The following is a 72,089-nucleotide window of genomic DNA, read 5'->3' as shown; positions in this document are numbered from 1 at the left end:
AAGTTCTGTGCTCATGGTTCGTGTTTCTTTCACGTCCTGAAAGGCAATTGCAAATACAAAGCTGAAGTGGTTCTTTTTCAAGACTTCACTTTCTCTAACGTGTCTTGAACGTAAAGCGTGTGGAGCAACGCTGCATACTAGTGTTGGATGACAACTCTCGCAGGTATTCTGAATGGGTGGAGAATGCGGGTGTAAATTCCGTACCGTAGGATTCTCCACGTTATTTTAACGCATGCGCTCTACTCTTCTCCAGTGATAAAGACCTCTACGCAACTTAGTGTAGTGTTTTATTCAATCTCCCGGTCTCTTTGGGCGAAACCACGGTTTCGCGCTCTCGCCAACTCCACTATAGGTGTAAACAATAGAAGGGGATGAAGAAGAAGAACACCAGTGAAACAAGTGCCATGCGGAACATGCGAAGATAAGCAGGTTCACCACTGTGCTATCACCTGCACGTTAAGTATGCCTGCCACTAATCACAGGCTTGTGAAGCCAGCCGTAAGTGCATCGCTGTCTTCTCCGTAAGGCTTGGTAACCATGCGTGAGGTATGCGTTACAGGAGGCCGCAAGTCAACCAGGCTCTGACCTTGTCAACAGCCGAGTGTAGATGGCGCTATTTAGGAGGGGTCGCATAATTTCTGTGCATTATTAATGATGTATTTCCGTATTGTGATTAATGGGTAAATAGATATACACTTCATTTTTTTTTTCATTTGATGCATTGTGGGCTGAGCTTCGTGCCATGTGCGGCCGACGAGACCTTAGAAATATTCAGCAATCACAAAGGCATGAAAATCTGCTTGACGCATTTTTCAACAGTGCAGGTAATTAAAATTGTTGTCGACGAAAGACGCGCTGAGTTGCTACGTATGTGCAAACTTCCAGTTATTAGAGTTCTGCGATAGGTAGGTTCTAAATTCATCTCTCTAAAGTTTAATAGCATTTGCTCTTGGATTAAACAAGACATATTTGAGCTAGGTAATCACATAGAAACCTTGATGATTACATGTTTTGAGGATATTAAAATGGATGGAACGGTTTCAATGCTGGCTCTGAAGGTCCGCCTTGGTTTCCCTGCTGTCCATACAAATCAGAGCACTCAAAACCAAAACAAAACACTGAATGTGAACTAGCGCGCTAAAGGGAGCGAAAATTACAAATCACAGCGGCCACCCACGCTGAAGGAATGCGATAGCAATGACGCCTCCACCTCACACGCTGTCTCTCTTTGCTTCACTTTGTACACTTTGGAACTCGCTGTAGTTGGGAGTGTAGGGGCGACGGCCTACCATCCAATCCTACACTTGCACGAGTGCTGCAATAAACGCGCGCAAGGACCACCACACGACACGAGCGACGTCGTACCGTTCAATTTCACGCTTGCGGTGGCGCTGCAATGAACGCGCTCAAAGGAATGCGAATTTCCAATGTTCGTAAGAGCAATCTCACAGCACAGTACAAGTGGCACACTGCTCAACAGTAAGGCAACGACTGGCGCAATCCAAGCGAAAGCGGAGGCGACGCTTACGCCGCACCCTCTCCTATGGCGTAACTGTCTGTTAAGGCAGGTCATGGTATCACTGGCGGCAATGTTTTTTTTTTTTCTTTTTCAGCGCGTCACCCTCTTCCGACGCACTGCCACTCTTTCCCATCGCGACACCGCCCTCTCCCTGACGTCAGGCGTTCCTATAACGTACGCACTATTTTAACGTCTATTTGTTTTTTTTTTTTAAATCGATACCTTCACTACGCGAGGCCATCTTGTGTTTCCGATGTCTTTAATACAGCTTCGAGGTCACGTGGGAGCTTAAGCCACAATCAATTTAGGTAGCTATGTTTCCACCAAAGGTAAATGTCAAAGTGAAAGGTCAACTCACAAGGGAAATAGCTTAAAGTGCTAGCAGCTGCGTACCTTTGCAAGACAAACAGAACCACCTTTGCAGGCTGCGAGGTTCGAAACTGGGTTTGGGCCCACTGCGGAGGAGGGGCGCGCAGCGGGGTTTACGGAGCTTCTCCCAAACGCACACCCCTGTAAAAGCCGAGCACCAGGCCGGGGGACGCTTGTACCCATTTTTACCGGTGGGTGTCCGGCGGTGGGTTTCGAACTGACCACCTCCCGCAGCCGAGACGGGCGCACTAACCACTAGGCCACGGCTGATGTCAAACCTCAGTATTGGGAGCTTGCTGAAACCCTGAAGCGCTATGCACTCTGGATATTCTTGGTAGTACGCCATTTTCCTGTACAGTGTAGCAGTCGACCGTGGAGCGGGCCGCGCAAATATTACCAAAGCATTGGTATAGTGTGTGGTCGTGACCTGTAAGAGCCGAACGCAGGCTAACGCACTAAAGCTGAAGTCCTGGCGAGACGACTGCGGGTTTTTCAAAATAACTAAGGTACGCTTGCACGAATGCTGCCAAAATGAAGGAGCGATAAGAACGTCACTGGGTAGAACGGCTTGCAAGCAAACAGCAGGCGTGAAATTCACAGCAACTTCGGAGAAATACCAAGAGTGTGCACGTTATTTTGTGCCAGATACGTAAATGATTATCTATGCACGGCAGCCCGTATGTTGCAATGGTCAATTTGTTTACTCTTTCGCAGCCGCGCGTCTTATAGGTTCATCCAGGAGCGGCTCCGCTGTTGCTTAGTATTTATGCCTGCTCTCCTGGTACAACGATGTGGCTCAACCAGCACTGCTGTCATTGAAAAATTGAGACGGCCAACCCGAAAAATGAACACGTGAAGCTAGAATGGTGAGCTGCTGCAGCAATTCGTGCAAAAAAAAAAGAAAACAACAGTAGAGCCGCTCCCGACTGAACACGCTAGACGCACGGCTGCGAAAAATTAAACATATTTTACCAATGCGACGTACGGGCTGCCGTACATGGATAATCGTTTACGTACCGGAGCAAACTGCCGTGCAAATACTCGGTATTTGGCCGGACTGCTGTGAATGCCACGTCTTCTGATGCGTGCAAGCCACTGTCGCCTGCGACGTTCTTATCGCTCCTTCTTTTTGTCGCATTCAGGCAAGTGTACCTTTGGTATTTTGGAAAACCGCCAGTCGTCTTGGCCGAAATTCACCTTTAGCGCTTTGTATGCGTTCGGACGGCAACAGCAGTCCAAGTCGGGTCATCGGGAAACAAAAAGGTTCAAGAAGATCCCGCCTTCTCCCGCATGGGTCAGTACCCTCAAGGCGGTCACGCGGTCATCCCATTCGTCTGGCAGACAGCGCGCGGCGGCCTTTTCGACGCCGACGCGCTAGCCCAGACCAAAAGGCGCCGAGCTCCTCGCTTGCCATCTGCACTACGCTTGTCCAATTCGTCTTGCCGATGGCGCGCGGTGGCACATTCGACGCAGGAAGGGTGCCCCCGACAATGGGATGCCGACAGACACCGATCGACGCAGGTGCGTCCCAGACTATGAGACGCCGGCAGTCAGCGGGTGGACAGATAGAATATAGGAGCGTTCCCTTTGAAATGGAGTGGTAGCAGTAGCTATCATGCTCATTTTTCTCCATATATCTTAATTATTGATTTAGAATGGTTAACTACACCATCATTCTATTTATTAAATTTTTGTTCCTACATTACTAACATTATGTCACTTCACTGCTTTTAAGCCACCCCTCTTCCAGTCGCTTTTTGCTAGTTTTCACCGCCGGTTTATTCACCCGGTCACTGGAATTTCTAAACCCCAGAGCTTCAGGAACAGCGATTGCGCCTGCATCAACTTCGAGATGGATACCATTACATTCTAGTATAATATGGTCAATTGTTTCACTGGAGTTTCCACATACAGCACATGCGTCATCTCCGTTGCTAAATTTCTTTTTGTAGCTGCGTGTTCTAAGGCACCCTGATCTAGCTTCAAAAAGTAGGGCACTGCCTCTTGAGTTATCAAAGAAATCTTCCTTCCTGATCTGCATTTTCCACTTACGGTATAATTTCACACTCTGTTTCTTTTCCATCGAATTTATCAAATACCTTCTGTGTATTTCACCTGTTGCTTAAATCTCTTTATTTCTCCGTCCTTGTGACTAGCTTACTTACTAGTTAGTTTCCTTGTTTTTTTCCTCCATTGCGAGTCCACGCTTTTTAAGTACAGGTATTTAAATACTTTAGCTGCCCATCTGTTACTGTCTAATTTCCCAAGGCGTTCCTCATATGATATTTTACTCTGAGCTTCCCGTACTTCGAAAGATGCCCAGCCCATATCTCCCTGTACCGCCTAATTTGTAGTTTTGCCGTGGGCACCTAGTGCTAATCGTCCAACGGATCTCTGATTTATTTCTAATGTCGACTGTATCTCTGATTTTATGCATAAAACCGCATTTCCGAAAGTTAGTCCGGGCACCATAATTCCTTTCCAAATACCCCTCAAAACCTCATACCTATTGTATCCCCACAATGTCTTATGCTTCATTATCCCGGCATTCCTTCGCCCTTTGGCCTTAAGTGATTACTCATGTTTTCCCATGTATGGCAATCCTTCGTTTACTCATACCCCCAGATATTTATATTAAGCTATTCTAGGTATTTCATGGCCCTGTATTTTAAGACCCTGATCAGTTGAGCCGTTGAAAATCATCAGACCCGACTTAACTGCGCTAGAACTGAAGCCTAGAGCGTCCCCTTCGTCTCCGCAATACTTAACTAGAGTTTGCAATTCTTCCAGACTCTCAGCTAGCAGCACAACATCGTCTGCATACATCAAACCGGGGAGGCGCTGCTCTACCGCCTTTCCACCTAATCTATATGACAGGTTAAAACCTAGGTTACTGTCTTGTATCCTCCGTTCCAGGTTTATCATATAAAGCATGAACAGCACCGATGATAGAGGACAGCCTTGTCTTATCCTTTGCATACTTTGACATCCTCCGTACTTCTTATCCCTTGCCACGTAATTTCTACTTTGTTATCCCGGTATATTTCCTGTAGGAACTCTATTATCTCATAACCGATACCTTCTTCTTTTAATATGTTCCACAGAAGTTCCCTGCTTACGTTGTCGTACGCCCCGTTTATGTCCAGGAAGGTCAAATACAAAGGTTTATTTTCCACTCTAGATATTTCGATGAATTGCGTCAGCACGAACAGGCTATCATCTAAGCGCCTACTATTTCTAGAGCCGTTCTGAATTTCTCCGAGTATCTTGTTACTTTCTACCCATGCTTGCACCTTTACTTTCACCGCCTGCATGGCTAACCGGTACATAAAAGATATTATGGTAATCGGCCTGTAGGATTTTATGTGCATCCTGTCTCCTTGCCCTTTATAAACCAAATTCATTTTACTCTGCCGCCAGCTGTCCGGAATTTGCTTATTCGTTATGACTGTTTCCAGAGCTTTTAACAACGTTTCCTTACTTTTTGGACCGAGTTCATTAATCAGCTTGATCGGAATTCCATCTATACCTGTAGATGTGTTTTTAGGAATATTTTTTTTTCTGCTTTTTTCCAGTTTAGATTGGTGAGTTCTACGCTGCTTTGTATTCTGCTACCTTGTGTTGCTTCCTGATTTGCGGAGATTGCCCTATCGTCGCTCTTAAATGACTCTGCTATAACTGATGTAATGTAGTTCACTGCGTTGTCTCCCTTTAAACAATTTCCCTCGTTATCTTGAATCCGATCCTGCTTTCTTTGATTCTTCTTCCCTTGCCAGCTTATGTGGTTCCACAATTTTCTTGCTCCGCCTCTAGGAGGCATTGTGTATGTCAGCCATCCAGCGATCGGTGGACTGCTTTAATTTACTTTGGACGAGGGCCTGTAACTCAAGTTTTTTTTGTCGACATGATTCCCATTTTTGGTCGATTTCCTCCTGAGATACCTGTGCTTTCTTTGCCACTCGGTGTTCCTTTGAAGCAGCCCGTCGTTGTTCAATAGCTTCCCCGATTTCCTTATTCCACCAGCTCCGTGGCTTCCTCTTTCCATTCCAGCGGTTTGCTACTTTAACCTCCTGAATTTTCCTCCTTATAAGTAGTTCTACCTGTTCATAATCCCAGTCTTCCATGGGGCTTTTCTTATTGCTTCCTCTATGTCTGCTGCTATCTGCGCTATTTGATCGTCGTTTAATTTTGCGTTTACGTTTTGTCTAATAAGTTCCATTTCTCTTTTCATCAGGGGCCCCATCTGCAGACTAATACGTTTATGATCACTTCCCAGACTACACTCCCCTTCTTCGTCTGTTTCCATTTTTGTGACCTTGCTATAAATGTCCTGCGACATTAGACAATAGTCAATGGTCGTCTGCCTGTTGCGGAATTCCGACGTAATTTGGCCTTCACATTTTGTTTCTCTAATTACTATAACCAGATCGTGTCGCTCACAGAAATCTAGCATTAGCTTCCCGTTACAATCCGTGTATCCATCCAGATCGTCGATGTGGCCGTTCGTGTCCCCCCATAGAATAATATTGGCCCCGTTTCCAAACTGGCTTATATCGTTACTGAGACATTCAACAAGATCCTTGTTTTCTTGCCTGCATTGACGTCCTGTTCTTAAATAAACTACCCCTAGCCATATCCTTATGCCGGCAATTGTTCTGAAACCCAGATAGGTTCTTTAAAAAATGTTTTAATTTTTTGCCAATTTGTTCCCTGGTGTATCAACATACCTACCCCTCCACCCTTTTTTTTGCGTTCTCGTTCTTTTGCACCCTTCCTAGACGTAGCCTTCTATAAACGGCGGATCTTCTAGATCCCTGAGATGAGTCTCGCAAAGAGCGTACACACCTATTTTGTCATCCTTCAACTGCTGGTCTATCTCTAGCCATTTCGCTCTTTTTGTACCTCCTTGCATGTTTATGTAGCTGATCTTAGTGCTAAATTTCCTTTTGTACTTTTCTTTCTCGACCTACTCTTTGCCATTTTGGGGGGCTCAGCCTCCATTATTACACTTTCTTCTGCTTCACTTCTAACTACCTCTGTGCACGGAGTCCTCGCGGGCCCCCTAAAAAAGCTACAGCCCTGCCTGCCAGGCGCCAGCCGATCTCTGCTCCCACCCTTCTGTTAAAAGAAATGCCATCTCGCTGAAAAGCCCTACCAAAACCTGCTTTATGTACCTCCCTGTTTACCTCAACCACTTCGAAACGCTTCTCCAGGCTTAACTTTCTGATGTCCTGATTAACTGTCACCACGTCCTTTTCCAGCTTTCCGTTCAATCCAAGCAGCCCTGGTACTGTGCATACAACTATCTGCGTTTGCTGTGATATCTCCCTGATCTCGTCAACTCCCTTAGCTAACCTTTCCACCACTCCTGCAGCATCACCACTTAGGACATCGTTTAGCCTCGCGGCTACTATTACCATACTGCGCTCTGCGGAATTCTTCAACAGCCTATTTTTACTCTCTCTCACCACTGCCCTCATTGTTCTCCCTAGGAAGGCTCCAACCAACACTCTCTTATCACCCTTTACACATTCCAAGATATCTCGCTTGCACATGTTAGAATCTCCGGCGATAAGCACCTGGGCCCTCTCTCCCTCTCCCAACTGTTGGCTCCTGCTTTCGTTTATCTGTGTCCTTATCTCTGGGATTTTTATTCTTCCTTACTTCTTCCTTTTTTTCCGGCTTCTTAGCTGCTTCTAAATAACTCTGACGGTTCGGATCCGCCTGACCTACTTTGCTTATGCCTTCCATGCCAGTGCTGGCTCCAGCCACGTGGCTCGCATTGGAATGTTCGTCCTCGTTGGTTCCAAGGATAAAGTCGGCCCCTTTTTTTTTCAGGAAGCTGTCCAAGCAGTTTCTGATTTTCCGCCCTTAGCAAACGTACTTCACTTTTTAAATCATCCACACGAGACACTAAAGTGCCCCTTTCTTGATCAAATATATCTAGACGCGCACTCAGTACGCAACACCGACACAAAAAGTCGCTGCCTTCCGCTTCACCTACAGAGTCAAAACGCGTTTCTTTGAGATTAACCTGTGCCTCACACTGAGTACACTTTACCTTCTTTTGATTGCACATCTTAAGCGCTCATCGACTGAACTATTTTTAAGGAATAACAGCGCGGAAAATATGTACCAACTAGCTCAACTTTCCGTGTGACTGAACTATATCTATTACGAATTCTCAGAATATACAAATTGCCAAAAGAAGACACAAGAAACGACTAGCAAACACGCGTTAAAAACCAATTCTGCGAATGCCAATAGCCTAGAAAAAAAGTATTTATCCAAACAAGATAGTTAAAGAATGAACGCCAAGAAAACCTAGCTGCCGACATGAAAAACCAGGCCGCTAGGACAAAGAGCTAAAATCTATTCTTTAGGCTGCACCTAACCTAACTAGCTGGAAACGAAATAAAGTTAATAAAAGGAAGAACTCATCTATTTGACGCTTCGGAAGCTCCCGCTGGCGCCAGTCCGTCCGTTTCCGGTAGCCACGTGCAATCGGAAGAGCGATGGAACACACGTCACAGGCGTCAGACCGCCACACCTCTTCCCCCTCACCCTCAAGTCCAAACTTTTGAGGAGGCGGGTCGGCAAGAGTGAAAGTGTGCAAATCGGAGTGACAAAAAAGCGGTAGGAACACTCCCTCAACGACGAGCCCCCCCTTCACTTAGGGAACCTGGGGTTCCTGGCCCTTTAAAAACTGTGTATATGCGGGAGTGAATCTTCGTTGCTCTTCTTGAACTAGGTTCTTCTTGGTGACTTCAAGACGTGGCAAATTGCACCATAGGTGCGCCCCGTCCAAGACGGTGATCAGAGACGACGAAATATGGATAACGGCACTTGAGAGTTACACAGGGACTAACTGGAGTTTATATACAAAACTTGGAAATATTTACAGCAAAGTTAGGCAAAATACATGAACCTGGCTAGCTCGGCCTAGCCGAAGATGTACACATCAAGCCAAGAGAATATTAGACTGGTTTCTTGGGCTTGGTTTTAAACCCTCCGTGTCCGGCCCAGAATTCAATTACGTCCAATCGCCGCGAACGTCAACATGATTGGTTCGTGGCCACGTGCAACTTCAGCAGTGTGAGTGAAACCCTTTCCACACAACGAAAGAAAAAAAAACAAAACACGAATGTCACATGCTTCCCACATTCTACTGTACACCTTGCCGCGTTCTCGCGTTGAGATCATCAAGGCAAATGAGCAGCGTCGTTAGCGGACCACCGTCGTCTCGCACCGGAGCGCTTCCTAGAACTTGCAAAGCCCGTGACCTCTGGCTTAGCGGCGGCGCGAAAAAACGGCGCTCGGTATATCGGTCCTCCCGCGTACGCTTTCCCCTTTGTTCAACGTTCCCCATCATTCTTCCACCGGCGCCGAGTGGCACCCTTCTGTCTGGACGCGGCATGTCTGTGAACGGACGTTTAAACCGCGACGGCAGTGTCGTGGCGGCTCGTGTGAAAAGCGTACGGTAGGCATGCACAAAGCAGCTTAACCTCCCCCTTTGGGGACTCGATTGCCTGTCAGCCTCCCGGTGACACTCGTCACTCTAATGGCTTTCCCTGCTGCATCCGGTGATTCGCGGCGCCTTCTTGTCTGCACGCAGCTAGCATCAATTCATGCTCCAAGCAAAACTACCACGAGGCCCTGAGTACATTGCCGCTATTCCGGGGGCGCCTAGTGATACCTTAAAGTGTGAATCATCAGCTCTTCCCCGGAATTCATTCCTACTACTAACAATGTAAATAAACCAAGTTTTCGTCCTTCTACTCGCAACTCCTTCGCTGAGCGGCACTTCTTCCTAAGGTGGAGCGTGTGTCGATGCGGCACCTTCAACAGTTCCTGTGTTTCAGCTATCGCTTCACACTAGGTGTAACCGGAGCTAACCCAGAGCGAAGGTTTCCCGTGCCCCCCCCCCCCCTCCCGCCCTCCTGAGGCGGGATACTTATAGTCACTGCTGTGTATAGCGGGACAGAAGCCTTCAGCAAAGTGGCCTTGCAATTTTTGCCGACACAAAGATGTTAAGGGAATATCGAAAGGGAAAGTCTCAGGAGTCGAGCCAGATGGACAATTGAGGGAGGGGGGGGGGGAGGACGGGAAAGGGTAGGCATGGCACTGGAAGGTTATGGGGCATTGTGTCAGGCAATGTATTATTGTGGAGATATTTAGCAGCACAAATCACATTTTTCAGATGTGTGAAGAATAAGCAGGTGTTCTATGTAGAAGAGGAAGCGAAGCAACCGAAGATGAAAAACTGAGCTCCGCCGGTACCGCGCGCCACACCGGCCATGACGAAGAAGCAGGCGGCGCGAAGACCATGCGCCACTAGGCGCATTCAAGCCCATATGAAAAGCATGCCGCAACGCCGGGGTGGAGCAGTGGTTACGGCGCTCGACTACTGTTCCCAAGGACGCGGGATCGAATCCCGCCCTCGGCGGCCGCTTTTCGGTGGAGGCGAAAAGCAAGGCGCCCGTGTGCTGTGCGATGTCAGTGCACGTTAAAGAAACCCAGGTGGTCGAAATTTCCGGAGTCCTCCACTACGGCGTCTCTCATAGCCTGAGTTGCCTTGGGACGTTAAACCCCACAAACCAAACCAAAAGCATGCCAACCAAGCTACGGAAATGCATAGTAAAGCTTTCCCTTTTAAAACATAGCAAGTCTACGCGCAATGCCTGTCAGTATAGGACTGCGCCAAATGTATTGGGTGTTGAACGAAAAGGAATGCGAGCTCTGGTTCGCGTGCCTTTATTTCCATTAAGTGGGCTGTGAGATGTATAGATATCCTTCGAGTGTATTTGTGTGCATTCTTTGCGAGAATGAATGATAACTTGTTTTAATTATATATATATATATATATATATATATATATATATATATATATATATATATATATATATATATATATATATTGTAAGGTAACGCGTCCAGTCAAATTTTTGAGGGTTGATAACCAGCACAGAGCGTGGTGATCGGTAACGATCGTGAAATGGCGGCCGTAGAGGTAGGGGCGAAATTTCTGAACTGCCCAAACGACGGCGAGGCACTCTTGCTCTGTGATAGTGTAGTTGCGTTCCGCTGGTGTTAGAGTTCGACTGGCAAACGCAATTACTTTTTCCCGAGAAGCGGTGTCACGTTGCAGAAGTACGGCGCCGATACCGAGGCCGCTGGCATCGGTGTGGAGAATGGTAGCAGCAGTGTCGTCGAAGTGAGCGAGAACAGGGTCCGAAGTGAGGGCATTCTTTAGGGTTTGGAAAGCTTTTTCGCATTCTTCGGACCAATTGAAAGTAGTACTGTCGGTAAGGAGGCGGTGGAGCGGTGCAGCAATGGTAGCGAAATTGCGAATGAAACGGCGAAAGTACGAAGACAGGCCAAGGAAACTGCGTAGTTCCTTAGTCCGCTGACGGCGTGCAAAGTTCAAAACTGCAGCAAGCTTGTCAGGGTCGGGTCGAATGCCATCGCGGCTGACGAGGTGGCCCAGGATCTTGATTTCTTTCTTGGCGAAATGACACTTTTTTGTGTTCAGCTGGAGACCGGCGGATGCCAGGCACGTTAATACTTGATCAAGGCGGCATAAATGATCAGAAAAAGTCGCAGAGAAGATAACTATGTCGTCCAGGTAGCACAAGCATGTTTTCCACTTAAGTCCTCTAAGAACAGTGTCAATCATGCGCTCAAACGTAGCGGGGGCATTACAAAGTCCAAAAGGCATGACATTGAATTCGTAAAGCCCATCGGGAGTAGCGAATGCGGTTTTTTCTTTGTCGGCTTCGTGCATCGGTATCTGCCAGTAACCGGAACGCAAATCCAAAGTGGAGAAATATTCGGCGCCCTGAAGACAGTCGAGGGAGTCGTCAATTCGTGGCATAGGGTAAACATCTTTGCGAGTGACTTTGTTAAGTGCGCGGTAATCAACGCAAAAACGCACGGACCCATCCTTTTTTTTGACCAAGACAACCGGAGATGACCAGGGGCTAGCTGAGGGCCGAATAATGTCTCGTCGGAGCATATCATTCACATTATCTTCTATGATTTTGCGTTCTGATAAGGAAACACGGTAAGGGCGGCGCCTAACAATAGAAGTACCTTCTGTAATAATGCGGTGCTGTGCAGAAGACGTTCGGCCCAAGGTCGGAGAAGTGGCATCAAAGGAGGCTTGGTGTTTTCGAAGTAATTCCTGCAAAGCTTGGCGGTGAGTCGCAGGAAGGTCAGGATTGATGGTGCCAAAGAGAACACAGAGAGAGGCATCGGAAGAAGCTGCTGGTGAGGAAGAGGGGGCGGTAAGGGTGGTGAGGGACACCGGATGAATGTCCAGGGCACAAGGAAAACATGTCCCTTTAGTCAGTACAATGGGCTCTGGAGAAGTGTTCGAAGCAGCGACAAGCGCTGTGCCATGCTCAAACCGGACAAGACTTGGTGGTAGCGCGATTCCACAGGTCAGATGGCGATCAGAAGGCACGATTAGCACATCTCCGTTATCAATGTCAGTAGAAGTAAGCGCGACAAGTTGTTCGCATCCAGGGGGAAACACTGAGTTAGTAGCGGCAAGCAGGCGATGACGGGGCACGGGAGGTTCAGAAGACGGATCGCTCTCGTTCATGTAGATGACCCTGTCGCGACACGAAATGCTGGCTGATGCGGCAGACAGAAAATCCCAGCCTAAAATAATGGGGTGAGCGCACGGTGACATCACGGCAAATTGTACGTGGTGGCAGACACCATCAACAAAAACTCGCACAGTACACTTAGCAAAAGGCCGAATTATTGCCCCATTAGCTCCACGGAGTTCGGGTCCATCATAAGGCGTTTTCACTTTTCTTAAGCGGGATCACAAGTCAGTGTGTATCACAGAAACAGCGGCGCCCGTGTCAACCAAAGCCTCAACAGATAAACCTTCAACCCACACTAAAATAATGTTCCAGGGACGTTCCGGAGGATTTTTGGGATGGCCGAAGAGTGCAGTTTTCCCTCCTAAAACTGCAGTGGTCAGTTTTCCGATAGGCGGGGGGTCGTCAGAGAAGCTTGACGGAGAGGCGAGGTTGAGCGGCGAAAAGGCGAAGGAGAACGGCGTCTTGAAGGCCTGTAACCAGCAGGCGGAGCGGGGCTTTCTGGCGGGGGTGATGAACGTTGCGGATAATCAGGGAATGAACGGGGGTTAGAGCCGGAAAAGCGAGGAGGGTAGTCTGCTTCAAATGTGTCGTAGCCGCGGCGTTCATTCTGGAGCCTGCGACGACAGAAGCGGGAAATATGGCCTCGGTACCCGCAGTAATAACAAACAGGGCGGGTTGGGCGCCAGTTGGGGTAGTATGTCGGCGCCGCGGCAGGTGGTGCCAATGCAGCGACATGAGCAGTGGTAGGCGCCGGTGGCGTAGACGCTCCAACTGCAGGCGGTAAGGTCGTGACCTGGGCGTACGTTGGTACCTGACAGATGGTGGGAGCGACCGATGTTGGGGGCGAATAGGTCATTGAGGCCAGCTCTTCTTTGACAATGCTACGCAGGCCGGCACTTGAAGGATGTGGCTCAGATGCAGGGCGGCACAAATTACCTTGAGCCGAGAGCTCTTCACGAATTAATTCGCGAATAAGTGCACGGAGGTCAGCGTTGGCAGTGAAACCAAATGAAGTGGGATCAGGCTGCAGGCGTATTGACTGTAGTTCGTCAAGGCGTTGACAAGTGGATATGATGGCATCGATTGTGGTAGGGTTCTGCACGGCCAGGGCGTTGTAGGCGAGTGGCCCAATACCTTTAAGGACGTGCCGAACCCGCTCGGCCTCTGGCATTGTGTCATTGATGCGCCGACAAAGTGAAAGTACATCTTCTATATAAGAGGTGTAGGTCTCATTGGGCCGCTGAAGTCGGGCTTCTAGCTTCTTCTTGGCGGACTCCGTCCGAACAGTAGGAGCGCAGAAAATCTGCCGTAACTTTTGTTTAAAGGTAGCCCAGTCCGGAATCGTCGATTCATGATTTAGGAACCACGTTTTGGCCACATCCGTCAAATAAAAGGACACATTAATTAGTTTAAGCGAATCGTCCCACCGGTTGAAAGCACTGACCCGGTCGTAGCTGTCGAGCCAGTCATCAGCGTCGTCGCCTCGGAGACCGGCGAACATCTGCGGGTCGCGCTGACGGCTGCTGACAGTCCAAGTGGCAAGGGGAGCTGGAGTCGAGTTGGTAGAAGCCGAATTAGCGGAGTGGCCCTCTTGAGTCATGACGATGGTGGTCGGGGTCAAACGGCGGCCAGAACGAAGCTCCAGGTGGATGCAGGTGACGAAGCAGCGGGGAAATCAAGGCGCACCTCCACCACGTGTAAGGTAACGCGAAGGTCGGACTTGGGGGATCAGGCTTTATTGCAGACCTGAAGCCTTGGTCGCACACTGCAGCCAAACACACTCCGCGATGACGATGGGTATCTACAAGAGGGAGCAGGATGAAGATGAAGCAGCACGTTCAGTCGTGTGGAAGATGAAGCGCCACACAGTGCTCACAATATATATATATACCCCATTCTGGGGGTTCCCCATCAGAGGAACCCCATTCCTCTGATGGGGTTCTACCCCATCAGAGGACAGCCCTTTACTTCAGCAAATCAAAGCCTTCGTTCGAGAAGAGGTCGCCCGCCAGCTATCGCTGGTCCCTCAGTTACAGGATAGTGGCCGCCTTGTTCCTGACATGGCTCCGTCTTTGGCCCCTACCATACGGCGCGCCGTTCAAGATCACATCGCTGACGTCCTTCCGCCCAGCTCCATGCTCCCGCCCAGCCCTGTGCTGCCGCCCAGCCCCGTGCCAGCGCAAGTAACGGCACCACTGACTTACGCCCAAGTTGCGGCCAGGCCGCTCATGCCATCAGCATCTCTTTCCTACCAGGCCGCTCCTTCCAACCTTCCTTCGCCTTTGCCTGGGTCTGCATTCCATGTCCCTATTCCAAGGGTACGCCAACGCCCTACGAACCCTTGGCGTACCGCGGACAACCGACCAATCTGCTACTCTTGCGGGCTGCCGGGCCATGTCGCACGCCTTTGCCGCCAACGCCTTCCACCTTCTCGACCTGAACTATGGAACTACTCCTAAAATACAGACCAGCCCTCGCCGAGAAATCCGCCCAGTTCCGAATTTGTATCTCGTGACAATCAAACGTACACAACTCGCCGATCACCTTCCCCTCGTCGCCGTTCCCCGTCCCCACTCCGACGTTCTACCGGCACCGTTGAGGGAAACTAACAGCCGCAGTTCCCGGGGCAAGAACTGCGCTTGGTTCGAACTCTTCAAGTCCTCGGTGTTCTCCCACTAACGTAATTCAAGTGTTTGTCGACGGCGTCGCAGTACTCGCTCTAGTCGACACGGGCGCTGCCGTATCAGTCATCAGTTAAGCTCTTTGCCGTCGTCTTCGTAAGGTGACCACCGCACTTTCCGACTTTTCGCTTCGCACCGCCTCATCACAGCGCATTCATCCCTCAGCGGCGTGCACGGCCCGTGTTCTCATCGAAGACGTCTTATACACCATCGAGTTTATTGTACTGTCTCGCTGCTCACACGACATCATCCTGGGCTACGATTTCCTTTCCACTCATCATGCCGTTATTGACTGCGCCCGCGCGGAAGTTTCCTTTTTACCTCTTTGTGATACCGTCTTGTGTGACGTCCCTACCCGGCCTGCAAAACTCCTCGTCGCCAGTGACACAGACATTCCTCCATTTTCTGCTGCCCTCGTTCCACTCTCCTGTGAGATCGTTATTAGTTCGACTGTCTTCTTCACACCTTCCGACGCCGCTTCACGCCATCCCTGCCTCCTGCTTCCATTTGCGGTCCTCAAGTTCGAAGATGGCCTTAGTGCAATGTACGTCTCAAATCCATTTTCGTGCCCGTCCGTCCTGCTACGCGGCGAGTGTCTCGGTCGTATTGAAGAACTTGATCCCGCGCTTGTAAATACTCTTCCTGCAACGCCTACTTCATTAGACGTTAATGTGCTCAGCTCTTGCGATACAGCGACCGCTTCGACACCACCCGATGTTCTTCAACAAGCTATTGACGCAGATCTCCCACCCGCACAACGCGATCAACTCGCTGCTCTTCTACAGAACTTCACTTCTGCCTTCGACCTTCCTCACACTGCTCTGGGTCGCACGTCTGTCGTTACGCACGCAATCGACACTGGTACAAACGCACCTTTACGACAGCGTCCTTATCGCGTGTCGGCCTCTGAGCGCCAAGTCATTGCTGACAACGTGGACGACATGCTTCGCCGGGGCGTCATACAGCCATCTAACAGTCCATGGGCTTCTCCGGTTGTTTTGGTCACCAAGAAAGATGGTTCCATCCGGTTTTGCGTCGATTACCGTAGGCTTAACAAAATCACGCGCAAAGATGTCTATCCTTTGCCGCGAATCGACGACGCCTTGGACTGTTTACAGGGAGCCGAGTATTTCTCCTCTTTGGATTTGCGCTCCGGCTACTGGCAAGTACCGATGGCTGATAATGACCGCTCGAAAACTGCCTTTATAACACCGGATGGATTATACGAGTTCAACGTTATGCCCTTTGGCCTCTGCAATGCCCCGGCTACTTTCGAGCGCCTGATGGACACTGTTCGTGGACTCAAGTGGCAGACCTGTCTTTGTTATCTGGACGACATCGTAGTTTTTTCTGCCGACTTTTCTTCTCACCTTCTCCGCCTAAAGGATGTCCTCACGTGTCTCGCCGGCGCTGGGCTTCAGTTGAATTTGAAGAAGTGCCACTTTGCCGCCCGAAAACTCACAATTTTAGGCCACGTAGTTTCTAAGGACGGCATTCTTCCCGACCCCACCAAACTTCGCGCAGTTGCAGAGTTCCCGAAGCCAACCTCCCTGAAGCAGCTTCGGAGCTTTATCGGCCTCTGCTCCTACTTTCGACGTTTCATCTTGAACTTCGCCTCTATCATCGCTCCTCTGACCCAGCTCCTTGCCGGCAGCTCCGACCTTTCCGCCTGGACTCCAGCCTGCGATAAAGCCTTCGACACTTTACGCCGCCTTTTGGTTTCGCCGCCCATTCTACGCCACTTTGATCCGGCTGCGCCTACGGAGATCCACACTGATGCCAGCGGTATTGGGCTTGGTGCCGTCCTTACCCAACGTAAGCCTGGTTACAGCGAGTATGTTGTGGCATACGCCAGCCGAACATTGACAAAGGCAGAATCTAATTATTCAGTCACAGAAAGGGAATGTTTGGCCATTATTTGGGCTATCGGAAAATTTCGTCCTTATGTGTATGGTCGACCGTTTTACGTTGTGACCGATCACCACACTTTGTGCTGGCTTGCCTCTCTAAAAGACCCATCCGGTCGCCTTGCTCGCTGGGCTCTTCGTCTCCAGGAGTTTGACATTCATGTCATTTATCGATCAGGCCTGAAGCATACGGACGCGGATGCTCTTTCCCGCTCGCCATTGCCTAGAGATAATTCGTCTGACCACGTCTGTGCCTACGATTTGTCGACTCTTACAACTATCGACATGGCTACCGAGCAGCGGAATGACCCCTGGATCAATGCACTTTTGGATTTTCTCTCAAGTCCTACTCCCGGTCATTCATCCAAAGCGCTCGTCCGCCAAGCCCACCACTTCTCCATTCGTGACGGTCTTCTCTATCGCCGCAATTATTTGCTTGATGGACCGAAGTGGCTTCTAGTCATCCCGCGTCATCTCCGTGCCGACATTTGTGCTGCGTACCATGGTGACCCACAATGTGCTCACGGTGGCGTATTGAAAACCTACACGCGCCTACGTCTGCGATTTTACTGGCGTGGAATGTACCGCTTCGTAAGACATTTCGTGCGCGCTTGCGAATCTTGTCAACGCCGAAAAACTCCTCAGAAGTCCTCTGTTTCGTTGCAGCCGTTACCCTGCCCTGCTCGTCCGTTTGACCGCGTTGGCATAGATCTCTATGGCCCTCTTCCGACTACTCCTGCTGGAAACCGGTGGATTATTGTGGCAGTAGACCATCTGACTCGCTACACTGAAACATCACCGTTACCCTCTGCCTCTGCAAGAGACGTTGCTTTGTTCATTCTCAACAACTTGATTCTTCGCCACGGGACTCCGAAGGAACTGCTCAGTGACCACGGACGCGTTTTCTTGTGCGACGCTCTCGAGGCCCTACTGAAAGTATGTCGCATCATTCATCGCACCGCTACTTCTTACCACCCTCAGACGAATGGCCTGACAGAACGCTTCAACCGTACTCTGAGTGACATGCTGGCCATGTACGTCAACGACGCTCATTCCAACTGGGACCACGTTCTTCCCTTCGTAACCTACGCGTACAACACTGCGATACAGACCACCACTGGATTCTCTCCCTTTTTTCTTCTTTACGGGCGCGAGCCAACCTGCACAATGGACGCGCTTTTTCCCTACCGCCCTGATGTTTCTGAATCGACGCCACTCTCGGACGCCGCCCAGTATGCAGAAGAATGCCGTCAGCTCGCTCGTTCGCTCACAAAGGAAAATCAGTGGCAACAAAAACACCATCGTGACACTGGTGAGGCGCCTTCATATGCGCCCAACTCCCTGGTGTGGCTCTGGGTTCCTGCTACAACCGCCGGCCTGTCAAAGAAGCTTCTTGCTCGGTATCACGGTCCATACCGAGTCCTTCAAAAAACATCTCCTGTGAACTACGTAGTTGAGCCCGTTACGCCATCTGCGGACTTGCGTCGCCGTGGACGCGAAATAGTTCATGTGGACCGAATCAAGCCCTACTACGATCCGTCTGTCCTTTCGGCACCATGAGTCGCCAGGATGGCTCCTTCTCTGCCCGGGGGGAAACTGTAGTGTGGTAATCTTCATCGATATAACCACTGACGTGCGTCGCGTGCTGCCGCTCTGAAGGACGAAGAAGTTGTTCGCTGCCTTGCTCTTTCGCCACGCCTGACGCTTCGCTGCGAGTCTCCCCTGAGAGGCTGGAATCATCTGGGTTCACCGAATAAACACACCCCTACAATATATATATATATATATATATATATATATTGTAGTGTGGTAATCTTCATCGATATAACCACTGACATGCGTCGCGTGCTGCCGCTCTCAAAGACGAAGAAGTTGTTCGCTGCCTTGCTCTTTCGCCACGCCTGACGCTTCGCTGCGAGTCTCCCCTGAGCGGCTGGAATCACCTGGGTTCACCGAATAAACACACCCCTACAATTGGTGCAGGTGCTGCGGGGTACGTTCCCATCCACCCTGGAACTTAGAAGCCGCACGTTGACCACTGCTTCCACCATGCCAGACGAGACCACCTCGACATCGGCGCCCCTACCAACCACGGTACTGTGTTCTGGCGTTCTACGGCAGCGTGATCCATGCCTCTTCAGTGGCACGGCTGACCAAGACGTCGACGACTGGTTGTCGGCGTATGAACGTGTCAGCAGTTATAACAGATGGGACGACACTATTAAGCTAGGTAACGTAATCTTTTACCTGACCGACGTGGCGAACCTCTGGTTTCGCAACCATGAGGCAGACCTGCCATCTTGGTCTGCATTTAAGAAGAATTTTTCGGAAGTGTTTGGCCGTCCTGCAGTTCGCAAACTCCGAGCAGAACAACGCTTGCGTGAGCGCACACAGCATGCCGAAGAGTCATTCACAAGTTACATAGAGGACATCGTTGACCTGTGCAAACGTGTCGACCCAGTAATGTCCGAAGCGGCTAAGATCGGACACATCTTGAAAGGTATCTCCGAGGACGCGTGTCAGATGCTCTGGCTGAAAAATCCTGCCTCCGTCAGTGAAGTGATTAAACTTTGCCAGAGCTACGACGAGCTTCGAAAGCAGCGCGCTTCTACCCGGCGGTCCGGTTTTAGAGACGACACCATTTCTACACTAGCACTGGGTGGTTCTACTTCATCTGAGGACAGCCCTTTGATTCAACAGATAAAAGCCTTCGTTCGCGAAGAGGTCGCCCGCCAGCTATCCCTGGTCCCTCAATTACAAGACACTGGTCGCCTTGTTCCTGACATGGCTCCGTCTTTGGCCCCTACCATACGGCGTGCCGTGCAAGACCATATCGCTGATGTCCTTTCGCCCAGTTCCGTGCTCTCGCCCAGCCCAGTGCTTCCGACCAGCCCCGTGCCACCGCAAGTAACGGCACCACTAACGTACGCCCAAGTTGCGGCCAGGCCGCTAATGCCAACCGCACCTGTTTCCTACCAGGCCGCCCCTTCCAACCATCCTTCACCATCGCCTGGGTCGGCGTTCCATGTCCGTATTCCAAGGGTACGCCAACGCCCTACGAACCCTTGGCGCACCGCAGACAACCGGCCAATTTGCTACTCTTGTGGGCTGCCGGGCCATGTAGCCCGTCTTTGCCGCCAGCGCCTTCCACCTTCTTGCCCTGACCCCTGGAACTACACGTACGACGCCGACCAGCCCTCGCCGAGAACTCAACCCGGTTCCGAGTTCGTTCCTCGGGACAATCAAACGTATACCTCTCGCCGATCATCTTCCCCTCGTCGCCGTTCACCATCACCGCTTCCCCGACGTTCTACCAGCGCTGTTGAGGGAAACTAACAGTCGCAGTTCCCGGGGCAAGAACTGCGCTTGGTTCGAACTCTTCAAGTCCTCCGTCTTCTCCCGCAAACGTAATACAAGTGTTCGTCGACGGTGTCGCAATACTCGCTCTTGTTGACACGGGCGCTGCCGTATCCGTCATCAGTGAATCTCTTTGCCGTCGTCTTCGCAAGGTGACCACCGCACTACCCGACTTTTCGCTTCGCACCGCTTCATCCCAGCGCATTCATCCCTCAGCAGCGTGCACGGCCCGTGTTCTCATCGAAGACGTCTTATACACCATCGAGTTTATTGTACTGGCTCACTGCTCACACGACATCATCCTGGGCTACGATTTCCTTTCCGCTCATCATGCCGTTATTGACTGCGCCCGCGCGGAAGTTTCCTTTTTACCTCTTTGTGATACCGTCTTGTGTGACGTCCCTACCCGGCCTGCAAAACTCCTCGTCGCCAGTGACACAGACATTCCTCCATTTTCTGCTGCCCTCGTTCCACTCTCCTGTGAAAGCGTTATTAGTTCGACTGTCTTCTTCACACCTTCCGACGCCGCTTCACGCCATCCCTGCCTCCTGCTTCCATTTGCTGTCCTCAAGTTCGAAGATGGCCTTAGTGCAATGTACGTCTCAAATCCATTTTCGTGCCCGTCCGTCCTGCTACGCGGCGAGTGTCTCGGTCGTAATGAAGAACTTGATCCCGAGCTTGTAAATACTCTTCCTGCAACGCCTACTTCATTAGACGTTAATGTGCTCAGCTCTTCCGATACAGCGACCGCTTCTAAACCACCCTATGTTCTTCAACAAGCTATTGACGCAGATCTCCCACCCGCACAACGCGATCAACTCGCTGCTCTTCTACAGAACTTCACTTCTGCCTTCGACCTTCCTCACACTGCTCTGGGTCGCACGTCTGTCGTTACGCACGCAATCGACACTGGTACAAACGCACCTTTACGACAGCGTCCTTATCGCGTGTCGGCCTCTGAGCGCCAAGTCATTGCTGACAACGTGGACGACATGCTTCGCCGAGGCGTCATACAGCCATCTAACAGTCCATGGGCTTCTCCGGTTGTTTTGGTCACCAAGAAAGATGGTTCCATCCGGTTTTGCGTCGATTACCGTAGGCTTAACAAAATCACGCGCAAAGATGTCTATCCTTTGCCGCGAATCGACGACGCCTTGGACTGTTTACAGGGAGCCGAGTATTTCTCCTCTTTGGATTTGCGCTCCGGCTACTGGCAAGTACCGATGGCTGATAATGACCGCTCGAAAACTGCCTTTATAACACCGGATGGATTATACGAGTTCAACGTTATGCCCTTTGGCCTCTGCAATGCCCCGGCTACTTTCGAGCGCCTGATGGACACTGTTCTTCGTGGACTCAAGTGGCAGACCTGTCTTTGTTATCTGGACGACATCGTAGTTTTTTCTGCCGACTTTTCTTCTCACCTTCTCCGCCTAAAGGATGTCCTCACGTGTCTCGCCGGCGCTGGGCTTCAGTTGAATTTGAAGAAGTGCCACTTTGCCGCCCGAAAACTCACAATTTTAGGCCACGTAGTTTCTAAGGACGGCATTCTTCCCGACCCCACCAAACTTCGCGCAGTTGCAGAGTTCCCGAAGCCAACCTCCCTGAAGCAGCTTCGGAGCTTTATCGGCCTCTGCTCCTACTTTCGACGTTTCATCTTGAACTTCGCCTGTATCATCGCTCCTCTGACCCAGCTCCTTGCCGGCAGCTCCGACCTTTCCGCCTGGACTCCAGCCTGCGATAAAGCCTTCGACACTTTACGCCGCCTTTTGGTTTCGCCGCCCATTCTACGCCACTTTGATCCGGCTGCGCCTACGGAGATCCACACTGATGCCAGCGGTATTGGGCTTGGTGCCGTCCTTACCCAACGTAAGCCTGGTTACAGCGAGTATGTTGTGGCATACGCCAGCCGAACATTGACAAAGGCAGAATCTAATTATTCAGTCACAGAAAGGGAATGTTTGGCCATTATTTGGGCTATCGGAAAATTTCGTCCTTATGTGTATGGTCGACCGTTTTACGTTGTGACCGATCACCACACTTTGTGCTGGCTTGCCTCTCTAAAAGACCCATCCGGTCGCCTTGCTCGCTGGGCTCTTCGTCTCCAGGAGTTTGACATTCATGTCATTTATCGATCAGGCCTGAAGCATACGGACGCGGATGCTCTTTCCCGCTCGCCATTGCCTAGAGATAATTCGTCTGACCACGTCTGTGCCTACGATTTGTCGACTCTTACAACTATCGACATGGCTACCGAGCAGCGGAATGACCCCTGGATCAATGCACTTTTGGATTTTCTCTCAAGTCCTACTCCCGGTCATTCATCCAAAGCGCTCGTCCGCCAAGCCCACCACTTCTCCATTCGTGACGGTCTTCTCTATCGCCGCAATTATTTGCTTGATGGACCGAAGTGGCTTCTAGTCATCCCGCGTCATCTCCGTGCCGACATTTGTGCTGCGTACCATGGTGACCCACAATGTGCTCACGGTGGCGTATTGAAAACCTACACGCGCCTACGTCTGCGATTTTACTGGCGTGGAATGTACCGCTTCGTAAGACATTTCGTGCGCGCTTGCGAATCTTGTCAACGCCGAAAAACTCCTCAGAAGTCCTCTGTTTCGTTGCAGCCGTTACCCTGCCCTGCTCGTCCGTTTGACCGCGTTGGCATAGATCTCTATGGCCCTCTTCCGACTACTCCTGCTGGAAACCGGTGGATTATTGTGGCAGTAGACCATCTGACTCGCTACACTGAAACATCACCGTTACCCTCTGCCTCTGCAAGAGACGTTGCTTTGTTCATTCTCAACAACTTGATTCTTCGCCACGGGACTCCGAAGGAACTGCTCAGTGACCACGGACGCGTTTTCTTGTGCGACGCTCTCGAGGCCCTACTGAAAGTATGTCGCATCATTCATCGCACCGCTACTTCTTACCACCCTCAGACGAATGGCCTGACAGAACGCTTCAACCGTACTCTGAGTGACATGCTGGCCATGTACGTCAACGACGCTCATTCCAACTGGGACCACGTTCTTCCCTTCGTAACCTACGCGTACAACACTGCGATACAGACCACCACTGGATTCTCTCCCTTTTTTCTTCTTTACGGGCGCGAGCCAACCTGCACAATGGACGCGCTTTTTCCCTACCGCCCTGATGTTTCTGAATCGACGCCACTCTCGGACGCCGCCCAGTATGCAGAAGAATGCCGTCAGCTCGCTCGTTCGCTCACAAAGGAAAATCAGTGGCAACAAAAACACCATCGTGACACTGGTGAGGCGCCTTCATATGCGCCCAACTCCCTGGTGTGGCTCTGGGTTCCTGCTACAACCGCCGGCCTGTCAAAGAAGCTTCTTGCTCGGTATCACGGTCCATACCGAGTCCTTCAAAAAACATCTCCTGTGAACTACGTAGTTGAGCCCGTTACGCCATCTGCGGACTTGCGTCGCCGTGGACGCGAAATAGTTCATGTGGACCGAATCAAGCCCTACTACGATCCGTCTGTCCTTTCGGCACCATGAGTCGCCAGGATGGCTCCTTCTCTGCCCGGGGGGAAACTGTAGTGTGGTAATCTTCATCGATATAACCACTGACGTGCGTCGCGTGCTGCCGCTCTGAAGGACGAAGAAGTTGTTCGCTGCTTTGCTCTTTCGCCACGCCTGACGCTTCGCTGCGAGTCTCCCCTGAGCGGCTGGAATCATCTGGGTTCACCGAATAAACACACCCCTACAATATATATATATATATATATATATATATTGTAGTGTGGTAATCTTCATCGATATAACCACTGACATGCGTCGCGTGCTGCCGCTCTCAAAGACGAAGAAGTTGTTCGCTGCCTTGCTCTTTCGCCACGCCTGACGCTTCGCTGCGAGTCTCCCCTGAGCGGCTGGAATCACCTGGGTTCACCGAATAAACACACCCCTACAATTGGTGCAGGTGCTGCGGGGTACGTTCCCATCCACCCTGGAACTTAGAAGCCGCACGTTGACCACTGCTTCCACCATGCCAGACGAGACCACCTCGACATCGGCGCCCCTACCAACCACGGTACTGTGTTCTGGCGTTCTACGGCAGCGTGATCCATGCCTCTTCAGTGGCACGGCTGACCAAGACGTCGACGACTGGTTGTCGGCGTATGAACGTGTCAGCAGTTATAACAGATGGGACGACACTATTAAGCTAGGTAACGTAATCTTTTACCTGACCGACGTGGCGAACCTCTGGTTTCGCAACCATGAGGCAGACCTGCCATCTTGGTCTGCATTTAAGAAGAATTTTTCGGAAGTGTTTGGCCGTCCTGCAGTTCGCAAACTCCGAGCAGAACAACGCTTGCGTGAGCGCACACAGCATGCCGAAGAGTCATTCACAAGTTACATAGAGGACATCGTTGACCTGTGCAAACGTGTCGACCCAGTAATGTCCGAAGCGGCTAAGATCGGACACATCTTGAAAGGTATCTCCGAGGACGCGTGTCAGATGCTCTGGCTGAAAAATCCTGCCTCCGTCAGTGAAGTGATTAAACTTTGCCAGAGCTACGACGAGCTTCGAAAGCAGCGCGCTTCTACCCGGCGGTCCGGTTTTAGAGACGACACCATTTCTACACTAGCACTGGGTGGTTCTACTTCATCTGAGGACAGCCCTTTGATTCAACAGATAAAAGCCTTCGTTCGCGAAGAGGTCGCCCGCCAGCTATCCCTGGTCCCTCAATTACAAGACACTGGTCGCCTTGTTCCTGACATGGCTCCGTCTTTGGCCCCTACCATACGGCGTGCCGTGCAAGACCATATCGCTGATGTCCTTTCGCCCAGTTCCGTGCTCTCGCCCAGCCCAGTGCTTCCGACCAGCCCCGTGCCACCGCAAGTAACGGCACCACTAACGTACGCCCAAGTTGCGGCCAGGCCGCTAATGCCAACCGCACCTGTTTCCTACCAGGCCGCCCCTTCCAACCATCCTTCACCATCGCCTGGGTCGGCGTTCCATGTCCGTATTCCAAGGGTACGCCAACGCCCTACGAACCCTTGGCGCACCGCAGACAACCGGCCAATTTGCTACTCTTGTGGGCTGCCGGGCCATGTAGCCCGTCTTTGCCGCCAGCGCCTTCCACCTTCTTGCCCTGACCCCTGGAACTACACGTACGACGCCGACCAGCCCTCGCCGAGAACTCAACCCGGTTCCGAGTTCGTTCCTCGGGACAATCAAACGTATACCTCTCGCCGATCATCTTCCCCTCGTCGCCGTTCACCATCACCGCTTCCCCGACGTTCTACCAGCGCTGTTGAGGGAAACTAACAGTCGCAGTTCCCGGGGCAAGAACTGCGCTTGGTTCGAACTCTTCAAGTCCTCCGTCTTCTCCCGCAAACGTAATACAAGTGTTCGTCGGCGGTGTCGCAATACTCGCTCTTGTTGACACGGGCGCTGCCGTATCCGTCATCAGTGAATCTCTTTGCCGTCGTCTTCGCAAGGTGACCACCGCACTACCCGACTTTTCGCTTCGCACCGCTTCATCCCAGCGCATTCATCCCTCAGCAGCGTGCACGGCCCGTGTTCTCATCGAAGACGTCTTATACACCATCGAGTTTATTGTACTGGCTCACTGCTCACACGACATCATCCTGGGCTACGATTTCCTTTCCGCTCATCATGCCGTTATTGACTGCGCCCGCGCGGAAGTTTCCTTTTTACCTCTTTGTGATACCGTCTTGTGTGACGTCCCTACCCGGCCTGCAAAACTCCTCGTCGCCAGTGACACAGACATTCCTCCATTTTCTGCTGCCCTCGTTCCACTCTCCTGTGAAAGCGTTATTAGTTCGACTGTCTTCTTCACACCTTCCGACGCCGCTTCACGCCATCCCTGCCTCCTGCTTCCATTTGCTGTCCTCAAGTTCGAAGATGGCCTTAGTGCAATGTACGTCTCAAATCCATTTTCGTGCCCGTCCGTCCTGCTACGCGGCGAGTGTCTCGGTCGTATTGAAGAACTTGATCCCGAGCTTGTAAATACTCTTCCTGCAACGCCTACTTCATTAGACGTTAATGTGCTCAGCTCTTGCGATACAGCGACCGCTTCTAAACCACCCTATGTTCTTCAACAAGCTATTGACGCAGATCTCCCACCCGCACAACGCGATCAACTCGCTGCTCTTCTACAGAACTTCACTTCTGCCTTCGACCTTCCTCACACTGCTCTGGGTCGCACGTCTGTCGTTACGCACGCAATCGACACTGGTACAAACGCACCTTTACGACAGCGTCCTTATCGCGTGTCGGCCTCTGAGCGCCAAGTCATTGCTGACAACGTGGACGACATGCTTCGCCGAGGCGTCATACAGCCATCTAACAGTCCATGGGCTTCTCCGGTTGTTTTGGTCACCAAGAAAGATGGTTCCATCCGGTTTTGCGTCGATTACCGTAGGCTTAACAAAATCACGCGCAAAGATGTCTATCCTTTGCCGCGAATCGACGACGCCTTGGACTGTTTACAGGGAGCCGAGTATTTCTCCTCTTTGGATTTGCGCTCCGGCTACTGGCAAGTACCGATGGCTGATAATGACCGCTCGAAAACTGCCTTTATAACACCGGATGGATTATACGAGTTCAACGTTATGCCCTTTGGCCTCTGCAATGCCCCGGCTACTTTCGAGCGCCTGATGGACACTGTTCTTCGTGGACTCAAGTGGCAGACCTGTCTTTGTTATCTGGACGACATCGTAGTTTTTTCTGCCGACTTTTCTTCTCACCTTCTCCGCCTAAAGGATGTCCTCACGTGTCTCGCCGGCGCTGGGCTTCAGTTGAATTTGAAGAAGTGCCACTTTGCCGCCCGAAAACTCACAATTTTAGGCCACGTAGTTTCTAAGGACGGCATTCTTCCCGACCCCACCAAACTTCGCGCAGTTGCAGAGTTCCCGAAGCCAACCTCCCTGAAGCAGCTTCGGAGCTTTATCGGCCTCTGCTCCTACTTTCGACGTTTCATCTTGAACTTCGCCTCTATCATCGCTCCTCTGACCCAGCTCCTTGCCGGCAGCTCCGACCTTTCCGCCTGGACTCCAGCCTGCGATAAAGCCTTCGACACTTTACGCCGCCTTTTGGTTTCGCCGCCCATTCTACGCCACTTTGATCCGGCTGCGCCTACGGAGATCCACACTGATGCCAGCGGTATTGGGCTTGGTGCCGTCCTTACCCAACGTAAGCCTGGTTACAGCGAGTATGTTGTGGCATACGCCAGCCGAACATTGACAAAGGCAGAATCTAATTATTCAGTCACAGAAAGGGAATGTTTGGCCATTATTTGGGCTATCGGAAAATTTCGTCCTTATGTGTATGGTCGACCGTTTTACGTTGTGACCGATCACCACACTTTGTGCTGGCTTGCCTCTCTAAAAGACCCATCCGGTCGCCTTGCTCGCTGGGCTCTTCGTCTCCAGGAGTTTGACATTCATGTCATTTATCGATCAGGCCTGAAGCATACGGACGCGGATGCTCTTTCCCGCTCGCCATTGCCTAGAGATAATTCGTCTGACCACGTCTGTGCCTACGATTTGTCGACTCTTACAACTATCGACATGGCTACCGAGCAGCGGAATGACCCCTGGATCAATGCACTTTTGGATTTTCTCTCAAGTCCTACTCCCGGTCATTCATCCAAAGCGCTCGTCCGCCAAGCCCACCACTTCTCCATTCGTGACGGTCTTCTCTATCGCCGCAATTATTTGCTTGATGGACCGAAGTGGCTTCTAGTCATCCCGCGTCATCTCCGTGCCGACATTTGTGCTGCGTACCATGGTGACCCACAATGTGCTCACGGTGGCGTATTGAAAACCTACACGCGCCTACGTCTGCGATTTTACTGGCGTGGAATGTACCGCTTCGTAAGACATTTCGTGCGCGCTTGCGAATCTTGTCAACGCCGAAAAACTCCTCAGAAGTCCTCTGTTTCGTTGCAGCCGTTACCCTGCCCTGCTCGTCCGTTTGACCGCGTTGGCATAGATCTCTATGGCCCTCTTCCGACTACTCCTGCTGGAAACCGGTGGATTATTGTGGCAGTAGACCATCTGACTCGCTACACTGAAACATCACCGTTACCCTCTGCCTCTGCAAGAGACGTTGCTTTGTTCATTCTCAACAACTTGATTCTTCGCCACGGGACTCCGAAGGAACTGCTCAGTGACCACGGACGCGTTTTCTTGTGTGACGCTCTCGAGGCCCTACTGAAAGTATGTCGCATCATTCATCGCACCGCTACTTCTTACCACCCTCAGACGAATGGCCTGACAGAACGCTTCAACCGTACTCTGAGTGACATGCTGGCCATGTACGTCAACGACGCTCATTCCAACTGGGACCACGTTCTTCCCTTCGTAACCTACGCGTACAACACTGCGATACAGACCACCACTGGATTCTCTCCCTTTTTTCTTCTTTACGGGCGCGAGCCAACCTGCACAATGGACGCGCTTTTTCCCTACCGCCCTGATGTTTCTGAATCGACGCCACTCTCGGACGCCGCCCAGTATGCAGAAGAATGCCGTCAGCTCGCTCGTTCGCTCACAAAGGAAAATCAGTGGCAACAAAAACACCATCGTGACACTGGTGAGGCGCCTTCATATGCGCCCAACTCCCTGGTGTGGCTCTGGGTTCCTGCTACAACCGCCGGCCTGTCAAAGAAGCTTCTTGCTCGGTATCACGGTCCATACCGAGTCCTTCAAAAAACATCTCCTGTGAACTACGTAGTTGAGCCCGTTACGCCATCTGCGGACTTGCGTCGCCGTGGACGCGAAATAGTTCATGTGGACCGAATCAAGCCCTACTACGATCCGTCTGTCCTTTCGGCACCATGAGTCGCCAGGATGGCTCCTTCTCTGCCCGGGGGGAAACTGTAGTGTGGTAATCTTCATCGATATAACCACTGACGTGCGTCGCGTGCTGCCGCTCTGAAGGACGAAGAAGTTGTTCGCTGCCTTGCTCTTTCGCCACGCCTGACGCTTCGCTGCGAGTCTCCCCTGAGCGGCTGGAATCATCTGGGTTCACCGAATAAACACACCCCTACAATATATATATATATATATATATATATTGTAGTGTGGTAATCTTCATCGATATAACCACTGACATGCGTCGCGTGCTGCCGCTCTCAAAGACGAAGAAGTTGTTCGCTGCCTTGCTCTTTCGCCACGCCTGACGCTTCGCTGCGAGTCTCCCCTGAGCGGCTGGAATCACCTGGGTTCACCGAATAAACACACCCCTACAATTGGTGCAGGTGCTGCGGGGTACGTTCCCATCCACCCTGGAACTTAGAAGCCGCACGTTGACCACTGCTTCCACCATGCCAGACGAGACCACCTCGACATCGGCGCCCCTACCAACCACGGTACTGTGTTCTGGCGTTCTACGGCAGCGTGATCCATGCCTCTTCAGTGGCACGGCTGACCAAGACGTCGACGACTGGTTGTCGGCGTATGAACGTGTCAGCAGTTATAACAGATGGGACGACACTATTAAGCTAGGTAACGTAATCTTTTACCTGACCGACGTGGCGAACCTCTGGTTTCGCAACCATGAGGCAGACCTGCCATCTTGGTCTGCATTTAAGAAGAATTTTTCGGAAGTGTTTGGCCGTCCTGCAGTTCGCAAACTCCGAGCAGAACAACGCTTGCGTGAGCGCACACAGCATGCCGAAGAGTCATTCACAAGTTACATAGAGGACATCGTTGACCTGTGCAAACGTGTCGACCCAGTAATGTCCGAAGCGGCTAAGATCGGACACATCTTGAAAGGTATCTCCGAGGACGCGTGTCAGATGCTCTGGCTGAAAAATCCTGCCTCCGTCAGTGAAGTGATTAAACTTTGCCAGAGCTACGACGAGCTTCGAAAGCAGCGCGCTTCTACCCGGCGGTCCGGTTTTAGAGACGACACCATTTCTACACTAGCACTGGGTGGTTCTACTTCATCTGAGGACAGCCCTTTGATTCAACAGATAAAAGCCTTCGTTCGCGAAGAGGTCGCCCGCCAGCTATCCCTGGTCCCTCAATTACAAGACACTGGTCGCCTTGTTCCTGACATGGCTCCGTCTTTGGCCCCTACCATACGGCGTGCCGTGCAAGACCATATCGCTGATGTCCTTTCGCCCAGTTCCGTGCTCTCGCCCAGCCCAGTGCTTCCGACCAGCCCCGTGCCACCGCAAGTAACGGCACCACTAACGTACGCCCAAGTTGCGGCCAGGCCGCTAATGCCAACCGCACCTGTTTCCTACCAGGCCGCCCCTTCCAACCATCCTTCACCATCGCCTGGGTCGGCGTTCCATGTCCGTATTCCAAGGGTACGCCAACGCCCTACGAACCCTTGGCGCACCGCAGACAACCGGCCAATTTGCTACTCTTGTGGGCTGCCGGGCCATGTAGCCCGTCTTTGCCGCCAGCGCCTTCCACCTTCTTGCCCTGACCCCTGGAACTACACGTACGACGCCGACCAGCCCTCGCCGAGAACTCAACCCGGTTCCGAGTTCGTTCCTCGGGACAATCAAACGTATACCTCTCGCCGATCATCTTCCCCTCGTCGCCGTTCACCATCACCGCTTCCCCGACGTTCTACCAGCGCTGTTGAGGGAAACTAACAGTCGCAGTTCCCGGGGCAAGAACTGCGCTTGGTTCGAACTCTTCAAGTCCTCCGTCTTCTCCCGCAAACGTAATACAAGTGTTCGTCGGCGGTGTCGCAATACTCGCTCTTGTTGACACGGGCGCTGCCGTATCCGTCATCAGTGAATCTCTTTGCCGTCGTCTTCGCAAGGTGACCACCGCACTACCCGACTTTTCGCTTCGCACCGCTTCATCCCAGCGCATTCATCCCTCAGCAGCGTGCACGGCCCGTGTTCTCATCGAAGACGTCTTATACACCATCGAGTTTATTGTACTGGCTCACTGCTCACACGACATCATCCTGGGCTACGATTTCCTTTCCGCTCATCATGCCGTTATTGACTGCGCCCGCGCGGAAGTTTCCTTTTTACCTCTTTGTGATACCGTCTTGTGTGACGTCCCTACCCGGCCTGCAAAACTCCTCGTCGCCAGTGACACAGACATTCCTCCATTTTCTGCTGCCCTCGTTCCACTCTCCTGTGAAAGCGTTATTAGTTCGACTGTCTTCTTCACACCTTCCGACGCCGCTTCACGCCATCCCTGCCTCCTGCTTCCATTTGCTGTCCTCAAGTTCGAAGATGGCCTTAGTGCAATGTACGTCTCAAATCCATTTTCGTGCCCGTCCGTCCTGCTACGCGGCGAGTGTCTCGGTCGTATTGAAGAACTTGATCCCGAGCTTGTAAATACTCTTCCTGCAACGCCTACTTCATTAGACGTTAATGAGCTCAGCTCTTGCGATACAGCGACCGCTTCTAAACCACCCGATGTTCTTCAACAAGCTATTGACGCAGATCTCCCACCCGCACAACGCGATCAACTCGCTGCTCTTCTACAGAACTTCACTTCTGCCTTCGACCTTCCTCACACTGCTCTGGGTCGCACGTCTGTCGTTACGCACGCAATCGACACTGGTACAAACGCACCTTTACGACAGCGTCCTTATCGCGTGTCGGCCTCTGAGCGCCAAGTCATTGCTGACAACGTGGACGACATGCTTCGCCGAGGCGTCATACAGCCATCTAACAGTCCATGGGCTTCTCCGGTTGTTTTGGTCACCAAGAAAGATGGTTCCATCCGGTTTTGCGTCGATTACCGTAGGCTTAACAAAATCACGCGCAAAGATGTCTATCCTTTGCCGCGAATCGACGACGCCTTGGACTGTTTACAGGGAGCCGAGTATTTCTCCTCTTTGGATTTGCGCTCCGGCTACTGGCAAGTACCGATGGCTGATAATGACCGCTCGAAAACTGCCTTTATAACACCGGATGGATTATACGAGTTCAACGTTATGCCCTTTGGCCTCTGCAATGCCCCGGCTACTTTCGAGCGCCTGATGGACACTGTTCTTCGTGGACTCAAGTGGCAGACCTGTCTTTGTTATCTGGACGACATCGTAGTTTTTTCTGCCGACTTTTCTTCTCACCTTCTCCGCCTAAAGGATGTCCTCACGTGTCTCGCCGGCGCTGGGCTTCAGTTGAATTTGAAGAAGTGCCACTTTGCCGCCCGAAAACTCACAATTTTAGGCCACGTAGTTTCTAAGGACGGCATTCTTCCCGACCCCACCAAACTTCGCGCAGTTGCAGAGTTCCCGAAGCCAACCTCCCTGAAGCAGCTTCGGAGCTTTATCGGCCTCTGCTCCTACTTTCGACGTTTCATCTTGAACTTCGCCTCTATCATCGCTCCTCTGACCCAGCTCCTTGCCGGCAGCTCCGACCTTTCCGCCTGGACTCCAGCCTGCGATAAAGCCTTCGACACTTTACGCCGCCTTTTGGTTTCGCCGCCCATTCTACGCCACTTTGATCCGGCTGCGCCTACGGAGATCCACACTGATGCCAGCGGTATTGGGCTTGGTGCCGTCCTTACCCAACGTAAGCCTGGTTACAACGAGTATGTTGTGGCATACGCCAGCCGAACATTGACAAAGGCAGAATCTAATTATTCAGTCACAGAACGGGAATGTTTGGCCATTATTTGGGCTATCGGAAAATTTCGTCCTTATGTGTATGGTCGACCGTTTTACGTTGTGACCGATCACCACGCTTTGTGCTGGCTTGCCTCTCTGAAAGACCCATCCGGTCGCCTTGCTCGCTGGGCTCTTCGTCTCCAGGAGTTTGACATTCATGTCATTTATCGATCAGGCCTAAAGCATACGGACGCGGATGCTCTTTCCCGCTCGCCATTGCCTAGAGATAATTCGTCTGACCACGTCTGTGCCTACGATTTGTCGACTCTTACAACTATCGACATGGCTACCGAGCAGCGGAATGACCCCTGGATCAATGCACTTTTGGATTTTCTCTCAAGTCCTACTCCCGGTCATTCATCCAAAGCGCTCGTCCGCCAAGCCCACCACTTCTCCATTCGTGACGGTCTTCTCTATCGCCGCAATTATTTGCTTGATGGACGGAAGTGGCTTCTAGTCATCCCGCGTCATCTCCGTGCCGACATTTGTGCTGCGTACCATGGTGACCCACAATGTGCTCACGGTGGCGTATTGAAAACCTACACGCGCCTACGTCTGCGATTTTACTGGCGTGGAATGTACCGCTTCGTAAGACATTTCGTGCGCGCTTGCGAATCTTGTCAACGCCGAAAAACTCCTCAGAAGTCCTCTGTTTCGTTGCAGCCGTTACCCTGCCCTGCTCGTCCGTTTGACCGCGTTGGCATAGATCTCTATGGCCCTCTTCCGACTACTCCTGCTGGAAACCGGTGGATTATTGTGGCAGTAGACCATCTGACTCGCTACACTGAAACATCACCGTTACCCTCTGCCTCTGCAAGAGACGTTGCTTTGTTCATTCTCCACAACTTGATTCTTCGCCACGGGACTCCGAAGGAACTGCTCAGTGACCGCGGACGCGTTTTCTTGTGCGACGCTCTCGAGGCCCTACTGAAAGAATGTCGCATCATTCATCGCACCGCTACTTCTTACCACCCTCAGACGAATGGCCTGACAGAACGCTTCAACCGTACTCTGAGTGACATGCTGGCCATGTACGTCAACGACGCTCATTCCAACTGGGACCACGTTCTTCCCTTCGTAACCTACGCGTACAACACTGCGATACAGACCACCACCGGATTTTCTCCCTTTTTTCTTCTTTACGGGCGCGAGCCAACCTGCACAATGGACGCGCTTTTTCCCTACCGCCCTGATGTTTCTGAATCGACGCCACTCTCGGACGCCGCCCAGTACGCAGAAGAATGCCGTCAGCTCGCTCGTTCGCTTACAAAGGAAAATCAGTGGCAACAAAAACACCATCGTGACACAGGTGAGGCGCCTTCATATGCGCCCAACTCCCTGGTGTGGCTCTGGGTTCCTGCCACAACCGCCGGCCTGTCAAAGAAGCTTCTTGCTCGGTATCACGGTCCATACCGAGTCCTTCAAAAAACATCTCCTGTGAACTACGTAGTTGAGCCGGTTACGCCATCTGCGGACTTGCGTCGCCGTGGACGCGAAATAGTTCATGTGGACCGAATCAAGCCCTACTACGATCCGTCTGTCCTTTCGGCACCATGAGTCGCCAGGATGGCTCCTTCTCTGCCCGGGGGGAAACTGTAGTGTGGTAATCTTCATCGATATAACCACTGACATGCGTCGCGTGCTGCCGCTCTCAAAGACGAAGAAGTTGTTCGCTGCCTTGCTCTTTCGCCACGCCTGACGCTTCGCTGCGAGTCTCCCCTGAGCGGCTGGAATCACCTGGGTTCACCGAATAAACACACCCCTACAATATATATATATATATATATATATATATATATATATATATATAAAAAAGGAAATCTACATTTCCCGCTGCTGTAAATTTGCCTCACTGGATGAGAGAAAGTCTAGAATAATATAGCTTCTCCTACATAATATATTTTTCTTTCTTCATCCGCTCCTTCACTTTTTATGAGGATAATGCAGTGCAGAACGACATAATAGCACATTATTTGAATTCGAATGCAGGTATACAACAAAATGAAGTGCAGATCATTTAGAAATCATCTTCTCTAACCCATAAAACAAAGGCCCCCTGAATTCTGCTGAGCTCTAACGTGTATTTTCGTTCTCCTGTTGTCGAAGGTGGAATGAAACGTCTATATTAGCTGAAAGCGTACAGCGGCAACAATAGGCAATAAAGGCTCACTCGCGCGCGTGCGATGAAAGTGGTGTTGCAGGTTAAGGTATTCAAAGTTCGTTGTCTCGTGAGCAATTATGCTTTGTCTGAATAACAACGAGTGATTGGTGTTAGAGCGATACGGTAATGTAATTTTTCTGTTTTTAAAATATCGTTCCCATCGTTCTCGCTGTGTGTAAACTTGAAGTGTTTTACCAAACAGCGAGAAAAACTGCCGGACAGAAAACGTACAAAAACGTTTATTCCATACGTTTCTGAAGGGCAATAAACCTCTGCTAATCAGCACGTGCGCCAAAGGAAGAGATTATTTTAGCGCACAGGTTCATTTATCTCCGTAGAGTGCGCCTTTTGTGTGCAATTTTCAAGCCGGAAATGACTTGGGATTCGAAATTGGTTCGGTGTCCTCCGACCAAGTCAAGCGCACTGTCAACCTGACCTCTCAATAATTGCCTGTATCTGTTTCTATTTTTCTTCATTGAACATCCTGTTTCGTTTCCGTTACGGCTCGGCTCGGCTGACGTGTCAATTGAATTTCCGGCGTGCTGTGCCTTCCATACTCAAACAGAGTTTCCACTTATTTGTATTTTGGCGGATTGATATGATTTCATGGCAGCTAGTTTTTAACAATAATGTAATTAAAAGCTGTCGACAGTTCATCTCCCCTGTAAACTCATGTCGTCTCCAAATTGCAGGTCCTCCTATATTCTTATTCAGAATACCCGGCAGATCTTCTAGTTTTGGTCAAGACGCAATGTCTGGTTGCATATATACACTGTCACATAAAGTAGCTATAACCTTACACACAATCTAGAAATATTTTCTTCCTAAAGAAACATTTTCAAAACTTGTGGTTCACCTTTGCCACTTTGATATACAGCGAGAAACTCTATGCTTTGCATCTAAAAAGCGGCAGCTTGAAGTTGGTGTACAGATTTCAAAGTTTTTATTTATAAACTAGTTAATGTCATAAGATTCGAGGAGCAAACATATATGAATGTAATATCCTGGCTGCGTTGATTTCCTATAAGCTTGACGTAATCTGCAAGCCTCTTATATGATTGCGGTACGGGCCAAACAACTCGTGACTGCAAGATTCACTAATTACCAGCTTCTACACTCTCCACCTTTAAGTCATGCGTTTTTAAAAACTTCGAACAAGGCATTTCTTTCGATGCCGAATAAACAGAACAAACTTTAGTGTCAAAATCGTCTCCTTCTGAGCGATGAATGCTGGTTCAAACAAAGACCGTTTAAGATTTCAACGTTTTATGAATTTTATTTAGGCGAATATATTTCAGCTAGGCATGCTTCAACTGATAAGATAGTTATGCTGAGCGAACTTTGTATGGAAGAGAAATTTTTTGAAGATGACATTTAGACAAGAAATAGGCTTTGCGAAGTTTGCGAATAACAGCTTCAAGGCGATCCAATTGTGAACTTGTCAAATGCTGAAATTGGGCTTTATAAACAAGGCGTTATTCCACAACTGCCCGCAGCAACTGTCTTGTAAATCGGAGAGAGCACCACCCGTTTTTGTAGCAATGCGTCTGGTCAGACACCGCTCTAACGCCTGTTTTTAGCGCGAGACAGCCTATGAAACTCCAGTTCCTCACTCATGAATCGTTAAACCCAATATTGTTACTGTTGAACTTCCTGAAGTGGGTTCCAGACACATGTACACACACGAATAGGTGTTGCCGCTAGTTTACGGCGCCCCCAGCGCTTGGCGACTGATATGAACGTAGTTTTACTGGTGCAAAGTTCAAACCCAATGAAAGAGGCATATTTAGACGTAATATCTAAAGCTTATTGCAGGACTCCATTCCAGATTGGGGAATGGAGGACTCTTAAGGGTTTGACGGGATAGCGTAAGCTACCATACAACATATGAAGCCCCGCTTCAACCTTGCCGTATGAGTGGGTCTGCGGGGCCTAGGAATATTGTACTTAAATCCAACAGCGTCATCATCATCAGCCGGACTGTAATCATTGCAGAACGAAGGCCTCTCCCATGTTTCTCCGATTAACCTGGTCCTGTGCTAGCTGCATCCACTTGACCCCTCCGCATTTCTTAATTCCTTCCACCAGCCTAATTTTCTGTCGCTTTTGTTACGCTTACCTTCCCTTGAGGTTTCGCTGAGGTTTCGACTGAGTCAAATAATTTATCGTAGTTCATAATGAAATAAAACAGCGCAAGGAACGGGACTCGTAGGCGGCACTTGCACTTCTCGTAGTTGCGAAGAAGAAGATGGACTCCTTCGGCGGACGTTGACGAAGAGGAAGCAGTCTGTGGAATTGTCGCGCAGAGCATCGTGCCGATCTGAATCGCCCCGCTTCCTCGCCGACTTCGACGCCATCCTCGACGTGTAAAATGAACCTTCTCCTACATTTTGTGGAGGTGAGGCTTGATACCCTTGCCTCACGCTGAGGCTTCGAACCCGCGCGCTACCGGCAATTCGCATGGCCGAAGACGAACGCCCATCAACCGCCCCCATGACCCCGCCGGTCATCTGCTCTGGCTCCTTACGCCAGCGATACCCTGCGCTCTTCAGTACGACTGCGACACCGACTGTGACGACTGGCATGCGTCATACGAGTGAGGGAGTTCGTACAATAAGTGGGACGATGCCACACAGTTAACAAACGTCATCTTTTATTTGACGCCAACCTGTGATATCGTAACCACTAAGCCGATATCACAAATTGGGACTCGTTCAAGGCGAACCTTGCCACCGTGTTTGGTCGTCCTGCTGTACGCAAGCTGCGCGCAAAACAACGCCTGCAGGATCGATCACAGCGGCTCGGCGAGACATTTACTAGTTACATTGAAGATGTGCTCCAACCTGGGCAGATGTCCGAGCCTCAAAAGATATAACACATCCTGAAGGGCATTGAATATATGACGCCTTTCAGATGTTGAACTACCGGGATTTGACTACTTTTTCTCATGTTGTCAACCTTTGAGAGATACGATGAGTTGCGCAAGCAGCGCATCCTCCCTCGACAGCCTTCCGCGCCTGCGGAGTCACTTTTTGCCCTCTCCGCTACGTCTGAGACCTCCTCGCTGCTGCAGCAACTCAAAGACTTCAACCGGGAAGAAGTTGCTCGACAAATATCTCTGCTGCCCACAAACTTCGAGCTGTGTCGCAATTTGGCGCCCCTTCAACAAGGTATATAGCCGACCACGTGGCGGGCACCCTTCCATCTGTTCCTCTGCCAGCGCCCATGCCTTAGGCCTTGCCGGCTGTGGAGCCCTTCGCATACGCCGACGTCCCTGTCACTACACCAATGACATGCGCCACCGCTTCTGTCGCAGAACGGACGTACGCTTCCATTGCTGCCCGACCAATGCCACCTAGCTACCCTTTGGTGTACGCTACGCCTCCAGGGCTTGCTCAGGAATTCGCTCACACTCCACAGCCATTAGTTCCACCTCGTCCTCAGATCTGCAATCCTTGGCGAACGAGTGATAACCGTCTCATCTGTTACTCCTGTGAATTTGCTGGCCATATTGCCAGGTACTGCCGAAATCGCGCTGCCGATGATTTTCTGCCGCACCTAATGTCAGCTTCCTGGCAGCAGCCCCGAAATTCTTCAAGTTCTGTCGCAAATCACTGTGCCACCTATTCTTCTCGCCGCTCAACTTCGCCGCTGCTCCCTATCTTCTCTGCGACGGCGTCCCAATCTTGCTCAATAGGGAAACTGAATGCCGCAGCTCCTGAGGCGAGAACTGCGCAACGAGCGAACTGTCAAGAGAGAGAGAGAGAGAAAACTTTATTTCAAAAAGAGAAAGAAAAGAAAAAAAAAGGGGGGGGGGCAGTGAGTGGAGTCTTCATTAAGCGAACTGTCAAAGGCCTCACGAATCTCCGGCAAATATTCTTGAAGTTTGTGTTGAGGGGGTAATAGTACTGGCTCTAATCGACATCGGCGCTGCTGTTTCTGCCATGGCTGCAAGTATTTGCCGTTCATTGCGAAAAGGGACGACACCTATTTCAGGAGGGTCATTATGCACGGCAAGTGCCCAGCCTGTACAGCCTATAGCAATGTGCACAGCTAGAGTCATTATTCAAGAAGTTGTATACGCAATAGAGTTCGTCGTATTGCCTTCTTGCTCTCATGATCTTATCTTGTGTTGGTATTTTCTGTGGCGCCACAATCCGGTGATCAACTGTGCTTAAGCTGAACTGGAGATTTTTGCGCAAGACGAACCGTCGTGGGACGTTCCTTTTCCCAAAGTCGTCGTTGCCGAAGATACTGATCTCCCTGCGTGGTCTTTCGTTCTTGTGCCCAGCGCGTGTGCTTTTTCCCGCAGTACCGATGTACTTTTCACCCCATTGTCGACCTTTCTAAACCGCAAAATTCTTCTGCCTTATGCCGTACTTACTATATCTACTGGCCTCACCAGGCTCTGGATTTCTAATCCGTTCTCATTTCCCGTATCCCTGCGCCGCGGTGAATGTTTCGGCACCATCCAGCTCATTAATTCTATTCTCACCGGTGACGCCACACCCGCTTCGCTTTCCGCTGACTTGGCTGCACTCACACCGCCTCTTCTTGCGCTGCACTAGTATTTGTCGACGGTTTCCTCCGCTTCATCCATACCAGTCTTCCTGGGCCTGATCGCTCTGAACTTCTCGCATTGCTTCATTGGTTCCGTTCTTTATTTGGCTCTCACCAGCCTGCTTTGAGCCACACATCAACCGTTGCTCACCACATTGACACCGGTTCCAATGCTCCTTTGCGTCAGCGCCCTTATCGAGTGTCTGCCACCGAGCGCTGAGTGATTGAAGCCCAAGTAAACACTATGCTTCAGAATGCAGTGATTGAGCCTTCTAACAGTCCCTGGTCCTTCCCTGTTGTCGTGGTGTGGAAGAAAGACGGTTATATTCGCTTCTGCGTTGACTACCGCCGCCTAAGCAAAATCACGAGAAAAAACGTCTACCCCATTCCGCGTATAGATGGTGCGTTGGACTGCTTGCAAGGTGCTGAACTCTTTTCTTCACTCGATTTACGATCCGGTTACTGGCAGGTGCCCATGGCTGTGGAAGATCGCCCTAAAACTGCATTTATTACCTACGATGGCCTCCTTAAATTTACCGTCATTCCTTTCGGTCTCTGCAATGGCCCTGCTATATTCGAGCGTATGATACTACGAGGCCCGAAGTGGAAGACAAGCCTCTGTTATCTTGACGACATTGGGCTGTTCTCGCCTGACTTTGCGACTCACTTCTCTCGCCTGAAGCAGGTCTTGACAAGTCTTGCGAACAGCGCTCTACAGCTCAACTTGAAGTGTCGTTTCACTGCTCGTGAGCTGACCATTTTAGACCACGTTGTATCCAAGGAGGGTATACAGCCTGATTCCGCCAAAAGAGTTTCTGAAGTCTACTACAATAAAAAAACTAAGGAGTTCTTTGGGCCTGTGCTCATACTTCCGGCTTTTTATACGGAACTTTACTTCTATTGTCGCCCCGCTGACTGAGCTATTTAGCAATAACTCATATATTTGGCTGTAGTCACCAGCATGCGACGACGCCTACAAAACCTTGCGCCGCCTCCTAACAGCCCCGCCCATTCTGCGCAATTTTGACCCTCAGGCGCCTACCGAAGTGTGGCGTCTCGGCCTTGGCGCTGTGCTTGGCCAGAGCCCCTCTGGCTTCGGTGAATACGCCTACGCCAGCCGTACTCTCAAGAAAGCCGAAGCGAGCTACTCTGTAACGGAAAAGGAGTGCTTGGCAATTGTATGGGCGCTCACAAAGTTTCGTCCTTACCTTTATGGCCGTTCTATTCATGTATTCACGGACCATCATACCCTATGCTAGCTTTCACCGCTTAAGAACCCCTCCTGTCGCTTCGCACGATGGGCTCTTCATCTGCAAGAATACAATATCTGCGTTATTTACCGATCTGGCCGCACACATAAAGACGCTGACGCTTTGTCTCGCTCGCCGCTCCCAGTTGACCTTGCGGGCCTCTCCTTCTTGGACTCCGCGGAGTCTTCGATCGACGTCAGTGACAGGCCCGCCGTAAAACGAAAGGATTCATGGATCGCATCTCTTCTTGACTACCCTTCCAACAGTTCAGCGATTGCCCCTTCACGCGCCCTTCGCCGTAAAGCTTCCCACTATGAGATTCGGGATCAGCTCCTTTGCCTGCGCAACTACACATTAAGTGGACGGAAATGGCTCCTCATGGTTCCGCGCTATCTACGGACATAAATATGTACAGCTTTTAACGCCGATCCGCGGTGCGGTCACGCCGGAGTTTTTTAGACGTACACTCGAATCCATCTGCGCTACTCTTCGCGTGGTATGTACAACTCGGTTCTTAGGTACGTTCGATCGTGCTTGACTGGCCAACGCCGCAAGCCTGCCTCTCACTGTTCGGTTGGGGAGTTACAGGCTCGCACATGCCCGCTTAGACCCTTCGACCGCATTGGAATTTACCTTAATGGCCCCCTTCCGTACACAGCTCATGGTAATCGCTGGGTCATTGTCGCCGTCGACCATCTGACGCGATATGCCGAAACCGCCGCGCTCCCAGCTGCAACAGCCCGACATGTTGCCGGTTTCTCATTGAAGAGCTTCAGTTTTCGTCACGGTGCTCCTCGTGAATTGTTCAGCGACAGAGGCCGTGTTTTCTTATCTGAGGTTGTTCAAGCCCATCTCGCTCAGTGCAAAATCATTCAATGGACTTGCACCGCCTACCACCCGCAAACAAACGGCCTAACTGAACGATTTAATCGCACTCTTAGTGACATGCTTGCGAAGTACGTCGGATTGAACCACACGAACTGGGACATTGTCCTTCCTTATATCACCCACGCGTACAACACTGCTACGCAATCCAGCACGTGTTTCTGTCCGTTATTTTTGCTTTACGGTCGGCATCCATCTGCTCCTCTAACAACCTGCCTTACAACTCTGACCCTTCAGAATGACTACAGTGACCGAAGCTACACAGTATGCCGAAGAATGCCGCCAGATTGCCCGGACGTTCACGACCGACTCTCAGTGGCACCAAAAATACCCCACGCCACCGATCAAAATAATACACCACATTTCGCCCCGGCTCACTCGTGTGGCTTTGTGTTCCATCCGGCAGCCCCGGCCTCTTAACAAAACCTTCTCATCTTCCTCCTCCTCCTCCTGATCTTCAAGTATCATGGGCCCTACCGTGTCCTGGAGCGCACTTCACCAGTGAATTATGTGGTTGAGTCGTTCTCCATTCAAATTAAAATCACGCTTTCGGTACTGGAGATAATAAAACTATATTTATCCAAGTAAAAGGGCACTGGCGACTAAAACCGCTTCGCACATACTATGACGGCCAGTTTAAATTATGGAACGCGTGAAAACTTTTAGAAGCAAATCGCGTGCTCCGTTAGCTTTTGTCCGCAAGGGTACATGAGCCGCGCCTTAAGTTCTACGACCCCATTATATTTTCGTCCCTAAAGTCTCTAGGATGGCTCCTTTTTCTCCGGGGGGCATTGTGAAGAATAAGATGGACCCTTCGCTGGACGTTGATGAAAAGGAAGCAGTCTGTGGAATTGTCGCGCAGAGCATCGTGCCGATATGAATCGCCCCGCTTCCTCGCCGACCTCGACACCGCCCTCGGCGTGTAGAATAAACCTTCTTATACAGAGTCAATAAATGCTATGTGTAAGAGTTAGGTAAACTCCCAGGACTTCACTATCACCTGTTTTAAAGTGTGGATAAGATCGATTGCAGAACACCCTGACCGAAATCCTGCTTGATCTTTTGGTTGATTGAAGTCTGAGGTTATCCTGATCCTATTACCGCTTACCTCGGTAAATGGTTTGCACGTAACTGATAGCAAGTCGATTGGTCAGTTATTTTCAAGTCCTTAGCGTCGACTTCCTTATGATTTAAGATAATATTGGCGTTCTTCCATGATTCCGGTACTTTTGGAATCATCAGCCATTGCGTGTATACGGGGATCAGTTTTTCTAGCATGATATCCGCTTCTGTCCTTCAACAAACCTGTAGCTACCTGATCCTCCTAGCTGCTTTCGTCCTTTTCGTATCTTCTAAGGCATTCTTAACCTCGTCCTTTTTTACTGGCGGAACGTCTGGTTGCTCTTCCTTACAGCCAATTTCAAACTAGTCCTGACTACTATGGCTACTGTAGAGGTCCGTATAGTACTCTTCCGCTACCTTGATTATCTTGTCCCTGTTAGTAATGGGACTGCCGTCTTGTGCATCAGTGCATACATCTGATTTTTGCCTATGCCTCTTTACCACTTTCAGGCTACAATGATTCTTTAGAGCATGGTTTATTTCCCCATATTATACTGCCTTATCTCGACCGCCTTCAGCTTATTGATTAATTTTGATATCTATGACAGTTCTATCTGGTCTGTTGGGATGGAGGCTTTCAACTTTAGCGTTTCTTAATAAAGTCTTTCGTCTCCTTAGACAGCTTACCATTATCCTCGCTAACAATTTTAGCACCTACTTCTACCGCGCGCTCAGTAATAATACCTCTGAAATTATTGCTCATTGTTTCTATTCTAAGGTCGGTTTCCTGTTAGCACTGAGTACCTATTCTGCGCCGAGATATATCGAACAGCACTGGAAGGTTTTCTCTTATTGAACTTTCCCATCTCAAATGATCAACTATAGTTGGAAACTCCCTCAAACTTTGTGGTTAGGATGTGGTCTCGTTTCGTCGGATAAGCCACCGAAGTATCAGTGCTTGGCCATGTCAGCTGCCAGGTACCACCTGCTAGGACAGCGCCGTCAGCAACAACGCCGACGCCGTATTTCCTGAGTAACGAGGCCTTTCAGGCTACCACGTTAAAGATAGTGCTATCCATATTGCCATCGCTTGTGGCGGTACCCTGAAAAGCAAAAGCGAACATGGTTGGTTCTTCGGCACAGCTGTGCTGCGTCGCCGGTGCAGCTATTGAGGCAAACATTAAACTTTTTGCACTTGTTATCCGGATGTCCCATATGCTCTCAAGCTTCATGCACTCGCATCTGCAATCACGGTGAGCAATGAAAAATATAATTACAAAGCTCTGTGTTATTTTTTGTGCGCCTGTACATCTGCATCCGGTCACTGTGCCCGTTCGAGCAGTGTTCTGCAGCAGCGTCTGTTTGACGGGAACTTAAAGCACCAGCTGCTGCGCAGCAAGGGCTCGTGTGGCTTTAATTTCTTATTTTATTTCGCTGCTGCAGTAGGAAGAAGTGAAGTAGGGCATTAAAATCGCAACTTCAGCTCATTAGCCATTGTCGGTGCCTGCGAACGGTACGTTGATTCTTTCCTTCATTCTTTGAATGTTTTCCACGCGATATTTGGAGGCGCACAACACTTGTGCTCCCTTTGCCTCTTTCTTGAGATCTGAGTTTCGTGAGATATTTTGTGACTTAAGCAAGTGAAAAAAAAAAGTCTTTAAAATTATTTAGAAGCGCATGTAGAGTTTGGCATACAATCCTTTTCGCTATCAATGCGCAGCACTGTTTATAAACATGTAAAATACCATAATAGTAAGTTTCGCACTGTTTCATATCGCCTGAGTACGAATTGTTAGCTAACGTCAAATGCTTATTGAAAGTGATACAAATACGACTTACGTCCTTCTTTTCTACGTGCTTTGATATAGTGCTCGTGTGAAGAAGCCACCTACCACCGGTCCCTGTTGAGACGCTTATGCCAGGTGTCCAAGCTAACATTAGCCAAGGGTTAAAAAATAAAACATTTGAGATAGGCCAGAAAATTCGCTTGTATATATCTGCCAGCCATTTGGCGCATCACAGGCAATTTTTCGTTTGCAATTCTCTACTCAGTAATTACGATAATTTTTTTTATTTAAATATATCCTCTAGAAAATAAACGTAATTTGCAATGTTGAGGAGCTCCTCCTAAAACCTCCATTCCATTTCATTCCGATAAAGAAAGCTTCACATGCATCGTTTTTCAAAGCACCAAGGAAAGCCAGCGAAATACAAATAATATCACGTGACTAACAGATTCGTGCGCCGCGATTGTGGCGCCCTCAATCTTACTTTGAGTGAACGAAATCAGCTGCGGCCGTGACTGGACAGCCCAGTCCCAGCGGTAGGCTATGTTGGTTGGCGATGGTGGCAGCCAACACGGTGAGCCGTCACCATCGAGATTCTAGCAAGGACTTTCCATCACTTCTCTCCCATAAGCGAACGTCACGACAAGCGGATGAATGATAATGGATCAGCCACTGAATTTGCGCGTATAGGATTGGGTAAAAGGGCGAGATGACGCCATGTGACTCGACTCAGATTCGTGCTCGCACATTCATTTGCTGGTATGTTATCGCAATCCGCCTGTTGTGACGTAGGATACTTGGGTGAGCAGGCCTCGTCAAGATCTCGGTGGTGGCAGGTGAGCTCGCTGCGACTTGCACCGCCACGTTCGCCGACTGCCTGAGGCGAAGAAACCGTCGCAGACATATCGACCTGCCGCTGCAACGAGGTCGCGGGGCCAAGGCGGCAGCTCATTTCGTTCACAGAAGCCCAGTTTAAATGCAGCCCAATAATGGCGCGCCAATGCGTCAATCACGTAATATGTTTTTACATCGATGGCTATTTTTTGGGCTTGAAAAAACAATACAGGTGAGGCTTTCTTTAGCGAAAATAAATGAAACGGGAGTTTCAAAATGTGTTCTCCAAATTTGCTAATCCATTTATTTTTTAATGGCGATAGTTAGTAAATTAGAAAAATTATCCTAATTACTGATCAGTTGATTGGACAAAAAAATTCTGCAGTGCGTCAGGTGGGTGGGAGCCCTATAAAAGTGGCGTCTCTGGCCTACCCCAAATGTTTCATTTTTTAACACTTGGCTAACGTTATCTTGGACACGTATGCTTCCTTCTCGTGAAACGATGGGCTTATAGTGCACACGACGCAAAAGGCGTCGCCTTATATGTGTTAGTTATCAGCTGATGATCTCACGACCGAATATTGGCGCCTGCCACAGTTTTTCTTTTTGTAGGGACCAAATACTCCGCCATAAATCTCAGGCAATCTGGGGTATTACTCTATTTGATTTTCTGTATTGTCCGAGTGCTGTCTAAATGAATCGTGCTCAATATTTTACTCTTCGGATACAAAAACTAATAAGTTACTTTGGTATTATTCTCATAAAAACATGTCCTTCGAATCCAACGACCGCCTTTAAACGACTAAAATTGCAGGCCTCTATTTCTCGTTGTCTCTGCAGCAAAACAGCTTTGGCTGATTTCTGATTATCTTAGAGTAAAGGTTTTGGCCGCCAAGTAGAGCACGAATAAAGAACCGTTACTACAAGCTTCAGGTTTTGTTTAGGGCGGCATTATCATGTACTGCCGCTGCAACCGTTATACTTATCCCACATTTAGTGCAGACAAACTCCAAGAAGGCCCAAGAGTTTGAGCTGAGGCATGGAAGAGGAAAAAAATCAGACGCCGAGTTTCAGCATTGCATCGCCCTGACATTTGCAGTCAAATGAAGATCACCAAAACAATCCTCGAAAGCGGAGCTTAAGACACAAATTCGCAATGTAAGCAAAGTTTCACAGATGTTTCGCTCGAGGAACCAATTAACTGAAGCGGATACTGAAGCGGGGTGCTCTGTCACAAAGACTGCGAAACAGAGCTCAGTTTTTCGGTTTATCGCCGACTACAACTGGCACAGCTCGTGTACGTCCTCCAAAATGGACGTCCTCTAAAAGAAGACAGAAATATGTTTAAATATCCTTTAAGTGCATGGCTACATCATAACACCTAGTCCGAAACGGCTTTAAATTATTTCCACGTGAACACTGCATGGAGCGCACATTTATAAATGTATATTTCTACTCGCGCGGGGCAGTGTACTCGACAGCTCATATTCTCTAAGCCTAATAGTCAGGAATGCCAGGATGTGAGAAAACAAGCAGAAAAAAAAAGATCAAGCTGAGCCTATTGTTGTTATCATCAGCTAAGCTGCAAAGAGTGCCTAGTTTCAGGGTCGAACCTGGAGCATCAATACCAACTAGAGCACGTCTCAGAACAAAGGTAGAATATGGTAAGGGTGAATTGCGACCTATGCTTACTCCCCGCAGCACTATCTCCCCAAAGTAGCTTTGCGACCAGTTGAGCCCGAACGTGTTATTGCACATAAGGACATTTTAGCTCGTATTTTTGTTTCCCTTTTTGTACGGAGTATTCATTTTAGTAAGTCCCTCAGCAATATTCACGAGAATACGACAGAGCCGGGTCGGAAGGAGGTAAATAATATAAAAAGACCCCAAGGGGGGGGGGGGGGGCATGGCAGAAGACCGGTGGAACAGAATCCCTTTGCCGTTGTCAGTATACACAGTATGGATCAGGGTGCCACCAGTCGACTTCTCAAGCTGGAAAAATGACTTCATCTTTAAGACCCGGTAATATACGCAAACAACAGCGGCTCTATTAGTTCTTGGCAATGCCAATGAAGGTCAACTATGTACTGTGACCATGTTTCATGGACATTTGATACCATAGTTTCGCGTTGCCACGAATGTTACATGTACAGGAAGTATTTTTTAGAGATTTATTTTCCTGCAAATTTGGTCTCTTTTGTACACAGTTCGATACAGTGCTAATTGTTTAGACGTTACAATTATTTTACAAATTTACATCTATTGTATGTACTGAAACTTACGAAACAGCGAACAAAGCAAATACGAAGACAGCAAACAGGGTCATGTGAGACGAAATGAAATAAAAAACATCTTTGTCAGATTTCAATTGGTAAAATAAATAAGTCGAGGTTCATGGAGGCTCACTTTGTTTTTGTTAACCACAGACATTTCACCCGTATGCTTTATAATTTCAGGGAAAGAAAAACTGCCATGGTTAACAGAAGACCGTTCTGCCAGATTATCGACGGCATCCCGCGACCTCCTAATGTGAACCCTGATGTGTTTCGGGAAAGCCTAAAATTTAAAGCACTCAAGGGCGATGTCGTGATGAGCGCCTATCCTAAGGTGGGCACACACTGGCTGCAGTACATTGTTCAGCTTATCCTCAAGGTAAGCTCATTGGCTGGGGCCGTCAAAGTCCCACTTTTTTCCCTGATGAACGAAAACAGGAAATGAGCGACTGTTTTTTATGTGGTGTGTAAAGGTCAACATTTGTTTTAAAACGGTGCCCGATGGTACGACGCTCATGCCATCCAATAGTTCACGCATACGATAAGAACCAAAACATGACACCATCTCATCAAAATAGGCAGCTGCATTGTAGAACCTAGGTAATTGTTTTTTTTAGTTTTCTGCAGTGCAATGTGGGAGCTTACATTTTGATAACTGCGGATAAGTTCAAATCGCTTCCCCACTTTAGCTACCCAGCAGTGGTTACGGAATTATTATCCACAGAAATGTTTGTTCTGATTAGTGGTAGGCGATAAGTGAGAAGAATGACAGAAAATGAGGACCACGCGGCGAGCTATGGAAAGGAAAATTATGTAACGTTAAGACACAACAAGCATCTAAAGTGAGTCAAAAAGGAAAGCCGAGCGAGAAGGTATGGGCACGGTTACGGGGTGTATTGTAAGAGGCAGGATAACCTTTGGTCTCTTAAGGTATGGACTGCATTCCAGAAGGAGGAAAGCTTATAGCTGAAGCCGGCTGAAAATGCGAAGGGTGGATGAAATTAGGATAATTTCGGAGAAATGTGAACTCATTTAGCACAAGGCAAGGTTAATTACAGAGATATGAAGGAGGCCTGTGTCTGGCAAAGGGCGCAACGAGGTTAATGTTGGTGACGTAACATATCAAGACTAAAGCTGGAGTTTCCGAAGAGCTGCTTGCTTTCGGGTGGCTTGGTTGCCGACTCGGGGCTATGCTTCCTAATTATCTGTTATCTCTGTCTTCATAATTTTGTTCCCGATAAGAAGGTACCGTAAACTGCTTACTCCTAGCCTCTGTTGTGCTCATAAAGGTTTACACGTTTGCACAAGTTTGAGACTCCTGCAAACTTTCATGGTGCGCAATGGCATTCGAGAGTTTCTTTTCTTTCGAAAAGCTTAAATTGCCACCCTTCACCGCCGGCGTTCGCTATAGACGGTTTAGGTTTGATGCCTGACCGCAGCCATCTTACTTTGATGGTGGCGCCCCTTATGAGCTAAACTGGGAATGTCCGCACCGGCTCCTCTTGACGCCATCTTGGGCTTTGCTGTGCGTGCTGCGATGTGGCAGTGTAAAATTGTTGCTTCGCGGCGTTCGTGAAAGCTTTCCGACACCTTGGTGGTATTTTGTGCTGTATTTTAGCGTGCCAGCAAACCCTATACCATCCGTTAGGCATGGCGGCAGCTGTTGGAAATAGCACTAGCGGCCGGGACGACTGCGAAGGACTGCGCTCCGCTTCCGCAGGCCCAGCTCGGTAGACTTAACTGTGAGAATGTATCTGTTGTATTGGTCACGCTACATGTATTTTGAATTCTATTTTATTATCGCAATAGTAACTGTAATCACAAACATAGCGAATGAACCGTACGGGCAGCTACCGAACGCGGAATATACGTACTACGAAAGATGCTTTCCAGTCATTGCCGCATTGATTAAAAGTGAAGTGCGACCCATTTTAATGTACGATCGAGCTGTACTGCTTCAAAAATGCATGTCTTCAAGTTAAACTACGGTTAAAGAACAGCATATAAAAGAAGTAGTGTCTGAAGTACCATCCGTAGACGTTTTTAGCAGCCTTGGTGTTCATCCTGCGACGCAACAACATCGTATCCCCGTCCCGTACGCCATACCAGCATCGTTTGCCCGACGTATTGTTGATCAAAACGTCGGACAACGTGCGCTCTCAGCTACAAAGATGACCAAATCGCAGCACATACGGCAGCGTTTACGAAAGCGGCGCCATCCGCTGGCGCGGCAGACGACGGCACTCTCGCCGAGCGCTACACTCTAGTCGTCGCTAGGCCTAAATTGCTTCGCATCGAAGGCATATTCGACGACACTTTGCAATTGCTCGGTGCTTGAGTAAATGGTCTATCATGGAACTGCCTTACTGCCGATACCATTGTATCAGTAAAAGAAAGATGTAAATTTTGGTGACGCCTTAGCAGCGGAGCAAGCGTGCAGACGATGAGCCGCGCGCCGCACCAGCGGGTCTGTGTTGCGAAACTTGTTTGTATTGCAGTTATCAATAGCACGGTATATGTCAGAAAACCACTAGAATATTCTTTTATTTTTGCTTTTGGCTTATTGTTTAAGTGGAGAACAGATTTTAGCACGCTCTTCTTGCGCTGGCGAAGAAATCCACCGTATCGTTGGCGCGGAGGGCTTGCGGGAGGCACGCACGGCCTGCCCGGCGTGCGTGTTTAGTAAGGCGGAGGAAGTAAAATGGGCATGATATTCGTGAGTCCGTTATTGGTATGAAGTCTATCTGGCTCACGCAAAACGTTCATAACCAAATTAAAACAGGATAGACTAGAAAGCGGTGAGCCAGAAGCATATTACAGCAGCACTCGGACTGTCATTGCAAGCTTCCCGCATGCGCTCTCGGCAATCACCTTGCGATTTCTTTGATTATTTGTGCAGTCCACGATCACGCTTTGCTTTCCCGATGACATTATCACTAAAGGAGGCGCTAATAGAGATATTTAAGTATCTCAAACGGCAATATACCGAGGTGCAAGGCCGCCCTGCTATGCATGAAGCGTGCGAATGCACAGCCCACTTGGCATTGGCAACAATGGACCGGCGCAAGGAATCTGGTTAGGGAGTATTTTCCTCCTCTCCTGCTTGCTCTCGGTAAAATGGTATATACAAGCGTAGAAGAGTTTAAATCTACTTAATTATATATGTGTACATCTCAGCCCAATTCAGTAGTGCCTGTCGTTTCCTCGCCTTCTTTCCAGGAAGGAGAGCCCGTTGACTCTCACGAAGAGTTCACCGCTAACATCCGTTCCGTCGAGCACACAGGAACCAAGACATGGAACCCCACTCTGCCTGCTCGCTTCTACTACACCCACCTGCCCCTTCGACGGGAGACGATGAATCCCGAAGCCAAGTACATCTATGTAGCACGCAATCCGTGGGACACGTGTGTCTCCTTTTACCACATGATCAGCGACCTCACCACTTACCGCTTTCAAGACGGCACGTTCGCCGAATTCTTCGAAGCATTTCTTGAGGGCAGTTTCGGCTTCGGAAGCTTCTTTGAGCACGTGGAAATCGGTTATGCCCTCAGAAATGAACCAAACGTGTTCTTTGTAACCTACGAGGAACTTAAGGCTGACACTCGCGGTACGGTTCTCAGGCTTGCACACTTTCTAGGGGACCGGTACGGCAGGGCTCTGGAGGATTCTAAGACCGGTTTGCTCGAGAAACTTTTAGAGAGATGCTCGGCCGAATACATGAAGAACATAATGGTGGTAAATTTGGAAAAGAAACCAGCACCTGGATCAGTGGCCGCTGCTACAGGACGCAAGATTGTCACAAGCAAGGCTGGTCACCAAGGAGACGAAACGAAGTATGCGGTGGTTAGGAGTGCCAAGGTCGGTGGATGGAAGGAATATTTCACCCCTGAGCAGCTTAGTAGGCTAGAAGAAAAAGTTCGAAACATGGGTGAAAGGGTCGCCTATATGAGCCTCTGGGATGACATACACGCAGAAGCCATTGCAGCCTGCTCTGAGAAATAGCCGGTACCTTTACCCGCCCTAATAAACAGATCGATGTCTCAAATAAACGGAACTGTTTAAGCTTCAGTCATATCGATGGCACGGATGTATCTAGTGCATTTTGCGCTTTCTGTAATTATTCCGACCGCCAGCACCTCACACGACACGACGAAGAGGTCGACGAAATGGAGCCGAAGCCCGGTTGACTCTTATGAGCTGGTTCGCTCTGTGATCAGTAATCGCATGCCGGCCCAATTGCCGCACAAATGTTCTGTCGCATTAAAGAAGCATTTTACTTATTATTTTTTATCAGAACTGCTCTGATGCTACGCGAAATGCAAAGCTATGGGTGAAGTACAATAGGCGAACGTTTTCCTGTACGGTGTACAATGTGAATAAAGGAAGCATGAGAGACATTATATCGGTTTTCTGCCAGGCAATATTATGCGCAATTTCCCAAAAAGGGTAATTCCTGCATTAAAGAAAAAAACATCTGGCTCCGTCACTTTCGCAAATCACGAAAAGAAAGAGTGGGAATCGTGAATGAATTTATACGCGATAATAGTACTTGTCCGAGCGTTCAAGTACTGCGGTGATATAGTTGATGTAGAATAGCAAGATAAATTGAAAGCAGAATCCGTTCTAAATCAGGTTTGTCACCGCCAGTTTCATGCTTCCAGCTTGACCTTTTTCCGAGTCCTGAGCTGCCAGTGCGGCGCCATTTCACACTTGTCCCCGGGCCAGCTGAGGCTCCGTCTGAATCGGGTAAATATGGGGTGGGCGAGTTTAAGGACAGCGGCGTCATTTCCGTGTGTTTAGCATGAGCGGCTATTGCTAAATTTCAATGTCTAGTTGGCGCTGGCGGCATTAGCCCTTAAACCATAAAACTCGGAGAGGCGGAGCTGCGTTTCGAAGTAGTGCCTTTTTGGGTGAGAATGAAACCATTTGTGAGCCTTGTTCTGCCCGTCGCTTTCTTGCGAGGCTGGCACGCAAATACATGTCGCGTTGCGCGCGTATGTCGCAAGTGATCTTTGATAAAGTAGCGATTCGGAGCGCGTGATCACAGGCACAGCTCTGTTTACCTTCTCCTAAATTGATGTCAAAGCCTAGCAAAATGAACAGAGTGAAAATGGAGACAGTGCACAGGAAAGCTTGTTCAAGGGTACGCGCTTAGCAAACAGAAGCAGCCCACCACCTTTGAATCGACAATGGGCCAATCTTGGAAAAGAGTGGCATCAATAAAGACCCACATTGGCTCTCGAGGACTTTATTGCATTTCCCATTCCTGCATTATCGTCGTGCCAATATCGGTCTATCATGCAACCAGTTTGGTTCCAAGATTATAGGTCTATATTGGCTTTCCCATTCATAGCCCTTGTTGGACAACTTACCTAATCCAATCGCATTTCCTATATCTGTAAACCAGTTCCTTTCCCTATATGGGCCTATCACAGGCTTTTGCATTCGTGTTTCATTGTAACCCTGCACATTCGATCGGCATTTTCGAGCCTTGCTGCAGCGTATCCTGTATAGCTATGCGAAATCATTTTCCTATGTTAGCCTGTGAGGAACGATCCACAATTAAATGTCCGTGTCAAACGGTTCAATGAACCTTTTACTTATAAGCACCAAGAACATATTCATAAAATGAGACACCAAGAGTATTCAGAAAAAATATTTGACAGTTTGCTACACCCCTTTAGTGCCTGCTGCAGAATACCTAGGAGAATAGAGGGTTCAACTGCTGACTATTCCATCGAAAGGAAACACCCTTTCAATATTCAATGTATATGCATTCAACATATATACCCATCTTGTACATCTCATTCAGCTGGCTGCGTTTTAAAGTAGCCAAATACTAATAAGCGACCCTTGGATTTGTATGAAATACACAGAGAAACAGTTATCGGAAGGTGGCTTGCGTTGTCCAAGTAGATGGGACTGCGCTGCTATGTGGTATCCAGGTGTTCAGAGGCTGTGCTGGGATGAGAATAGTGCCTGGCTGGAGATGGTGCTCTGCCTCAGCGATCCGCTCATTGTTTCCGCCATCTCGATGCAACGAAGCCGGCAACCATTTGGGGATGAAATTGTGGGAATCAATAACTGCCGTTCCTGCTTTCAAGTATGAATCTGTTAAAAAAAATGCAAAATATATAATCAAAACACAGGCCTTTTTGTACCAAGTAGAAATCAGGTTGATTGTTCAAGCAGACAAGCATAGAAAGCAAGAAATGGACAGGATACGTCATTGCACATACTCCTGTGTCGCAAGCATCGTATAGCAATCCGATTTCAATTTTAAAACAGACAAAGACCACCTTATGAAAGGTTGCTTTGAGTCATTGCAATGACGACGCAGGGACCATCAGTAATGTACATTGTTACGCAAGTTGAGTATGCTGTATTTATTGATGTAGAGGTGATATCGTAGGCGTAATGAGCGTGCAATTCAGTCGATTGCAGCGCTTTGACAACAGATCTACTCGAATGATTCGCAAATCTATTCTCTGCTTTAAAGGTATGGCAGTTAAGTTGCATAAAACCGTAAAATTTAGCATAACTTTATAATTAATTACACCAAGGCCACATTTTTCACCGCTTACACAAAATGATGACAGTGTTGTGCCAAAGAAGAGAAACCAAAAATATTGCAGATGTGAAATGCTATAAAAAGTGAATATTTTTGCGATTTAGGAATTTTAACCTACGTCAAATAAAATAAATATATGTTTCCCTTGTACATAATTATTCCGAATTCAAAGATCAAAGGAGAGAATGCCATTGTCGAAATTTCTTCGATTTCTGGTTTTTCAAAGTAAAGCTAAACAACCAGTTCTGAGTTATTTTAACAGGACCTGCTTTACCCTGAGTTTTGCGCATGATGGCCTTAGTTGCCTATATGCCATAAAACCCAACACAACACCACACAATATAACAATGGGCAATATCACATGCCACATCAACATATTCAAAACTAAATGTCAGGACGGTTTACCGCAAAAAGAATTGGCATGCTTATCTTCGCTGAGCAATTTTATTTTCTGTAATGTTTGGTAAGGATATAAGTCTATCGGGTTAGGCAACGATGATGCTCTATGTACGCAGCAAAATAAAACACGAGAGCAGGCTTAGGTTATATGAAGCAACACCAACTTCTGTGTTTGACAAAACGAAAGGGCTCACTCGACCACAAGAGATATTTCGAAAGAAAGTAATAACAAACGCAGCCTACACACCACACGTACTTGAAAAGTGGTTTCTCGGCAGACACAAAACACTCAAACACAACATATGCACCCATTGTCAGGAACCGTGTACAGCAGATCTAAATCATCTTATATGGCAATGCGCATCGTTTTCACGAGAAACAAAATTACGCATATTCCACGCGACGACATGCCTACCCTAGCAGATCAGATTCTATCAAGCACTGCAATACCACATTCCATTGACACCTATGGCAGTGAGAGCGACCTGCTTCGAGTAGTACGAGAGAGGTCGGTATAGAGCGCGCAGATCGGCAGCATGGCAAGCAACAAGCAACAGCTTGAGCAACCATGAAGAAGAAGCTACACTCTCACCCCTCCCAACTCCATAATTACCCAAAAAGCGGCCGAGAGCCATCCCTTCATTTAAATAAAGACTTCATTCATTCATTTTCTGTAATTCCATACAAATACGCTAGCACAGGTTTCTGCATGCGCTGAAACACAATAATTTATTTAGCAGCTATAATTTCTAAAGAATAAATGAAAATAAATAGTATATGCTTTCTATGCTATGTCTTTATGCTATATGTTTTCTAAAGACATCAAGAAATCATCGGCAGAATTACCTGGAACCAGAAATTGTGCACCAAAAGCAATTGATATGCGCCAAAATGTCAATGCAAAAAAGGAACACCATATTTTGAATGCATATCAGCACTTTCATCATTTCTGGCGCTACGTCACAAAACGTATTCCGAGTAGTTGTAGCTGCCCGAGCAAGAAGAGCGACGAGTTTTCAACATTTTTGAAATAAATCCCCGAATTGCTGCCTATTGCGGCGATATTGGCTCAGTTGCCTGTGAATTAGACGTCAATGACTAACTCCGTTCGAAGAGGAAGCGCTTGCGATTTCTCTCGTGAACGAACGGTAGATGACCACTGTGTTTACTAACGCAAGCGATGGCAGACGACATGGCAAAATGGTCAAATCATGGAAGATCTATCTTACCAAACGAGAAGAACGAAATTCTTGATTCGGACAGCGCAGCATTGCGCGTGACGTTAAAACTAGACATTTTGTAAAGGTTTACAATTAAAAAGATTTCTCAGTTTTTTCTCATTCTCTATTCCTGCCGAACAAATACAAACTGGCACAAATATTTCGGAAAATAATTGCTGAACGTTTGATAATATAAAAGGACGAATCGAGGGTGCTAAGCACAAATAGGGATTAGCAGGCCGCGTTTCTGGGGTACGCTGGAACTGTTACTATGGCCCGAGTGGATTTTCGCTTCATCTGACTAGGAACAGCTCCATATATGCTGAGTTGAACAGCGACCATGAATCTCTAGAACAGGCGCTGACGAGAGGGATGTGTACTCATTAACACAAACAAAAAAAAACTAACTTTTGAAATACAAAAAGCGGTAGACCTGGTACACATATCCTCTTTATGTCAAAACTCAACTCTTCTAGGAGCCAAGGAAATTTCGCCATTTTGGTGGGCAAGTTCATTTCCCTTTCTCTCCATCCCTGCAGGCAGCGAGAAACAAGCCCGATAGCGGCTCACCAGCAGGAGTAGAAGCATGGGTCCTGAGGCCCAGTTGTCTCAATGTCACCTCAAGCCGCACACATATGCTCACAGAGAGAGGAAGGCGAGAGGGGAGGGGGGCGTGGAGAAAAAGCGGCAGAGACGAAGAAGCAGCCTCTGGAAAGAGCCCAGCCTGACCAAGAATTCACAATGCGGTAACCTCCTCTCCCCCCCCCCCTCCGCGATTAAGAAAACAAAAACGAATACAACAAATACACGCAGGATACACGCAGGAGGGTTAATAAGCGGCGCGGCGAGCAGTTGGGCGTGAGAGAAAAGATATTCGGAGAGGTCAGCATTTTAAATTAAAAAAAATGTGCCTCGCACGGACGAAACCCTTCTTTACAGTAGATCGGGAGAAAGATAGGGAGAAAAGGCAGGTAATCTGTCAGAAGAAACTGGTACGCGGCGGGCGCCTATCCCCCATCCTCGCTGGCACAACTGGCGTCTTCACCACGCCAGCGGAAAATTCCGATGTCGTGGTCTTGGAGCCTACTCGCATCACTAGCGGTACAGTAATAAGACAATCGCGGGTGGGGACTGCGCTCGTGTACAGAATAATTACTATTTTTAATTTTATTAATAACCCTGCACTTTACACCTAAAAGTCCTCTCTTTTATTTTTTCCTACTGATCGGTCGCTCACTGTTACTTGCAGCCGCGGATCTCGCGATTTCAGCCCACAGCACGCAGCTCTTTCCATTCATCCTTGTCTTATTTTTAATTACATAACCCGTTGATGCTACTACTTCCCAGCAAAAAAATGCGCAGGTCGGCCACCTATTTCTCCAAACCAACACTCAACCCTCCCCTAATATGTGCGGTCGTGTGCTGTTTGTTGCCTGTTGATTCATACTGCAATAAAAAGGGTGCTCGAAAATATCATCATCAGCCGAACTATACCGGCTGCAGGACGAAGGGCTTGCCCATATTCCTCCGATTAAACCTCTCTTGCGTTAGCTGCTTCCACTTGACCCCTGCGAACTGCTTAACCTCATTCGCCTACACAACTCTCTCCTGCACCCGGCTAAGCTTTCCTTCCAATAGAATCCAGTTTGTTACCCTAAGCGACCATCCCTCGTCCTCCCTTCACAGCAGATGTCCTCCCTATGCACATGTCTTCATGATTTCCACTCAGATGTCAGTAGCTTGAGTTATTTCTCTGACCTAGCTACTATGCATGGTTCCTATATCTGGCGTTACCCCTACCATTTTTCGTTCCATAGCCTCTGCATTGCCCTAAGTAGAACAATTTTCGTTAGCCTACGCGTTTCAGCCCCGTAGGTATAAGTACAGGTAAGATGCAACTGCTGTATACTTTCCTCTTGAGCGATGCCGATGAGATGTTTGTCATAATCTGCCGGTACCTGCCAAATGCTCTCCATCCTAATCTTATTCTCCTTATTATTTCCCTTTCGTGGTTCGGGTTTATGCTAAGTACCTGCCATAAGTAGACTTCACATATCATTTCCATGTGCTTCGCTACTATTGTGAAATGCTGTTCCTTCCCGAGGCCGTTGAACATTACCTTAGTCTTCTGCACATTGATTTTCAAACTTGCCTTCCTGTTTATTCTGTCTAGGTCATCAATCATTCTTTGCAGTTCATTCCCTGAGCTACTTTGCCAGAAAATGTGATCAGCGAATCGCAGTTTACTGAGGTACTCTTCATCTACCCTTTTTCCTAACTGCACTCATTCCAAATATCTGAATACTCCCTCTAAGCAAGCTCGGAATTGTACTGAGGAGATTGTGTCTCCTTTCCTAACACCTTTTTTATAGAAATTTTGCAACTTTCTTTATGCAGAACTATGGTTACTGGGCAGCTGCTATAGATTTCTTCCAGTACTTTCAGATACGGCTCGTCTATACCCTGATTATGCAGTGCCTGCATGACTGCCGAGGTTTCTACTGAGTCAAATTGTTTTTCCGTAATCAATGAATCCTACTTGTGTATATGCGTCCTTGCCTCTACTCGGAGGTGACAGATCAAAATAATGACGAAAATAATACTTCTGTTGCAGGCTGTTTAATGAACTAGGATGTCAAACAAAGAAAGAAAGCTATCATAAATTTATTCATTTTCTTTCAACCTTCTTTACGCAAAAAGTTTGGCTGGTCGGCCGAAATTATGTAGCCTGTCAATTGGCGACGATGCTAGATAGAAATAAAGCGAGGGGCTGTATAGCACTGATTGGAAACTTACTGCAACATCAGCAAGAATAAGCAAGAAAGAACTAAAATTATCAACATTACAACTGATAGCTATTTCACATTATTTGCTGAATACCATGCTGCAAGTAAAAAAACATCACAAAAAGTAAAAACATTTGCAAGGGCATAGTAAATAAATTCTGCAATAGTGCAAATATTTGCGCAGAAACAATTTACTACATCACCATCAGCAGGAAAGGGAAGCAATACCTCATCAAAGAACACAGGAATATGCGTTCTTGAATCTTGCGACATATTGCGCAGTTTGATTTTTTTGACGTCACTGATCCATCCCGCCGGGATGGTACAATGGCTAGGGCGCTTGATTACTGTGCCCAAGGATGCGGGATCGAATCCCAGCCTCGGCGGGCGCTTTTCAGTGCAGACGAAAAGCAAGGCGCCCGTGTGCTGTTCGACGTTATTGCACGTGAAAGAACCCCAGCTGGTCGAAATTTCCGGAGGCTTCCCCCACGGCGTCTCTCATAGCCTTAGCCGCTTTGGGAGGTTAAACGCCATCAACCTACCAACGTCACTGATCCTATTTACCGATGTCCGTGCTATGCGCGCATACATGAATGGCGGCAGTGAAGAAATTTGGAGGACGCTTAAGCTTCGCCTTTAAGAATGGAACGCGATAGCGTTATCGTGGCCCGTTCGCACCGTCTCTTCATTTGCTTGTCGCGCTTTTGAGTGACACAAAGATGTACTTCACATGATACAACACTCGTTAACGTGTCCAAAATATGACTGTTTGGTAATTACTTGCTCTGAAACGTGATCCTGGGACGTAGAAGCGCTGCCAACCACCTTGCCGAAACGCGCGGGCCTCAAGTTGCAGTCGTAGTTCGTCGGCAACCTCGTTGCCGATCCGAGCCCGCGCGATGAAGATCTCGGAGGCCAAATCCTGTCTATCTTATTCCGTGCGCCACAAGTATGATGGCCATACGTGCACGCCAAGCCAAGAGGAAGTACAGCGGAAAAGTAATTTGCCACTCACTTAACTGCGTGATCTGTAATTCTGTAATTTACATGCTCATAATTATTATTATACGACACAATACACTTCTCTAAGGGAGATTTCTGAGAGAACACCGCAATAAATAGACGCGCCTTTGCCCATTTCAAACCATCTAGAGAATTTTTAGCATGACGACGCCACAACCCATCTGGCTGGTGGTTGTATTAATGAATGCTCATTGTGCCCTGTAAGTGGTTTTGCGTATTGTGCCGAAGTCAGGCAATAAAGAAAAAAAAAAAAAAGCTGGCGTGGCCGAGTGATTAGCGTGCTCGTTTCGCACCCCGGAGGTTCACGTTCGATTCCTCACGTCGGGTATTTTTCCTACTTGTTTTTATTTATTAATGCTTCTGAGATTTTTCGCTCACGGCCAACGCCGGACGACGCGGGACGGCGGCTGCCGACTTTTCTGCAACATGGGGCCCTTAAAGCTACTACGTTAAAAACTGCGTATGTAGCTTGAGCAAAGAAGAACGCTAAGATCGGTCACTATCACCCGACTGACTGCAGATGTCATGTATTGCGTGCGCCGTAGCGTTGTCCCAAACGTCACCTCATTATCAATAATACGCCATTAAGCTACATCGACCAGTAGCGGCGGCGAGTTGCAGTCCATTATGTGTTCAGTCCGGCTTCATAGTCTTATGCATCTAAAAGTTGTGTTAATAATTTCGCTGGTCGCCAATATGCAAAAACGCCTCAAACATGACATGTTCATAAATTATTTCCGCGTGATTTGGCATACGGGCAGGCTCGCGCTCTTTGCTCAGGAACCAAGTGTATGAAACTAGATTCATCACTGGATGTGTTGTGTACCGGAAAAACCTCCCTTTGGAAGTCGTTGGCAATGCTGGACCATTCAGAGACCACCGCTTGCCGATAATTTCTTATATTGAACCCTTGTCTTGTGCTGCCTGTTATAACAGATGGATTCGGTAATGAAATAAATCCCGTTAAAATTTTAGGCCCACCTTGGTTTCGTCATAGTTCACAATGTCGCGCTCTGCGCGGGCTATGCAACCAATAAGTTTTGGCTTCGAATGATTCAATATATCTGGAGAACAAAATAATATCCCTAAAGGAAATACTCATGAACTGACAATTACAGCGTTTTCTTTTTGCCTGCAGAGAACTATTTCTCAGAGCGATCTGAAATAGAGAAATCGATTTGCGAAATTCAGTGAAACCTGAGGTACTGACACGCATGCCCCACCAATAATTCTGCCGTATATTGTTGGATCGGGTTAGCAGGACGCTGGAGATATCGGCGAATACATATTAACCTCTCTCTTTTTTGACTGAGCGCGCTCTCTGAAGGATTCATAAAGCCAAATATTAAAGCCTACCTGATCTCTGCCCAGAAGTACCTCACCCTAAGTAGTTGAGAGGGTTGTGCCACGTCGCGCTGTCGTCCCAAGCTTTGCTGTCGTAGATGTCTCCCAGATTTCCACTACGCATAGGAGCTTCCCGCCTTTGTTGCGTATTTGACCCGAAATGAGGGGAGGACTCTGAGTCTTACAAGACGCAGTTTGAAAAGAAATCGCTTATTCTCAAGTACTATGAAAATTAAGTCTTATCTATGCCGAGCTATCTGCTTGAACACAGTTCCGGTTACGTATTGAAAAATGTGTCGGATTTACCGGGGTTGCTCGGCTTAGGAAAGGTAGCTGTCTTTATTTCCAAATAAAATATAACCTTGTTTTGTTCATGAATACTAACTCCCCATTCGGAATAACGACACAACGGCATAATAAAAACAATATGGCGAGCGCTTCAGCTCAGCCTTTAAGGGTATGACGCGATAGCATAGGCTATCAACCCACATATAAAGTCCCACTCTAATCAAGCTGTATGAGCGCGTCGGCCTGGCCTATAGAGGTAGCGTGAATACAAGGCTGCAGGCAGGCTGATTCCTGAGTCACCCTTTCTTATGAACAGAGAGGCCTAAGTTGGCGGCTACTTTCAAACGTAATGTTTGTTCCCCCTACGTCCAGTCAGTCTGCGGTCATGCCAGCTACCAGCTACTAACCAGCTACCACCTGCCACCTCTAAGTGTCGCGATTTTTCGTTCACACTTTGAACGTCGACGCTGCAGACGGCTGCCGACGACGGATTTTCCGGGAACGGGGCCTGTCAAGCTGTCGGTTTAAAACGTTAATTACTAGGTTTTAGATATTCGGTAGCATAATAATCAAAAGGGTTTCCCGAACCTGATAAATTGTTGAAGAAAACGCTTTCAATTTTGAGCTCACTATTTTCCTGATTTTCGTTATAATATTGGATGAAAGACCCATTACACTCGGCACTGGTCGACTCCATGTGCTGCAGTTTTCTTTCCAACAGTCGTATCACAATTCTGAAGCTATCATTTCTCGTACAGGTTTCGCGTTTTGTCCTAGGGTTCCCCGTCGCATATAATACGCATCTGCTGACCAAGGTGGTGAAAACAGACCTGCAAATTCCTTGGACGCTAGCTGCCGACTGGAATTCGAACTTAGGACACACGCACATATATACGCACGCGTACGCGCATGGAGGCACGCACACGCGCTTGCGCGCGCACAGATTACTGTCAACCAGCTATTAGAAGTTTAATACATTAGAATACCTCCTTTCGCACCCCCTGGCTAGAATGTATTATAATGTGTCAGCAAGCAGTCTATCACCCTGTTCAAAGGTGGGCTGCATTTTTAAGAAACGTTAATTACTGGGCAGTTTTTTGTCTGTTCCTTTTTCACCGGCTTTTCCGGACCCATATGCCTGTTAGTCCTTACGTGTCACGTTCCGCCTTTGTCTCGTCAGTTTAAGTCGAAAGTTAGCTATGTGTTGTGTACCTTTTCTGTGTCTTTAGTCCTTTTGCGTCACGCTCTCGTGTCACGTTATTACCTTAATGTTCATAGTGGTAAGCAGTCTTAAGAGTCTCCGCCGAAGTATTTACCAGTCCTTTCGGGAAAGCCAGGTATACGATAATTTGAAATCAACAGAAAGAGCTTGGAATTCTCGTGCAAAATTGATTACAGCTTTCTGACCAAGAAGTTAGGATCTTCTTATAGACAATGTACACACAGAGATGCAAGTATATGTGTTTTGAGATTTGTTTAGAAGATTAACTATCGAACCGAGAAAAGTAAAAGGCGTTGTATAAAACTGATATTTGCCGTCTCACCTGTATTCTGCAATAAAGTAGTAAAATTGTACAATGAATACCAATGTCATCGAACTCTGTACAATAGATACAGTTACAAGTTATAAAAACGGCTAATATGTATGCACATATATATTGTGACGTGGTGGTGGCAAGGCCGATAACACAACTGAAGAGTCGTAAGTGCACTGACGAAACTGTTTAATAAGCTGAGTTGCGCCCGCAAGAAAACTAATCGATTCGGCGGCGGCGATAGCAACAATCGGGCCAGGCGGTTATCGAAGAAACATGCCTGTCGCGCCCGTCAACGCCCAATTTATAGCAGACGAAGAAACGTCTAGATAAGGCCATATCCGGTGACTAGAATAACCTGGAACATTGTAGATTCCCAAGAGACTGTCTGAATCTTCGAGATCAGCTCGACGCATCTTGCCCGACAAAGAATATGATACAGCCTCATCTAGTGGTAACAGGCATGAATAAACAAACCATACAGAATCGATCCTCGCGCTAGATTCACAGTGATAAGGGCGCATGCCAGCGCCTGTCTAAAACGCGCCAACAAAAATTGTAATAATTTGCGGCGATATTTTTCCCGCCATGATGGCACACTGGTTAGGACACTCGACTGCTGTGTACAAAAACGTTGAACCGAAGGCGCTTTTCGGTGGAGCCTTAATGCAAGGCGCCCGTGTGCTTTGCGATGTCAGTGCACGTTAACAAGCCCTAAGCAGTCGAATCTCCGGAGCACTGCACTGCAGCGCCTCCTATAGCTTGAGTCGTTTTGGGGCGCCAAACACTACAGACTAATCTAAGTCTATAGGATGATATTTTTATATAGATGCATCACTTCCATAATACCATTATAATTGCTTGCACTCGATCAATCAACAATGTAGGCAAAGATTACAGAAGTATGCTTGAATTTATTTTCTGTTGCGGCAGAGACCTCGCACACCACTCCTAAAATAAACTCTCAAAATGTACCCACCCTTTATATAACCTCAGCGAATCCACTTCCTACCCTCAGAACCCAACCCCTCCCCACAGCGAAACCGTACACAGTTGAAAACGAATGGTTACGGTCAAATAATAAATTTAAGATGCAGTGTGAAGGAGGGCAGTAAGAAAGCGTGACGTGGAACCATTATTATTAACCCAGATCGCATCACATGGTAAGGTCGCCTGTGCATTTACCGTGCACCATTCTCGGCCCTGCCCTCTAGCAGTTCCGATATCGGCCTCGGCGCAGTCGCAGTTGAGGGCGCTGTCGCGTTCAGCGCAGCATCACACATGCTCCTGGTAGGCAGTAGCCGGCAGGTGACGTGATCGGTCACGAACTCCCCAACGGGATCAGTGACGGGATTTGGGAGAAGAGGCGGGGATGGATTAGAGCCTTTTTGCCTCTTACATCTTGAATCAGTCACTCTACACCTGAGATGCACAGGCACGTTCATACGGCATTTTCTTTATAATTATGGCCGGTTGTTTCAGATAATGGGGGCTGTTACGGCTTTATGTCAATGAGCATGTGGGAGATAATTCTCACACATGCTCAATGTTTAGTTTTTGATTAATAGTGTTTAACGTTTTAAAGCGACTCCAGCTATAAGAAATACCGTAGTGGGGGGCTCCGGAAATTTTGACCACCTGTGGTCCGCTCTTCAACTCTCTCTAACGTCGCACAGCGCATAAACTCTTTGGCTTTGCATCATCATCATTATCAGCCTGACTATATCCCCTGCAGGGCGATGCCTCCCCATATTTCTCCAATTAACCCGGTTCTGTGCTAGATGCATCCACTTGACCCCTGCGAACTTCTTAACCTCATCCGTCCATCTAACTTTCTGCCGCCCCCCCCCCCCCCCCCGTTGCACTTTCCTTCCCTTGGAATCCAGTTTGTTACCCTAAGCGACCATCGGTTATTGTCTCTTCGCACTACATGTCCTGCCCATGCCCGTTTCTTCTTCTTAATTTCCACTAGAATGTCGGTAACTAAAGTTATTTCTCTGACCCACTCTGCACGCTTCCTATCTCGCAATGTTACCCCTACCATGTTTCGTTCCATAGCCCTCTGAGTTGTCCTCAACTTAAGTAGACCCTCTTGGTTAGCCTCCACATTTCAGCTCCATAGGTGAGTACAGGTAAGATGCAACTGTTGTATACTTTCCTCTTGAGCGATGCCGGTAAGCTGCTAGTCATAATCTGCGAGTGCTTGCCAAATGCGCTCCATCCCGATCTTATTCTTCTTGTTATTTCCTTTTCGTGATCCGGATCTGCGGTTACTACCTGTCCTAAGTAGACATATTCGCCTGTCTTAATTGCGTCTCTCATAGCCTGAGTCGCTTTGGGACGTTAAACCCCACAAACCAACCAACCATATTCGCCTACTACTTCCAGTATTTCGCTACCTAATGTAAACTGCTGTTCCTTCCCGAGGCTGTTCAACATTACCTTAGTCTTCTGCATATTGATTTTCAAGCCTACCTTTCTACTTTTCCTGTCTAGGTCATCAATCATTATTTGCAGTTCACCCCCCAAGTTGCTTAGCAAGGCAATGTCATCAGCAAATCGCAGATTACGGAGGTATTCTCCATCTACCCTTATCCGTACTGCTCCCATTCCAAGTCTCTGAATACTTCCTCTAAACAAGCTGTGAATAATACTGGGGAGATTGTGTCTCCTTGCCCAACACCTTTCTTTATGGTAATTTTGTTATTTTGGGAGTCAAAAAGCTTTGCTGTTGCCGTGCAGATGAAGCGCCTAGTCCCCTTGGAACATAAACTCTCAGTGGTAACACATCCATACGGGATGCTACTTCAGGAGGGAATGGAGCCAGAAGAAACAGTAGGAATGACGAGTAAAAGACTATTCGAAACTTGTACCATTGCATACGTACTCATCCTGACTTAGCTAGATTGCCGATTTAGAAATACCTCCCGCTTTGATTTCAAATTAACGATCTCCTGCGTCGTTCGCTGCTACTATCCTTGATGACTTGCCGATAATTCCTCTCTATATGATTCATTGCACCCACGTCTGCTATTGTTAGGCACGAAATTTTAAATTTAGAAATGTAAAGCCAACCGCCGTTATGGCAGATACCAATGCATTACGAGATAGCTGTTATTTGAACTCAGAATTAGGAACACATTTTCTCAATTTGTTATGACAAATGTTTCGTATTCCAGTTTGTGAAAGCAATGGTGCGGCAGTGTTCTACACGGCCCTTCATTCCCCATTTCATCAACCCACATCTCAAATCAAGACAACCACTCGGGCTTGCGCGTCATCGAGAAACCATTTGTCATTGTCTCCGTCTCAGTGCTGCCTTTACGAACATTATACGATACAGTTTCAAGAAAGCAGATAGTCCGTATTGTGACAACTGTGACTCAGTTGAGATTGTACCTAATATTCTCCGCGCATGTCCAGCGCACGCCAACAAATGTGTGCACTATGAACAGTGCATGCACTCTGTCACTCAACTGCCGCTCCCAGTGGACTCTATATTGTGTCCTTTCGGCTGCTACAGACCGAAGCGCCGTGTAATTTTATTCTAATTTGCTTATTTAGGTGCTGTTGGTATGTAAACCAAAGTGTACCTTACCCACCCCTCGATCATCACGCTATGCAAGCCCACCACTGGACTTCCGTCTTATCCAAAAAGTCATTCATCCATCTTCAATGGCCGCACTCTTTTCTAACCCTTCTTACATCTTTATTCCCCAGTCTGCCCCCCCCCCCCACGCTCTCCCCCCTTCCCTCAATGCAGAGCTGCATGTCAGCGAAGTTAGCAGGTTTACAAACTTGTCTATATAGATAGCCAAGCGTATCAGGTTAAGATGTACCTACATCGAAGGTCACTTGTCTCTACAGTAGTAAATTATGTGCGCTAACAGAGAGCGCGACAAAGAAGCATGTCGCAGAAGACGGATGCGATTGGGTGCACAAGCCTCACGCTATGATTCGAACAACAAAAGAGAGAGGCGAAGGACAGCAAATTTACACTCTATCGCTATCGCCTTCGCAGCGCGTAATGCAATACGTTCCTTAATTCAAAAGCATAAAACGTTTTACCTCCTATCGTCCGCTCCGTGACAATGACCTACCGTGTGTCGAGTTTGCATCAAGAACGCAGGCAAAAGTAAACGAACAGTGTCACAACTTTTTCCTTCGCGCCAGCATTCTTCACTGCAGCCGGAACATTACGTGCGCCAACAACAACGCCTGTCGAGTTTTGCGCCGAGTCCTGCGAGCGACGACAGCAGCCGGAGATACGGATCCTACGCTTGTTTATACAGCCAGAGCTGCGATGTGTAAGAAAAGCAGCGATAGCTTACCTCTTTCTGCGGAATTCGCGTAACACGTGAAATGGACGCAAAGAACTGTGCTCAGGCGGAGCCGTTTCACCACCGCTCGGAGCGGCGCAGATGATAAGCGCAGGCGGCGAGGAAGATAGTGGTGCTGTATCCTGGACGTTTACCTGAAGACCGTGGGGTAGGATATAAGCTTCTTTCATCGTTTTGAAGATCGAAGTACACTGCCAGATGGTGATTGTGCTGTTGGAGATGAGACAATGCCTTGCGAAGGGGTTCAGTGTATGGTACACTGCTAGAACACCTTTATGCTTACGTGTACTTTCCAACGATAGGGAACCATTTCATCACTCCTCTTTTCCTGTACGAGAAAACTTCTGGTACTTCTTACTTCATACTGCATTTCTCCCCCTATGGATTACAGTAGAAGGCGCGCTATTCAAGAGGCAGTTACAAGCTTTGCCAAACCTAAAATTTATCTTTCTGCAACATGCTGCAGTCTCGCAGAGGCAGAGGCTCATATTTGGATCAAAGACGCGCACTCATAGCAGATACCCATTTTGTCGGACTTTTACTGCTTTTAATTTATTCTGTTCTACAGTGGTAAACACAGAAGGATTTCACTTTAGGTAAACTATTTTTGCCAAACATTTATAGCCAAGAGGTTTTTGCTTCTCTTTAACACCGTGTGAGGCAAAATGCTTTCCCAGTGCTCCAAATCTCCTGGTGGGAAGATTTTCTGCCCTACACCGCCCAATGATAAGGACGTTTTTTGATGCTGGCGCCTTGAAACGGCTTAAAAGAAGATACTTTGTGCTCTAAACAATTGGCAAATACTAATATTTAAAGCAACAACATGCAAGGACCCTTTCTCCAGAACATACGGCTCTGCCGGCTTTATATGTGGAAGGAAAGAGCTGTGCCTGCTTCAAATGGCAGCTGGAACTCCACATGAAAGGACAATGATTTCTTGCGAGCTTTGTGGCTTCACAAGACAACATAAAATGGCTACGCAGTGAATTCCGCTACATTCAGATGCTGTAAGGCAGTTGAAATCCAACCATCCTGCACCCCTCAATCAAGATAAAAGTAATATATAAGCCACACAAGCCCTTTAAATCAACGTATTAAGACTTTCGACTCTATGCTAGTATGTAAGCACGAAGTAATAGAAAACAAATTCCTGGATTCGTAATTGATTTGGTTTGTGTTAGATTGCTTAACGTCCGAAGGTGACGAAGGGGATGAGCTACGCCGCAGACGAGGGCACAACAAATTTCGGCCAACTGAGGCTGTTTAAAGCAGTGCTCTCACACAATTCTTGGCCGCCTTGCCTTTCGCTTCCATCAAAATGCTGCCTTCGGAGGCATGTTTATATCCACAGTCTTGGGCTCAGGACGGGAGCACCTAAAACTCTTATCCTGAGAGGCGGTTGATATTAGTAATTTATCAACTATTATATCGAGTCTATGACAAAGAGTATCCGCATCATGGAATAAGCAATATCCTATCATGTCAGAACAAGAGGAGCATAAGGACTAGCCAAATTTGCAGAATAAATTCAACAAAGCAATGCAGGTAAGAAACATAGTTCAGCCCGTAGCTGATGCATGCTTTTATGTATGAGATATTAAGGAAAATTACTCTGTAGACTCATCGGCGTTAACTGGATCAGTGCGCTTTCGAGATTCCACTGATTATCCTGTTTAACGTTTAAGAAAAAAAAAAGATCCTCCACGGGGCACCTCACTCCTGCTCCTCCGATATGGAGTCGAAAACGGTAATCAAGTATGGCACACCTGGATGTTTGGACCGCTGGAGTTCTGGCAAAGAAAACACTACAGCAAGATCAGCCTCGAAATGATTTTACCTTATCACTCATGAGAGGTTCTCTAGGTCCTCAAGAGTTTTTTTTTTTTTTTTTTTTTTACGAGTAAAATGAAGCTGCGAGCAATGTGACTTAATACCGCAACCAGAACGGTGACCAGGTTTCTTTCAATAGGCCAGTTATACACTGAGATTTGTCACAAACACTTCGCCTGAGCCACTCGACGCTACAACACTCGTACTACTTTCATAATCGCTCCAACGGCAGCGATTTACTAATGGCTCCAACGTACATTTCCTGAACATGCAATGTGTTATTTGCCTTAACGTGCGGCCAGGTGCCTGCTAGCTTCCTAAACGGTATAATATATGCCGTATTCAGCATTCGTTCCTTTTTATTGCGCACGCAATACTACTCCAGGTCTCAGCCCCTTCGCGTAGCCACGGCCAGTAGCCACGGTGCGCCTTTTATGGAGCGGCGCCGCTGCCGTCGCCATGGCAAAAGGAGCGGCTACCGCTGGGCTCCTAGCTCAAGTCGTCGGGTGGCCGCGGCCGGTAGCCACGGTGCGCCCCATTTGAAGCGGCGCCGCTACCGAGTGGGGCCGCTGCCGTCGCCATATGCAGCGCAGAAGAAAAACAAAACGAAGAAGAAAAAAAAAAAAACAAGAAGAAAAAGGAAAATAATAGAAGAAGGAGAAAAAGAAGGAAAATAAAAAGAGCAAGAAGAGGAAAAAGAACGAGAGAAAGGAGAAGAGAAAGCCTAAAACAAGAAAAAACAGACAGGGAATCTACCTCGGCTTTGCTTACAAAACTTACCTGGTTTAACTAAAGGTAAACCCCGGCAATGTTTTTTTAAGTTCTTCCTCGTGCACAGCGACCCTACTGCCACCACGCGCTTTGTACAAACGGCACTGACAGTGCAAACATAAAATGACTGCTGTAATTCGCTGTGTTATACACTGCCTGCAGGGCTAGTGAGAAAAGCCTTACTGGAGCAGACAAGCAAGGATGTGCAGAATGGTTCAAATATAATGTACTGAATAGCAGACGCCTGCCCAGAATTATTTGCTACCACTCAGCAAGTGGCTCGGCGACGCGCTTTAGCCTTCTGGACGTTGCTGGAATTTTAGATGCACTTTCAAAGGAATGAATATCAGCGGGCAATAAAAAGAAGTATGATATTGAAATCATTTTTAATTTCATTGAAAAACCTAGGGAAAAGACATACAATGTCATGTTTGCACACAACATATCGGGAAGCTTGTTCATCTGAAAACCTAGTCTCGAGGAGCGGCAAATAACGCTCTGTTTAGTGTGTTTGTGTGTGTTAGCGCTGCTTTTCAGAAGTTAGTACTATAAAATGTAATCCCTTTGGTTCACTGCGGGCACCTGCATGTCCTCTATTGAAGCTGCCTGGCCTAATTCTGCACGCAAAGCCACTTCTATGGCAAGTATTTCCACGCGACGACCACGACCAGCCCTTTACTATGGTTTTATGCTGATCTAGAGAAGAGCTGTAAAATATAAAGTCCCAAGTCCTCATGGAAGTATTTATGTCGAAAAAATTTACATTATCTATGCACTTCTCTGCAGGGCTGTTCTGAATGATCTTTTGTTGAACTCGATGCATAGACGCATCAGGTAATATACACTACCAGTCACTGAGTGAAGCTTGCAGGGTCTCTGCTCTGATGTCTTTCCACAAGTCCATGAAAGAGGATGACCTGTCGGCCTCACGGATCCTGGACTCCATTCTCCGCAGAAGTGCTGGGGTGAAGTATTCTTTCCAACCTCCAACCTTGGCGGTTCGTACAAGCCCGTACCGGCGTTGGTCTCCCTCGCAACCCTCTCTACAAGATATATCGTTTCGTGAAATCACTTCTTGCCATTGGGGATTGGCATTTTGAGAAAAGTTGACGACCACCACACTTCGCATGTACTCGGGTCTAGAGCGATCCATGACCTTTTCGAGGAGCTTGTCGTCATTTTCTAATGACTTGCCGTAGTGCTCTCCTAAGAAGTGCGCCAGCCTCAATATACCATGGCGAGAATCCCTCTTTAATTCCTCGTATGTAATGAACAATACGTTAGGCTCTTCTCGCAGTGCGTATCCAGAGGCCACGTGTTCGAAGTAGTCGCCGTAACCAAAATTTCCGCTCACAAACACATCCACAAACTCGTCGAAAGTGCCGTCTTGAAACTCGTAGGTGCTAAGGTTGCTCGCCATCTTGTAGAATGAAACGCACACATCCCAAGGATTGCGGGCCACGTAGATGTATTTGCCGTCTTCCGTCAACATGTCTTTTGTTAAAGGAAGGTGTGTCGAAAAAGTTCGCAGCGGGAAAGTCGATTTCCAGTCATTGATATTCATGTACTCAAGGAAGCGCCATTCCCTAGATAGCTCTTCGTGGGTCGTCACAGGTTCACCCTCTCTCATGATGAGTTGCGTAATGTACTGCACCCAGTGCGTTCCACTCTTGGGAAACGTGGACTGTACAACATCGCCCTTTCCTGCTTTGAACTTGAGATTTGCTCTGAGAATGTCCGGGTCTATTCCCATGCATCTTGGTACTCCGTCAATAACTTGGTACTTAGGCGTCCGGCGTTGCATATTCTATACGTGCCTATGAAAACATTGAGAAGAAAAAAGTGATAAATTTTCTCGAAAAGCTTTTCAAGATTCAGGGTGCTAGAATTCATTTAAAAATTCAGGTCGTAGTTAGCCAACTGCACATCCAATTGAAACAGAGCAAAACACCAACAGCCGCCAAATGAAGACCGCCCCAAACAAATAATAGCCTTACCGGCATAGCAACTTGGAGGAATTGAAATAATCATTGTCCTATAACTTGGTCAGTTGCGTTCTGTAATGCGAAGTCATTCTTCTTTTTTTTTTCAATATCTCGTGAAATCAACATCAGTTTGTGTAACAAG

General features: G+C 48.4%; 2 protein-coding genes across 2 annotated transcripts in view; one reads left to right on the top strand and one right to left on the bottom strand.

Annotated features, from left to right (window-relative positions):
* Positions 1-48,044: 48,044 nt before the first annotated feature.
* On the top strand, positions 48,045-52,241 carry LOC146194537 (sulfotransferase 2A8-like). The gene is made up of 2 exons (XM_084596586.1): positions 48,045-48,234; positions 51,075-52,241. Exons 1-2 carry the CDS (start codon positions 48,055-48,057, stop codon positions 51,855-51,857), a joined length of 963 nt encoding a protein of 320 aa, XP_084452712.1. The 5' UTR covers positions 48,045-48,054; the 3' UTR covers positions 51,858-52,241.
* An 18,094-nt stretch (positions 52,242-70,335) lies between these two features.
* The window catches only part of LOC146194536 (3-beta-hydroxysteroid sulfotransferase-like), a 9,209-nt gene continuing 7,455 nt past the window's right edge, over positions 70,336-72,089 (bottom strand). The window contains exon 2 of the mRNA XM_084596076.1: positions 70,336-71,779. Coding sequence (XP_084452202.1) covers positions 70,807-71,766 — 960 coding nt within the window. The 5' untranslated portion in view covers positions 71,767-71,779 and the 3' untranslated portion in view covers positions 70,336-70,806. The remainder of the gene's footprint in view (positions 71,780-72,089) is intronic.

This window comes from Amblyomma maculatum, chromosome 3 (assembly GCF_055883805.1).
Source record: "Amblyomma maculatum isolate TAMU_Amacu chromosome 3, ASM5588380v1, whole genome shotgun sequence".
NCBI classification, from domain to species: domain Eukaryota; kingdom Metazoa; phylum Arthropoda; class Arachnida; order Ixodida; family Ixodidae; genus Amblyomma; species Amblyomma maculatum.
This window is presented reverse-complemented; position numbering and strand designations above follow the sequence as displayed.

Coding starts and splice junctions, on each gene's coding strand:
- LOC146194537 (XM_084596586.1), top strand. CDS start 48,055: ATGGTTAACAGAAGACCGTTCTGCCAGATTATCGACGGCATCCCGCGA. Junction 48,235..51,074: donor TTGTTCAGCTTATCCTCAAG/GTAAGCTCATTG, acceptor CCTTCTTTCCAG/GAAGGAGAGCCCGTTGACTC.